This window comes from Schistocerca americana, chromosome 2 (assembly GCF_021461395.2).
Source record: "Schistocerca americana isolate TAMUIC-IGC-003095 chromosome 2, iqSchAmer2.1, whole genome shotgun sequence".
Lineage (NCBI taxonomy): Eukaryota > Metazoa > Arthropoda > Insecta > Orthoptera > Acrididae > Schistocerca > Schistocerca americana.
The window spans coordinates 495,309,888-495,381,976 of record NC_060120.1 but is presented as its reverse complement, the minus strand read 5'-3'; positions in this window follow the sequence as shown (position 1 = coordinate 495,381,976).

Here is a 72,089-nt window from a genome sequence, read left to right as displayed (position 1 = left end):
ATCTGGAACAGCGCGACCGCTACGGTCGCAGGTTCGAATCCTGTCTCGGGCATGGATGTGTGTTATGTCCTTAGTTAGTAAGGTATAAGTAGTTCTAAGTACTAGGGGACTGATGACCTTAGAAGTTAGGTCCCGAAGTGCTGAGAGCCATTTGAACCATTTCATAAATATTTCGGACAAATTGCCTGAATTGTGATGAATTAAAGTTGAATTGTGAATACAAAGACCTAGAGAGCAGTAATACCTCGCGAACGCGGCAAGTGGGAGCTAGTTAACATACAGGTAGGTGATCTAGTGGCAGAGTGTGTGGCAGAAAGTCGAAAAGGTATGAACTCTTCACTGCAGTGATCGCCATCTTCTTGGCTCCTGCCGCTTTTATTTAAGCTGAAGGCATGTCTGTTTTTGCATCAATGGCAGTTTGTTTTGCTTCTGGGCACGATTTTCTTAATTTCAAAATATTTTCCCTGAGTACAAAAATTCTAATGGAAATACGGTTCTTTAGTTCTTCGGCCTTCTCTTCTCTCTTTCTTTCTGATTCGTCCTTTCGTTTATATGTTTCCTCTCTATTTCTTTCCAACTCTCTGAGAGGAACTAAAATAACATCATTAGGTAGTTCATATGCCATACCGTTAACAGGGGACGTAACTCTGTATTTTCATGTACAATTATGCTGGCACCCATAGACGTACCTGTTGTCTGTTTGCAAAAGCTTCTGGACTGTTACAGTGGCTTCAACAGGTTCCCTGCGGTGTGGCTCAATGGAAACCGCCTCATCCTGAATGGAGTGTGTTCCCCTTTCATGATCAATCTCAGATCGATGAAAAACAATGGCATCTAGACCCATCTGCTCCGTGTTCTCGTACGCCATCTCGTCCCCAAAAAGGAACTTGCACTGAAATTACTGCATCACGCAATTTGAATTTGTATGAGTCGCATCCCCTAACAGCCTCGTCTTACTCCTTGTCTGAACGCAGTACTGAATGACATCGCGAGACCACAATAATAGATCTAATATCTACCATTCTTTTCTAGAAACAATAATCGAGGAAGCTTTTCCCCTCCAAGAACAAGAATAACACATATCCAAAGATAAATCTTATACAACTTAACGACGCTGTTCACATGTTTGATTTACGACAATCACTGTCAATTTGGTGCAAAAACTATAAAACCTAGAATCACGATGGAAGGTAACTCGTTAAATAAAGTGTAAGGAAAACATAAGGATCAGCACATATGCGTCGCCAACTTAACCTATCGTGCATTGAAAAAGTATTTCAGGTAACTGACGAGGGATAGAAAAAGAAGTTAACAATTATTGTGGTAAGACCTTATGGCACCAAACTGCTGGGGTCATCGGTCCCTAAGCTAACACACTACTTAATGTAACTTAAACTAACTTACGCTAAGGACATTACACACACCCATGCCCGAGGGAGGACTCGAACCTCCGACCGGAGGAGCCGCGCAAACCGTGACAGGACGCCTTAGACCGCGAGGCTACACCGTGCGGCAAGAAGAAGTTATTGAGTGACAGGAAAAGTAGCTAAGTTGGATCAGCGTGATTCGCAGGGTACAAATGCTAAGGCAGGGGTCGCCAATAAGCAAACTAGCTTCATGTTTGCTCTCGTAGGACCCTTGACTGATGGGCAACTTAGGTGGCAAAATCACGATGTTATGAAAATTATATCCAAGTGAGTTTGTACTGAATCAGCACAAGGTGTATAATGCAATCTTATAATGGCCCAAATATAACTCCTGCATGGTATGGTTACCCTCTCATATTATTTCTTTATTATATTAACTGATCAAAGCCGCCTCCAAAAATGACGATAAGAAGGGATTGCGGTAAATGAGACTGTTAAACACATAAAAGCCACCCCAAAAATTAAAAACTCCATTTACAATTGTGTATACTAATGTAAGCCAAACATGTTAATAGTCCTCACTTGATAGATGTGTTTGCAGGAACCTAGTACAAACGACACTGCATGTAATCTAGTGTGCTTGTCTACTGTGAGAAGGGAAGCAGAGAGAACAGGTGATATGCATAACATCGATTAAAAAAATGATTAATCATATGCAGTACTATGATAGCACCTAAGGAGGCGAAGTAGTTCTACGAATACCACTGCTGAGAACGTTCAATTCGAATTTTGGATAGCTGAAAAATCAACTCAAGCACTACAGGCCGGAACTGCGTATATTAGCGAAAGTACGGCGCAAGGTGTCATGATGATGACAGATGCTAATCGTAGTTGGCCGCTGCCTTTGGAGATGGGCTCCGGCTCGGAGACCTACTGAAGCCCGAAAAAAAAAAATAATAATAATTTTTGTCCCGGTGGCTGTGGAAGTGAAACTGTGAATAAAATCAGTCTACGGCAAGATTGCCAAAGTACATGACCGACTCCTTCGGCGGCCAGGGCTCAATAGTCCTACTATCTTCAGCCCCGCATCCTGAGAGCGATCGCTCCGTTGTGCCAGAACTCGGGAAATTCGGCTGATAAACAAAGCTTTTGCCTTACAACAAATTGGTCTAGGCTCCCACAGCCATACTCCATCAACATAGGCAGCAGTATCATTCATTTCCAGCAACCTCGACGGTGAGTACAAATGTGTGCCCACGTGACAGTGTAACAGCCCATCACAGCCTCCGTCAGGACTTCATGTGGGCAGTTTACAGGCCCGGGAGCCCAATTGGGGTGTTTGTGATGCAATTCTGTCAGCTATCCCGTGGCACCTGGCGACCATTCCTAGGTAAAGTCCCAGACGGTAAACAGCCGTGGAGCTGAGTTGGCGCATTCCTGACAAAAATATAAGACTTTCGAGAGAAAACTGCCCTCAGCCATTGTAAAAACTGCTTCCTCCTCCCTCGCTCTCGCCCATTAGTTCCGAAATGAAAAGAGAAAGCCGTCAACCAGTTACTGGATGCAGCCACCTCCAGCCACCCCCACACAAACCTCTTGCCAGTGGGAGCGGCTGGCCGCCTCGCAGCCCAAAAACTTCCGCTCGTATTCTAGAGGAAACGAACAGAATTACAATATGCATGTATCCTACTCCCGATCATGTACATGCTGACACGTAAGATAATATTACCACCTTTGCATGATTAATATACTAGCGAAATGATATTAATTTGCGGGTAAACAAATTTAGATTTAGGAAGTGCAAGATAGACTAGTTTGCTGGAACTGAATAAGTTTGTGAAGACGCCAGACGGCGTGCCACCTTGCAGTACACCAACATTCTTTCAGGAAAAATATCATCCAGATAGCTCCGAAGATGGAAGGATAGAGAAGTTCTCAAAGATTTTCACAGCTTAGGAGTTCATTCATCGCCATTGCTGACAATAATAACATATAAGAATATAGAAACGAAAATTTGCAATTTGTTACAGGACGATCACTTTGGCTTTACGAAATGTAAAGGCACTAGAGGGCATTTCTGATGCTGCGATTAATAACAGAAGAAAAACTTAAGAAGAACAAGACACGTATATAGAAAAAGCGTTTGACAATAGAAAATGCATTCGAGATTCTAACAATAATGGGTGTAAGCTGGGTGCAAAAATACGTAGCGTTTCATTTTGCGTATTGGTATTCCGATTACTGAGGCTTTTTTTAACGATTGCCATTTTTATTTGTAGTTAATTGTTACTGTTTCAGTTTATATATTGGCATTTTGTCACCTGGAGATAGCGAATCGAGGCGTGTACGCTAGAAAAGGGGTATCAAGTGGAGAATTCGGAACCTTTCCGACATACTCTTCTGTTTGAGTTCAATAAAGGAGTGACAGCAACGGAGGCAGGCAGAAACATTTGCACCATGAGTTAGGATACTGCCATTGGAGACTATGGCAAGAAAATGGGTTTCTCGTGTTAAGGAGGGTGGTTTTGACTTTAGTGACTCACCGCGTTAAGGAAGACCTCCGGAGTTTGATGAAGATCGTTTAAACGCATTAATCCACAACGATACACGTTAGAACTGGCAGATGTGATGAAATGTGATCATTACACCTTCTTGCGATATTGCTATGCAGTGAGTAAGGTTCAAAACTCGGGTGTATGTGTACCGCATGCACTAAACCATAATTAGCATTTGGCCATCTCTACTTGCTCGTCATCAACTGGATCGTGAACAACACTGACCAGTCCTGTCCTGCACTGCTGACGAGAAATGGTGTCTTTATGCTAAAATAAGGAAAATAAAGGTTCAAAATGGCTTTGAGCACTATGGGACTTAACATCTGAGGTCATCAGTCCCCTAAAACTTAAAACAACTTAAACCTAACTAACCTAAGGACATCACACACATCCATGCCCGAGGCAGGATACGAACCTGCGACCGTAGCGGTCGCGTGGTTCAATACTGAAGCGCCTAGAACCGCTCGGCCACACCGGCCGGCGAAAAGAAAGGAAGCAAAGCAGCAACTCTCTGTACAAAGACCTGAACTCACTCAAAAATAACAATATGAAGTATGTGGTGGAACAGCGACAATGTAGAGTAGAAAGAATTGCTTGCCCCAGGCGTAACCATCGCTGCTGACATTAATTTACTGTCAACAACTGAAACGTGTTGCAGACGCAGTCCAAGAACAATAACCAGGAAGACCGCGTGAAGTGATGCGACTCCATGATAACGCCCTCCCACATTCTACTAGATTGACAGAAAACACTATAGTGACTTGGGTAGGGAAGTAACACCGTACCCACCTTATTTACATTTTGCGCGCTCAGATTTTCACCTTTTCCGCTGTCTATCGAACAACCTTCATGGAATTTGAATGAAAATGCCCTCCGAACATGGCTCCGTCATTTCTTCGCCTCAACACCACGAGCTTTCTACAGTCGCTGAATCGAAAAGTTTCTCCAGCGTTGGCAGACTGTTGTATGTAATAAAGGAGAATATATTATTGAGGACTGAAGACACTGTTGTGTACGTCGGTTGTTTTCAGTAAACGTATGGAAAAACGCTACCAACTTATGCAACAACCAATACAAAAACCAAGATCGAACGTTAAGAAGAATAAGGATCAAAAATTAAACTCTCTGATTAAAAATGGTGTAAGACATGAATGCAGGTCTTCGGAAGTACTGTTCTATCTATACACCAAAGACGCAATGATGAAAATAAAAGAAACTTTCCGAGGTGGACTTAAAATTCACAGTGAAAGGTTACGTATGACATAATTCGCTGAAGTTATTGCTATCCTTGGTGAAAGTGAAGAAGAATTACAGCATGTACTGAATGGAAATTACAGTCTAGTGAGCTCAGAATGTGGATTAAGTGTAAACGAGGAAAGGCAAAAGTAGAGAGCAATAGTAGAAGTGTGATTATCGAACAATTTAAAATCAAATTTGCTAAAAAACGGATAGATGATTCGAAGCAGTTCTGCTACCTTGAAAGCAAAATCTACATGATAGTCGAAGCAAGGAAAAATAAAAAAGGCACACTAGCACAGTTGAAGAAGAATTTTAAGGTCAAACTAAGTCTACTCATATCAGATCTCAGCTTAATTTGAGAAAGAAGTTTCCGAGAAGGTGCTTTTGGAGCACAGCATCGTATGGAACTCCACCATGGACATGCGAAAACTGGAAAGGGGGATAATCGAGGGGTTTGCGTTGTGGTGCTATAGGATGATATTGAAAGCTAGATGGACTAAAAAGGTATGATATGAAGAAGCCCTCCACAAAATTGGGGAGGGAAAAAACATTGAGAACTCTCACAAGAAAAATGGACAGCATGACACTACAAGTGTAATACAGCATGGAATAACTGTCCATAGTTGTAGAGCAAGTTGTCGTGGGTAAAACTTGTAGAGGAATGTGCTATTCTGAGTAGATAAGCTTGGCACGGAAGCCACAATCATGTTCGGGCGCATCAAACTCGTCAGAACACTGAAGACTGAAAAAAAAATGAAAAAGAGCTATGCAGTGTACTGCATTAGCATAGTTCTTTGCTCCAACGCTAATCTAGGAGCGTCTCAAAATAGACATTTGTCTTATAGCTTACCAGCTGTGACTTAGTGGTGAGTTAAAAGAGTAACCGAATACGAGCCTCTCCAACCGCGGGTGTTAATCGAGCACGCCACCGCATAAATCAGAGCTCGTAATTTTAATTCACCACTAAAGGTCAGCACAGCGTAGTCTTAATTAAAGAGTAACAATATGTATCAGCAACATCTCTTAAGTTTAATTGAATGTTATCTTTTTACTGCCAAAATAACAAATTGTTTTTGAACTTAATCAGACTTTTAATTTTTGAGAAAGAAGTTCATTGACACTAAAAGGTTTTTAGTTCGAATTAAATATAAACAAGTTACTTGGAAATAGTTCTGATGCTGAGTCCTGTCTTATGTCACTTACACAACAAAGAAACCAAAATAATCCTCCATATATTGTACGTCTGCTTTCACTAAAGGCATGAAAATGAAAGGCAAAGAAAATTTGTCATTGCAAATGAATTTCCCGGGAGTGATGACGGTACGGCGTACACGATTGTTGGTTGGTTGGTTGTTTTTGGGGGAGGAGACCAGACAGCGAGGTCATCGGTCTCATCGGATCAGGGAAGGACGTGGAAGGAAGTCTGTCTCGCCCTTTCAAAGGAATCATCCTGGCATTTGCCTGGCGTGATTTAGGGAAATCACGGAAAACCTAAATCAGGATGACCTGGACGCGGGATTGAACCGTTGTCCCGAATGAGAGTCGAGTGTGGGCGAACAAGACCTTTCTCCATAAAATAAAATACTTTTCTACTTTACGATTGACTTTTTACACGTATGGGGATGATATTCGTCCTAAAAACAGCGGAAGCAGTAATTTTTCTCAACGTATTGTACACATTATAAATAACGCATGTGTACAATTACATTATTTTTTGTTTAAACTTGCGGTATAAAAATTTTATTATACACAATGAAATGTATTTCGATGCAGTCTCCTCGGGATGTAATTTTCGCTTGTCTCTGTATGAGATGGGAACAGTTTTTAAATTTCTCGATCAAGTTCTTCAGTAGACGAAACGTTTGGATTTCGTTGGGATGGACTAGCGGAGTGTAGCACGATGGAATTCTTATTCATCTTGAAAAATTCTCGTCTAATAACTGTGGATTTATTTGTTTTCGGCACTACTCACTTAACAGGACACATTACTTCTCCTGAGCATAGGACCTTATGAGACCTGTAAAAAACATTCGTAAAGGGATGTTGATGAACTAATATTGACATTTCTACATTTTGACATGTTCTCATGCACCGTAACTCAATCCTAACTCAATCCTCGGTCCAAAGTTTTCCTTTGCCATTCCTGTTCATGCGTTTTACCGAAATATTGATACATGCAATACATTGAGCACTTCGGTTTATTTGCAATGTGAGTAACTTAAAAATAGGAAATAAAATAACACATACCTCCACGCAAGGACTCGATCCCACGCCCCTCAGATTACCGTTCTGTGCCCTTTCCCTTGCGCCTATTGTTGCTGGAATATACGCTGACAAAAATGTCTCATGGCTCACCCGACTCGCTGCAAACAAGCTCTTTATCTGACCGCTTGGCAGTCGGGAGCTGCACGTCTGTCATTACGCTGCGTATTCCATAAATCTACACAAAATCGGTCATGAGGACTAGGCGCGAGCAGCTAGTGAGTGCATAAAAAAATCGATTTAAAAACAGTAACAACCTCGTACATGCAAGCCCATATCTTTCCAAGGTTGTTCAACCACACTGCGGACGTTCGGCTGCGAGGCCTTTACATATCCTCCATGTAGTCCCGATCTATATCCGTGCGATTTAAGCACCTTAGTGCGCTGCAGGAAAACATTAGAGGCCGCTGACTTCCTTCGGAGGAAGAGGTGCACGCCTGGGTACAATCATCCGCAAAGATGTTCCCGTTAAGGCATTCAGCGATTTGTCACATAGTGCGCTAAATGCATTAAGAGTTATGACTACTATTTTTGAAATAATAAAGAGTTTATTACTTTTTTGATTATCTCGTTTCTATTTTGCTTCCTCTTATACACGAAGACAGGCCACCAAGAAATTATCAGAATGGGACGGAGATCGGTAGATATGATGTATACTGTCGGACTGGCGCGTTAGAGCGTCAAATTCGTGAGATGGTTGGAGGGTCCTGGCCCTTATGCTCCAAACGTCGTCAATTGGGGAGTGATCTGGCGTCCTTGCTGGTCTCGTTAGTGTTTCGCAAGCTCGAAGGTAAGCAATATATACCGTCGCCGTGTGCGGACAGGCACTATCTTGCTGAAATATAAGCCCAAGATGTCTTGCCAAGAAGGACAACAAAACAAGGCGTAGAATATCGTTGGCGTACCGCTGTGCTATAAGGCTACCACAGATGTCAAATAAAGGAGTCCTGTTAGGAAAAGAAATGGCAGCCCAGATCACTACTCCTAGCTGTCAGACCATATGGCGAGCGACAGTCACATTGGTATCTCACCGCCATCCAGGGCGTCTCCAGAAATCTCTTCGCTCGTCTTCAGGGCTCAGTTCGAAGTGAGACTCATCTTTGAAGACAATTCTGCTCCTGTCAATGACAGTACACACATATGACGTGTTTGTCTGTACATATACATCACATCTTCCGATATTCGCCCGCTGCGTCGCCGTTTTTGTTTTGTTATCTTTGTATTTCAATGTCTTTAGGCGGTTTAGCACTGCTTATTCAGTAAACTGCACAAACCAGTTACAGCGTTACTTATTTCAAATCCAATCATTCTCCACCAGTTGCGACACTGAAGTGTGAAATTTGGATCAAACATGCCTACAATCTTCCTCTGTAATGGTACGAAAGTGTGGCGTCATGCAAAGTCATCTCCGTTGTCGGCGAGGAATCAGACAGCAAACTGTTAACACACATGCAAAAAAGGCCAGAGATCAGAGGTCCAAGTGAGTTGTAAGGTGGGTTAATGACGTCACACTAGCACTAAATTTCACCACATATCTGCCCAACCCTACCGTGGACGTGCCACAAGATGGGAGAGTCGTCACATGTCCGTTATCCACATCTCACCCTTTCTCTTGACGCCTCTATGTTCGAATACCGAACAGCGACTTTCTGAATTTCATTTGAGTGGCCAAGGGAAATATTTCAGGCAAGAAGAGACCTAAGGAGGTGATATTATTGGCGTCAGTGAAATTATCCCTTCCTTCTGGTGTCCATTTACACACGTTTCGCAACCAAAAAGGAGATTTTGCAGTGCAGTGTGCAGCAGACCGACCGTGATTCATGCTCTACTGGAGGGAGGGGATGTGAAATTGACAAGTGCATATAGAAAACTGCAAAGCGTCGCTCTAAGAGCTCCTACCTAACCCCCCCCCCCCCCTCACTTCCCCAGTTAAGCAACATCCTCGGATGCACCCATACCTTCGTGAGAACTAAAAAAATGTACCTGTACAGAGAGAACCCTTGACGGAGTCTTGTACGCCTGCAGGTAGGCAACCACATGTCACCCTACAGCTTAGCAGTGCTACACTGTTGCTCTAGCATGCGGAATATACAGGTTGCATCTACGATTCAATCAAGGGTTTCAGAGATTATAATAATATCGCAAATGAATATAACTGACTGGAAGTCAATTATGTCTACATTTATAAGGAAACACTGTAGCATGAATAGCCGAGTTCTGACAAGTTCAAAATATTTATTGAATTCAAATAATGTTGAGACATACAAAAGAGACTGTTGTGAGAGATCAGGGCGTATGTTTCTTCACAGCTAACTCAGGGCCACTATGGGTTTAATCGGTTTTCATATTATGCAAAGCGTAGAGTATGCAAATTTTCTTGAAATGCTCTACTATTTATCTTTTACTTGACGAAGTGACAGGATTCTTCACAGTTGAGGAACGAAAGTGTGTATTATTTTAGCATCCTTTAAACCGACATTCGCTGATGAATTTCGTTACAGCAGATCATTACTCCCTGCAATACAGTTTCAGATTGAGACAATGTGGCAAAAACAGAGCGAGGTGGCGCAGTGGTTAGCACACTGGACTGGCATTCGGGAGGACGACGGTTCAATCCCGTCTCCGACCATCCTGATTTAGGTTTTCCGTGATTTCCCTAAATCGTTTCAGGCAAATGCCGGAATGGTTCCTTTGAAAGGGCACGGCCGATTTCCTTCCCAATCCTTCCCTAACCCGAGCTTGCGCTCCGTCTCTAATGATCTCGTTGTCGACGGGACGTTAAACACTAACCACCACCACCAATGTGGTAAAAATTTTCAGTCTCGGGTATTTTGAAAGTCCATTTTACTACAACTCGTTCCCAGATTTAGAGATAGATGCACTGTTGAGCACATCTCTTCAGCAAGATCTCACAAAAGGAGGAAACACAATTGTTCACGGAAGATGTAAACAGTTGGTGTGATAGTTGTACCGAAGTAAGTTTCTCGCGTCCATAAAAAATATACTTGCAGACTATCTACCTACAGAAAAATTAAACAGAATTTCTTAACGTTATTTAAGTGATTAAATCTGTTATGAGAAATTGGCTGTAGTACAAAAAATTGTCTACAATAATTAGTCTCATTCGAGTTACATTTTTTCACAAATGATCTTCGAAAATATTTCTCACAACGTTGCAAAAATGTGGTAATGTAATGACTGATCGCTATACATCACGTTAAGAGGCATACTTCTGAGTCAAGAAGCTGGCACATTTTTGCTACATCGTGAGAATTAGTTACTAAAACTGTTGATGAATTTTCCGTCTAATGAAAATGTTGATTTAAAGTGAAACCAGTTGTGGCGTAATAAACATACATGAAACGTAGCTGTGGTCGTCCTTTTTAATATATATGTCATAAAAATGTTCAAGTGAATTCTCTGTAATTTATAATTTTAAACTGCTGAATGCCTTTTAGTACCAGTACTAAAAGAGGCCATCGGTATCATGAGCACAAGTTATTTCTGTTGAAAGATATATTTGTCTCAGTCTGAAGAAGTGTGATTAAAATTCACTGACAAAAACAATACTGCTGGTAAAGTAAGGTATCGCCGCTCTCTACAAAGCGCCTCAACCGTTCCCTTCACAGGGCTTTTAACGTTCCGGGGAGACCAATGGCTCTGCGTGACGTGCACGGAGGACCTGCCTGCGTCGCTCCGCTTGTACACTGGGTCACGGATTGAGGGAAACGGCCCGGAAGCATCGGTGACAGATCGCAGCGGGCGGCTGCCGTACGGCCCAGCCAGTGACTTATTGCTAGCAGATTTATCGCTCGTTGCACTTGGCAGACGTAGCTCTTCCCTGATTCTTTTCTGGAGCTGCAGTGAAGAAAATGGGTATCCAGTTGAGCATCTTTCGCTCCAGGCAACAAGTAGCATGAATGTTTAAACCTGTATGTGAAGCACTGACTTGTGTGCACATTTCGAGCATTCGGTCACTTTCCGGTATTAAGGATCAAATAAAATTAAGACAATATACCTTACAGTCAAATACATTTTGTTCTGCCTAATGTGTATGACACATTTTGAATCGAAACATCTTAGGAACCGCAAAATATCTGTTGTAAGAGAATATTCTGCCCCAAAAACGAGCTCTTCTTTATATTACACTCCTGGAAATGGAAAAAAGAACACATTGACACCGGTGTGTCAGACCCACCATACTTGCTCCGGACACTGCGAGAGGGCTGTACAAGCAATGATCACACGCACGGCACAGCGGACACACCAGGAACCGCGGTGTTGGCCGTCGAATGGCGCTAGCTGCGCAGCATTTGTGCACCGCCGCCGTCAGTGTCAGCCGGTTTGCCGTGGCATACGGAGCTCCATCGCAGTCTTTAACACTGGTAGCATGCCGCGACAGCGTGGACGTGAACCGTATGTGCAGTTGACGGACTTTGAGCGAGGGCGTATAGTGGGCATGCGGGAGGCCGGGTGGACGTACCGCCGAATTGCTCAACACGTGGGGCGTGAGGTCTCCACAGCACATCGATGTTGTCGCCAGTGGTCGGCGGAAGGTGCACGTGCCCGTCGACCTGGGACCGGACCGCAGCGACGCACGGATGCACGCCAAGACCGTAGGATCCTACGCAGTGCCGTAGGGGACCGCACCGCCACTTCCCAGCAAATTAGGGACACTGTTGCTCCTGGGGTATCGGCGAGGACCATTCGCAACCGTCTCCATGAAGCTGGGCTACGGTCCCGCACACCGCTAGGCCGTCTTCCGCTCACGCCCCAACATCGTGCAGCCCGCCTCCAGTGGTGTCGCGACAGGCGTGAATGGAGGGACGAATGGAGACGTGTCGTCTTCAGCGATGAGAGTCGCTTCTGCCTTGGTGCCAATGATGGTCGTATGCGTGTTTGGCGCCGTGCAGGTGAGCGCCACAATCAGGACTGCATACGACCGAGGCACACAGGGCCAACACCCGGCATCATGGTGTGGGGAGCGATCTCCTACACTGGCCGTACACCACTGGTGATCGTCGAGGGGACACTGAATAGTGCACGGTACATCCAAACCGTCATCGAACCCATCGTTCTACCATTCCTAGACCGGCAAGGGAACTTGCTGTTCCAACAGGACAATGCACGTCCGCATGTATCCCGTGCCACCCAACGTGCTCTAGAAGGTGTAAGTCAACTACCCTGGCCAGCAAGATCTCCGGATCTGTCCCCCATTGAGCATGTTTGGGACTGGATGAAGCGTCGTCTCACGCGGTCTGCACGTCCAGCACGAACGCTGGTCCAACTGAGGCGCCAGGTGGAAATGGCATGGCAAGCCGTTCCACAGGACTACATCCAGCATCTCTACGATCGTCTCCGTGGGAGAATAGCAGCCTGTATTGCTGCGAAAGGTGGATATACACTGTACTAGTGCCGAGATTGTGCATGCTCTGTTGCCTGTGTCTATGTGCCTGTGGTTCTGTCAGTGTGGTCATGTGATGTATCTGACCCCAGGAATGTGTCAATAAAGTTTCCTCTTCCTGGGACAATGAATTCACGGTGTACTTATTTCCATTTCCAGGAGTGTATTATTAGATTTACTTTGTTCTGGTATATCCACTACAGCTTCATACATACGTGCATAGTTTTTCAGTTTAAGTGCAAGCAGTGGTGGTCTTCTTTTCAGTTCACACAATTTTAATAATCATTTCCAATACGTATGCATAAACGATGAACACTTTTCTTGAAAATATTATTACGTGCCTCTACAATGATCTTTCTTAAATTGTGAAAACAGAACATTCGTTCAGTATCTCGTATGAACGTGTACTCCACTAAAGAGAAATATAAGTGTAGTTAAGATTTAAAATGTCTTATTTTGTGTATTTACCTGCAAGTACAAACGAAAATTTGAAGAGAAACATTTCTGTACTTTGCGGAAAGCAAAGGCATAGTAACAGTTACACTCCATGTTTTCATGCATTTTTTACGCAAAGAAACCAAATAAATTATTTCTTTTAACTTTGTCTCCCATTCGTGTAGTGGTAGGGAGTGTATAAATAAAATTTTAATTTTACTTAACTGCAATCTATACTAACGGTTTAGTAGGACATAGTATCCGAGTCTGGTAAGTCAATTATTATCCGCAAAGTAGTTATAAAACTTTTTCTAATCAAATAGGAAACTTGCAACAACATCATTATTCGACATAGTCTCCTTGCGTTTCTACGCACTTGGTTCATCGGTGTACAAACTTCCTGATGCCCACATAAAAGAAGGTTCTCGGCTGAGCTGTGAGCCAGGAATGCGCCGCTCCTTTCACTGCTTCGTCCGAGGCAAATCGACGGTCTTTAATGCCTGTTTGAGTGGACCAAACAAGTGATAGTCAGAAGGGGTCAGATCGGGACTACATGGAGGACGATCCAGTACTTCAAATTCGAGTTTCTGGAGCGTGTGGGCAGCAGTATGCGGACGGGCATTGTCGTGCACCAGCACACCTTTTGACAGCAATCCTCGGCGTTTGCTTCGAATTGCAGGCTTTAGCCTGGCAGTTAGCATCTCACTGTAACGTACACTGTTTATTGTTGTGCTCCTTTCCGCATAATGTTCCAGTACTGGACCTTGTGCGTCCCAAGATACCGTAAGCGTCAGTTTTCCTGCGCATGGTTGGGCTTTGAAATTTTTCTTGCACGGCGAAATTGCATGTTTCCATTCCATACTCTGCCGTTCACTTTCCGGCTCGTAATGATGGATCCATGTTTCGTCACCAGTAATGATAGTGTCTAAGAAGTTGACCCCTTCATTACCATAGCGATTCAAGTTTGTTTTGCAGATGTCCAACAGCGTTTGTTTATGCAACTGTCTGAGTTGTTTTGGGAACCATCTTGCACAAACATTATGAGACCCTCGTCTGTTGTAGAAGATTTCGTTGGCAGAACCGTGACTAATTTGCAGACGATGTGCTACTTCGTCAATAGTTAATCGGCTGTCTAAGAAAACCATTTCACGTAAACGCTCAATGGTTTCTTCATTTGTGACGGTAAACGGTCGTCCGAGTCTTTGACCGTGCGTAACACTTGTGCAACCATTTCGAAATTTTTCAATACATTCCTAGACACTCTGTTGTGTCAAAACACTATTCCCGTACTGTACCTATAGTCTTCGATGAATTTCGGCCCCTGATACGCCTTCCCGACCACAAAAAACGGATCACTGAACGTTGCTCTTCTTTGGTGCAAATAGACAGCAGAGCAGCCACGATTAACGAAAATTACCTAGCTGCTAGAAAACTGCATAGACATAACAACAAATAGACAAAACTTGCGTCATCAACGTAAAATAACAGTACTACCAAAATAAACTAAAATAAAACTAAATTGCGTATAATAATTGACTTACCCTCGTATTAAGCAACCTAACTAAAACTTCACAGATCATATACTTCAGTAACATTATTTGTAAATAGTCCATCATAATTAAAAAACTTTAGTAATGCATCTACAAAACAGGAGTTCATTACTATTTGAGGGTTGATTTCAGCATAAAATGATTGAATTATTCTGTCACAGCATTTCGAGTATCAGGTCAAAGATACGTCCTGTGATATTCCGCACTTCCACAGATGAATGTTAAATGAAAATCGTTATTCCACTACCTTCCATCCTTAAGTGCAGGGTGTATCAAAAAAGAATGAGCCGATTCTTAAAAAAATCATAACTGTTACATTATTTGAGATATGTGTGTGAACAACGTAATGTTAGAAAGAGCACATACTCTCGAGTTTTACATGGTTCCCGCTATGTAAGAGCAGCGTACACCCACTTCAGTTCTCGTATAAATGGTGTCGCTATAACATAAAGCGTTTTGTGTTCTACATTTTCCGCGGTGCGGGTCAGTAATAACTGTTAAGCGTGACTTTCTTACAAGGTATGTTGTGGATCCTCCTACAGCACACACCGGGCAGTAGGCAGCAGCACAATACACATAATACGAAAAACGTATGGTTTTGGGGATGTCCAGATACTTTAGATCATATAGTGTATCTCGATTTGCTTGAGAACATTCTTTTCCCACAGTCGAAGACTGATTCTAACGACTTCATTTACCTACAGGGTGGGACACAACCACATTGATATTAGAAAGTGTGCGAATTTTTAAATTGAACGATTGCTGAACGATGGATCGGTCATACTGGACCAAATTATTCAGCCTTATATTACTGGTCTCCAAGGTCACCGGACCTGACTGTATGTGATTACTTCGTGTGGGGCTTTGTAAAAGACTCTGTTTATGTGCCCCAATTAACATCAACAAAGAATGATCTGAGATGTTGCATAACAGTTGCTGTGGAAGCTGTAACTCAATAATTTGGAAATTTGTGGTAACTTCTATGGGACCAAACTGCTGAGGTCATCGGTCCCTATCCTTACACACTACTTACTCTAACATACACCAACTTACGCTAAGGACAATACACACACCTACGCCCGAGGGAGGCCTGGAACCTTCAACGAAGGGAGCCACATAAACCGTGGCAAGACGCCCTCGACCGCGCTGCTACCCCACCGCGGCTGTAACTCAAGTCACACTCGTTGCAGTGTGGAGGCAATTCGAATACTGCACTGATATATGCCATGCATCTCCAGGGGAACACATTGAACACCTATGAAAATATATGAAAAATTTTTTTTGAATTTCCCGTTCATTTAAAAACAAAATTCATTGTATATGTTTACTGGTTTCGGAAATATAGACGTGCCAGGTCGGATGATTTTTTTTATTTGTACTGACTCCGCTGCTGAAGGACCTCTCGCTACAGTGCACTGACCTCTAATGACGAAACTCACGCAGTTACACTACACTGAAAACGGGGGATAGTGGAGCCTGCCATTTCAAGAAATCCCATTGGCCTAGGGAGAATATAGGGGGAGGGATGTCCCGCTATCTTTGCCTAGGTCAGTGCAGGGTATGTGACCTTAAATACAACTAACCCAGCTGCCCAAGATGCATGGGCAGTGGGCAGGGAGGGAGGGGGGGGGGGGAATTCCCCAGAGATGTGCATGTGACTTTGAGCCAGAATGCCCACTGCTGTCCTACTGCCTGCAGTACAAGTATAGTTCAGTTTAGTGTAAAGGTAACAAATGACTTATTTTTAACTTCTTTATGTACATTGGGATGTAAAATGCACAAACTTCGTCACAAGTGTTAGCAACAAATTCAAAAATATTTACGGAACTGCAAGCTGTAATATTACATAGCTGCATACAGTGGAATAACTGTACAACTCATCGTGAGGCCAACTTTCTCGCAAGGTACAACCTTGTGTTACACTATAAATAGGTGAAACAAAAATTCCAGTTACGTTTAGTGTATTATGCTTGTACAACCATGCTGTTTGTGCAATTTTAAACAGTTACGAGTGAACCGTTGTTAAATAAACACGAAATTCATTTAGAGACTGTGGTTTCATCTATCAGCTTAACAACATGTCAATAAAAAGAATAGTTAAAAGAGTACAAGAAGGGGACATAGTGTGGTTAGTTTACTGTCGTCGGATGAATTTTTGAGATACAACGCACCTGTAGCAAGTCATCATTTTATTACAATAAAAGTAATCTCCGGCTGCATAAAAAATAAATAACAACGAACTGACAACGACAAAATATTCTTCCATATATTTTAAGGAAGAACAGCCAATTGAAAATAATTCAGTGTAAACAGTGGGAAAGCGGAGAAGATAAACAGGTTGCTTGTTATCACCGTTTTCGTCAGTATGCGGTTCGGTTTCTGATCTAGAGTCTGTCCTCTGCATTTTTCAGCAAGATTCAGCACAACACACCTTTCCAACGAGACAGCAGCATTGCTAACGAGATGGTACCGCTACAAACAGATCCAACTAATCGATTTATCACTCAGCACGAAATTAACGTATCCACAACAGAGATACTAACGAGCTTGTTACGTTCAAATGGAATTAATGGGTATAAATTTGAAAGCGTTTATTGAAAGCTAGCTAGTCATCTCCGTTGCAAACTGAATGCGAATTACAATTACTCGACATTTCCTACACCGTTTGATGCGTTTCGTACCATCTGTAATACTTGGTTACAAGTGAAAATCAAGCTTTTACGTCGAAAATTAAAGCATATTTCCGCTATTCAAAGGTCTTCATTATTCATTTGGTCTTCATTAAGCACACATAATGCAAGGACAGAAAGCGACGGTAGAACTGATCATTTAGAGAAATATGAACAAAATTGTCCATAGGTGCTTCATAGAAAATGGAAGACACGATAAAAATGATTACACTTTCCCTATGTCTGGTGTTACCACTTAAAGATTAATATTAAGAATAGTTTCTTTTACTGTAGGAGCGAATATGAAGAAAGCGGACGAAAGAAATGGAAAAAAGTGATATTGTTTTATTAATTACTGCTTTTGAGGGAGATCTATTCAAAAACGATTATGTTGTAATATTAACAATACTCTGTCTACATGACACGCTGATTGAAGCAGACCTCCCAGAGGTATGCCATTTCAACCCTTGCCAGTTGTCGTGCAGCTAACAGTGAAGATTCTTCATTTGTGTGGCCCTATTGGCCGTAATTGCCTTATAATCTCTGGGGCTGTTTTCGTTCCGACGTTACAACTAAAAGAAAATGCGCGTTTCCGTTAATTTCTTTTTGCACTAGACGCGTTTCGCATTATTGGGCTAATGCATCATCAGTAATGAAAGATACAATTTGATTTGCTTTTATGATCGAAAGACGGTAATAATTTGTTGTATTTTACTTATGGCGGTTCCTGCTTGGTTTCTCGCTTACATCAGGAAATGCCTTCTGCTGGCACGTCTTTGGTGTCTTTCTCTATTCGACACTTACACTTGTAGTATAATTTTCCGTTGCTCTACAGGAGTATGCATTTCTTACGTTGTACACAACACACTTTTCCGAACACAACTGTTTACTGTTTACTGTTATGCTTTAAAGTGTGCACTGTCTTTTGCAATACTGCCAATGTAGCATTTCCACTACTTTCTCTTTGACCCCAAACTTTTTTTAGTTGATTGTATGTGTGGTATTATAATTAATTATGTTGCTTTGTATTTACATACTATGTAAGAAAGATAAATGGAGGAAGAGTGCACTGGAGGAAAACTGAGGACAAGGAACGGAAATGAAGTTGGCGAGGGGAGGGGGGGGGGGGGAGGAGAGGCGGGGGGTCAAGGATGGAAAACGCTGCTTTCTTCTTCATGCGAATTGTTCTATTATTTCATACAGTGTCTAGTTTCCAATATTTATTTGGTAATGTCTTTTACCGTCAGGCAATGAACACTACTTCTTTACTCCAGCCTATGAATTCTCACTACTTACCCAAGCGTGATTCAGCCACTTGGGCTTTACGACGGTCTTTCCAGCTACACGTCTAGTTGGATTAATAAGCAGATGAAAATGGAAAGTGTTAGATTTTGCACACCTCAATCGAACACCTCCAATCGAATACTCAGTACTTCTATGAGTGCAGGATGCTCTGACTAAATGTCTTTCTCATGTGAAGAACGGTGTTGGTGCGAAGGGTATTGAAATGAAAACACATCCCTTTTTTTTCTCAGGGCCGAAAACAGATAGCAGCATGTGATTGATCTTAGAATACGTGTGAACTCACCCTGAATGCCTGACAGAATTTTCAGCACAAAGAACTCTAGCGGGAGAAGTGAGACTGATGACTGTTTTTGATACTTAGAATGGTGACGCCTCCACTAGGAGGACAGCGTTTTATCGTTCGTTTTCTCCTCTAGTGAGGTGTGAGATTGAATGAAATTCGTTACCATTTTAGTGTGGCATGTAGCGATGGTGTCATGGATGTGTCCAACGAGCTTTCGTGGGTGTGCCAGTTCAAAGAAGGCAGAACGTTGTGTGACAACAAAACGAGACCGTATCGGCGTCGCACCAACAGGTCTGTCGACATGCTCGAGCAAGTGAGTAAAGTTGTTTCAGAGGAGCGCCAAATGAGTGTGGAACACATCACCTGCAAAGCTGGCATTTCGTTGCGTTCTGCGCAGACATTGCTGCATGAAGATCTGAAAATGTGAAATTGGTCATTTAGATGGGTGACACGAACGCTGACGGACAGCCACATTGGCTGCGAGCGTAGCATGTTGTAAAGCAATGTATACACGTGATGATGGCATTCATCTACTGTGACAATGAATGCCGTTTGTCATTCATGAAACGAAGTGCCAGTCAGCTCAGTTCTCCTGCCTCCTAAATAAGCTTTCGCAGCAGATATGGAATGACTGCGTCGATGTTATGAAAAACGTGTTCCGCTGCAGGCAGATTACATCGAGAAGTGACACAAGTTTCACAGGTTTCGTATAAGTTGTTTGTGAGGGAAAAATCCGACATGCTAGACCTTAAATACATCTCCTGCATGATGGCTATTGGATGTGTCTAACGTTACTGGAACTGCTGAGATGAAGAACCGCAACGTAGCATGCCAGGACGCAGCGCAAGCGCAATTTATCATCACCTATCGGGTATTGAGAATGATCGAATTATTGGAATGAGGGACGTGGGAACATCATACCTAAAGATTACGCAGGCATTTCGCTGCAGTACAGTGATTACAGAATGGTGAAGAGGTGGTGACAGTAGGTGTGGCGAGAAAAGGACATTTTACCACCAGGAAGAAATCTAGGATCATTCGACAGACGCTGACGAACAAACGGATGACGGCAGCAGACATCTGTGCACAGTTATGGGCAAAGTGACATCATTAACCGTTCGGAACAAATTAATGGAAGTTGGTTTATTTCTCGACTTTCCATGCGTGTGCACCGCTGACACCGTAGCACAGACAATCGAGACCAACATAGTATATAAAGCTGGAGACAACTAGAACAATATGTGATATTTCTGGTGTTCAGCGATGAGTCTTGCTACTGTTTGTATTGGTCAGGCCGACGCCAATGTGTCCATAGGCGATCCGGTGACACAGAGAGCACCGATTCTCGAAACCCATACCTGTTGAGTTCTGGGAAGCTTGGCGTGAAGAACTATTCGATTTGAGAACAAGGCTCATTTTGTATTTGATGGAGGGAGGCTAAATTCTCCTTAGGTGCGTGGCAAGAGCATTCAACCCTGTTGTCATAGCCTCCACGATCAGGGTATGACCGCTATTAGTACCAGAATTTATGGATCATTGACTAGCCGGCCCATGTCATCCAAAGAACATGCCAGTTTCCTTGACTAGACGTGCACTTTCATGGCTGCCTCCAGCCAAGAAACGTAATAAACTGAGGGGGAACATTTGTTTCAGGGGCGGCCAGAAAGTAATAAAGGTGACACTAGGATCCAGTACGCTTCCACGCTCTACCTAAAAGTAATGAAATATATAACGAAATAATAAGTAACCAGTTGCATATGAGATATCTAATTTTTGACGTGCTTCGGACACTTGGTGCCCTTCTTCAGAAGGCTGTACAGGACAATACACCACAAATAAGTATAAGTTACATAAGAACATTAAAATTACGGGCAAAAGTTTAAAATACTTAAAAAAATTAACGATATGAAATGGTGAAAGCGTAAATATCCGTCATTTTTTATCTTTAATTTTTTAAAATATTTTTAAACTTTTGCCCCTAGTTTTACTATTCTTACCTGACTCATACTTATTTGTGGTGTATTTTCCTGTACAGCCTTCTGAACAAGGGCACCAAGTGTCCAAAACCGGCCTAGAAATTAAATTTCTCATATGCAACTCGTTGATTATTATTTCATTATAGACCTCTACAGTTGCTTAAGATGGGCAAAATACTGAATTGAGCTTCGATGTCACCTACCAAATCATTTAAATATGGGCACCGCCTTAAAAGTAAATGTTGCTTTTTTTAATAATACTTGAACTGTATTCTGAGTAAATAATGGGAGCCAATGACATTCGTTTACAAGGCTTCAGGACTGATAAACAAAAAGGATATCATTCTAATGGGGGAAAAGGTTTTGAGATGTGATAAGCGGCAGTCAAATGAAAACTTAACACCCACCACATGGCGAATATGGAATGGTCCCAATCAGAAGTAAACATCACACGGGTTAACACATTTTTCCTACTGAGAGACGAGAGCTGGCTGGTGTGGCCGAGCGGTTCTAGGCGCTGCAGTCTGGAACCGCGTTACCGCTACGGTCGCAGGTTCGAATCCTGCCTCGGGCATGGATGTATGTGATGTCCTTAGGTTAGTTAGGTTTACGTAGTTCCAAGTTCTAGGGGACTGATGATCTCAGCAGTTAAGTCCCGTAGTGCTCAGAGCCATTTGAACCATTTTTTTGAGAGACGAAACGGTCAATTTGTGTTTCATAAAGCGCAGTTGGCCGCTGACGGATCCACAACCGCACCCAGTATAGCACTTCTTCCTTCGACTGAAACCGACGGCCTCGCATGCTTTCTCCAGGTCAACAAACGTGTGAAAATCACATGGTGAATGATACGAGATGTGCCGATCATGCTGCAGTATTTCGCAACCCAAAGCTCTAAAACTTAACCGGCCGCTGTGGACGAGCGGTTATAGGCGCTTCAGTCTGGAACCGCGTTACCGCTACGGTCGCAGGTTCGAATCCGGCCTCGGGCATGGATGTATGTGATGTCCTTAAGTTAGTTACGTTTAAGCAGTTCTAAGTTCTAGGGGACGGATGACCTCAGATGTTAAGTCCCATAGTGCTCAAAGCCATTTGAACCATTTCAACTAAAGCTTAACCGTCATCTGATTTGCAGTGCAGGAGCGAGCATTACCGATCAGTAGGATGATTCAGTCCGAAAGCATTACGAAATCGAGAGGGCAATCAGCAAAACCAACAAAAGAACCATTCCACATCTCCACGGCCAAAGAAATCCAAAACAAATCCCAAGCTACTTGCACAATTTCCGAAAATGTCATGACGGTCTTCTTCTCCAAATGCAGTGGTTCACTGCATGTCGACTTTCTCAAGTGTGGAACTACGATCAGTGAGCAGCATTATGAAGAGACTCTGCAGAAACTGCAAAGCGTCATAAAGTCAGAACGTCTGGGAATGCTGTCGGTGGGAATCATCCTGCTGCATGATAACGCCTGCTCCCTCACTGCCAATAGGACGAAGGTTATGCTCGAGCGATTGTCTTGGGAAACAGTCCAATAACCTCTCTACTGTCCATTTCATTCACCGTTTAATTTTCACAGCTTTGGCCACCTGAAGAACGACTTGCATGGACCGTTTGTTTCAGTCGTACAAGGAAGTGCAAGAGTGAGCGCGCTTTTGGATCTGTCAGCAGTCAACCGCGCTCTACGAAATAAAAATTGACCGTCTCGTCTCCCAGTGCGGTAAATGTGTTAATACCTGTGATGGTTACTTTCGAATGGAACCATTCCATGGTTACGATGTGGTGGGTGTTCGGCTATCATTTGACTGTCTCTTATAGTTCCGGGTTACAATTCCTTATAAGGCGTGGCACTAAGTAGGCTAGCACATAATTCCCTACTATGATTAAATCGCGGTTTGATATTACAGCACGTTAACAATTAAAATCAGATGTCTATATAAGCTGCTTATATCAAATGACTTTAGAGGTTACGGAGTCCGTAAGTTTCCTGACAGTTTTGAGAAAATGAAATGCTCATAAATACGCCGCTTTCAAACTGTAACGTTATCATGAAGAACAGCTTCGGCTTTATTTCCAAATACGAATGAGGTATATTATAAGACCATTTGAAAATCATATCAAAATGTAAGTTACCAATCCACAGCACTGATATAACGTGTATGTATTATATTTGTCTGATACGCAAGCATGTTTTTCCCAGTCTATCAAATTAAAAAAGTCTAAAGGAATAGAGTCTGCAGAGGTGATTTCCAGAAAGACAGTGTCCTCATACTGCCGAAGAAGGCGTGACATGTCACTCATTTAAAATGACGACTAGACTCGTACAGAAAAGAACAGTTAGATAAACTGAAAATTTTCTGGATGGAACTGAGTTTATCTCCAAGAAAAATAAAGCTGACAGAGAAAGAATTTGGGCTTTTTACTGACGAAAGAAAAGTCAGTAATGAAATCAGGATACTTTCACATTATTGTGGAGACAGAAAAAGCATTCGAAAACGTAGAATGTACTAAATCTTGGAATGGCTGGCTGATAAGACAGACAGACAATTAATCTTTAAAAATCGAGTCAGATACATAGAGGGAGAAATAGTAAGACTGTCGTACTGGTGTTGTAATGAAGGTCTGTGTAGCCATTGTTATGTAACTTGGCAAAAAAGTCAATGAAAACAGCTAAAGCCATTTTCAGAAAATTAATAGAAGTCCAAGCAGGAAAGTTGTAGCCTATTCTGTGTGACAGCAAGGTTGGCTAGCTGGACTATTAAAGTAAACGAACGCTGGTGTCTATGAAGTATCACATCTTCCCTTTCCCAACAATACATTTCCATATAACATTTTATTGAGAGCTTATGGTCAATCCATTAAAGATAACAACATTACAATGTCATAAACTTCACTGCCATTCATTATCATATCAAAAGCATTTTTTTAAATAGAGGAATTGGCACGTTTTTATTCTGTAGATTTTTTTTTACTTTCACTGTTATTGTGTATCAAAAAACATTCAGAAATAATAAATATATAAAATCATAAATAAATTTAAAAAGTAACTTCAGGTTATGTTTGGAAGAATATCGATTGCTGTTGCTGGACGCCCTCGCAGCAGTGACATGAACCTCACTAACACTTTATGGTTGACGTAGTGTGGTTGTGGCGTACTATGCCATTAGGCAGCCATCAAGCTTCAGGAAGATTGCACACAAATTTCGAAGTCAATGACAGACAACACAAAGTCATCTCCAAAATTACCATGGTGGTAGCAAACGTAAGCCCTAAGCGATGTGAGATACTCATATGGAGACTTAGAAGTGAACTGCAATGGATGTCTTGTTATGTTTCATGTCGTACGATATTTGATTACGTTTCTGTTATACGAACAAGAATCCTAAGTTAATGTATAAATTTATTTCCTATTACCAATTGAAGCGAGTAACTACCTACGAATATGAACTTTGACAATGCTTATGACTTCAATGAATGCGGCGAAACTTCTAGAAACGTAATTTCAAATAGGACAGTTATATTTTGAAAAAAAATAATACTATACTTCCATTTAAACAGCTGGCTTAAGGAAATATATCTGTTCCCAGCCCCTTTGAGGTACTGTACCCGGAGAAGCACATTCCAACTGTTCTTAAATCATCACCATTGCTTGTATTAATATGGAATCCTGATGTCATTAAGATAAGCACTTTGTACGCGTAAAGTTTTCTGTTGTTACTTCGGTGTAAATTCAAACCTTTGGAATTTACATTGACAGGGTAGGCGAAGAACAGTAAAGTGAGCAAAAACGCGACTCTTCGGCTTATGATAAAATGTCCGAAACAAACGTGGTGAATACGCTATACAAATTCACATAGAATATGTTCACAGAGACTCTGCTGTTAACATAAAAGTTACTATCTCTAACGCAGAGAACCATGACGCGATGAAACTTGTGATCCATCTTCATTAACTAGCGGCTTCAATGTTTTAGCGTGAAATGATGTAAGATAACGTGACTGATGTAGACGCATAAATTTAGAAAATGTTTTCTGACAATTTGACGTCAGTTGGTGATACGTTATCCGCCATGGCATTGATAAATGGTACGCTTCTTTGGAAGCGTCTGTAACACATAAACTGTAATGTGCGGCCTGCATTAACCAAAGTACGCAGAAGTAACATGTTAGTGCAACAGCCATACCAGTATAACTGACATGCTAGCTCTTAATACTGGAATAACTGCAAAAATAACTATGAACTGAATGGTCGTAGTTGTGTGAAAGGCAGAAATTGCTATTCTACATTTCACAGTAGAAAGCCACCACTGTCAAATGAGGTTTTACAGCAGTAAGACGGAGTGAAAAAGCTATAATGATGTCAATGTTGAAAGCATCGGTACTCACTATTAAGTCATGACGTTCTCTGTGGATAATGTCGACGGCCATCCTTCAGGATCAGTATCATCCATTTCTCTGCAGCCTTGGTCAAAGTTATCACTACTGCTAGAGACATGTGTTTGGCAAAAAAAACGGGACTAGTGCAGCAGGGGATACAACCCGTCGGCTTTGAACAATGACTTCACAAGTCGCCAGAGAGCATGTATTACAGAGATGAAAGAGCTGAGGAGAATGTTGAGAAACAAAGGAATGCGAGAGAGATAAATATTGATATTGTGAAAAGCATAAGTGTTTTTTGACTTTAAAAAAAAAATCTCACGAGATAGAATAAACTGATCCTACTTTATTATGCAGCTCCCTTCAGTACCTAATAAGTGTTTTTTGGCTTTTTAAAAAAAAATCTCACGAGATAGAATAAACTGATCCTACTTTATTAAGCAATATCTTGTCAAAAGCCGAGAAGCGATTCTTCTTAGTGTTGTAGCTCCCTTCAGTAGCTGATAAGTGTTTTTAGGCTTTTTTTAAAAAAAATCTCACGAGATAGAATAAACTGATCCTACTTTATTAAGTGATCAATAAAAAAACTAAACCAAAACATAACAGCTGTTATGTTTTAGTTTAGTTTTTTTATTGGTCGCTTAATAAAGTAGGATCAGTTTATTCTTTCTCGTGAGATTTTTTTTTTTTAAAAAGCCAAAAAACACTTATCAGCTACTGAAGTATCTGTATCTTAGGATCAGTTTATTCTATCTCGTGAGATTTTTTTTTTTTTAGCCGAAAACGAAAATAAGACGCTACAAATTGTTCTATAATAAAAAATTAATAATCCACATTACCTCAATATCATTACGAAAAATATTAAGTACCGGCCGAATAAAAAACAAACAATTAAGTTAATTAAATCTCACTTTTAATGATGTACCGAATATCAAGCGATCGCTTTTAGATTAACATTCAATTATTTTAATGGGGTCTAGTGTAGCAGGGGATACAACACGTCGGCTTTGGACAATGACGTCACAAGTCGCCAGATAGCAGTTTACCATTTTCGCTTTTGCTGTTATGTTTCAGTTTCGTTTTTTTACTGATTGCTTAATAAAGTGGATCTGTTTATTCTATCTCGAGAGATTTTTTTTAAAAAAGCCAAAAAACACTTATCAGCCACTGAAGGGAGCTACAACACTAAGAAGAATCGCGTCTCGATTGGCGACTTGTGACGTCAATGTCCAAAGCCGACGGGTTGTATCCCCTGCTACACTAGTCCCTTTTAATGATAGTGCTTATTAGAACACAGAACTGCTTTATTATCTATGCCTCGATGTGAAGACATTATGATCTGTGACTAAGGAATGACGTCATTGTTCAAAGCTGATGAGTTGTATCCGCTGCTGCACTAGTCCCAAAAAAACTCCACCAGAATATCACGTTGAGTCTGTGTACAGTTAGGACGTCGTACAAACAAGAATCTTAACGTGCTGCGTATTTCAGCTTAGGAACACGTTTACAGCTCCCACACTGTGATGCATTAGTAATCCGTACCGCAGATCTGGGGTCTAGTTTAGCAGGGGATACAAACCGTCGGCTTTGACCAATGATGTCAGAGTTGGCCAGAGAGCATGTATTACAAAGATGAAAGAGCCGAGAAGAATGTTCAGAAACAAAGGAATGCAAGAGAGAAAAACTGTCCTTCACATATTTAAGGGCCATAGTATTTTCACGCCAACGATATCGCGTGTTTGTATCTTAGTATTTCTTCGCAAAATACAATGGAAAGAAATTAATGAAATATATTTCTAGCAAAGAATACATCACGTTACGTGTATGTCAGTGGTACCTCTAAACTCTTTCGAACTGTATTGCTTAAGTGCGGTATGGGATACAAGTTTAGCGTACTTCGAGTTCTTCGCTTTCACTAGCATTACTGCCTGTTCTTCACTTGTACGTTGTATCCTCCGCTTCAGTAAACCCTAAATGAAACACGGGATACAGAATGTAGATGTGTTGTTTATTTCGTCTCCGCTATTACTAAGAGTTTTTTCTTACGTACATATCAGTACTACTGATGACAGAAGGACCTAGGTATGTAATATATGTATACCAAACTTCCGTTGACCTCTATATATGTACACTGGTAACTAAAAGGTGGAAATAGACGTACGTTACATTTGCAACCTGTACCTCAATTGAACTACACGGAGACAAGAAGACGACACATGTACAATTTGTATCCCGTACTTCACTATGGGACGCTAATAGTATCCCATTCGTTACTTGAGCTATATGGCTATACGCAACATTTGTATCTTGATCGCCAATTGACATATACAGCGTCAGTGTAAAGGCGAAGTGAAGGACGGTATACAAATTGTAGTTATGTCGGGGGGTTCGCCTTTAATATAGCAAGTACACATTCGAAAATGTCGTAGTGATACTAGAGCGGGAAACGAAAGAAGATCGACATCTGAGAAATTTCTATTACGTACTCACAACACGAAAATACACGTATTGGTGGAATAAAACAGTGAAATGTGTCAACAGTGAAAGAAGCAAATGGAAAAGTGAACTTACCACACGGAAACATCGAAGAATAACCGAAGCTCGCCTAGACCGACAGTATAATCACATACCCACACTCACAACAAACACAACATTACGAAACCTCTCTCTCTCTCCCTCTCCGACACACACACACACACACACACACACACACACACATTCACCAACTCCACTCCCCCCGCCCCCCCCCCCAACTGTGAAATTAGCTGAGATGTTTGGGACAGTATATTTCGCCATCATGTTTAATAAAACATTTAAACGGGCAATATTTCCGCGAAATACATTGTCTCCACGAATACTCATCTTGGTGGCTTTGAAGTGTCAAAATCTGACGTTTCCCTTTCCCTATAAGAGATATCACCGCTGACCAGTACCCCTCGATAGCGTTAGAGCAGGCACCTGTGGATAATGATCTAAATTCAATGTTGTGGTTTACGCAAGATGTTGATAACCCCTATCCCCTAAATCCCTATATGAAGAAAACTGATATAACAATAGAACCCTCTGGAACCTGATCTTCAATTAACCTAACCAAAACTTCCTTACTTCTATTTGGTACTGCTCTGAACACTACATGGTTACAATACTGACCTGAAACTACTGCCCCCCACACCCATAATCCCACCGGTGGTTCCCCCCTGTTGTACTTCCTTTTCCCAAAATGCGACTAGTCGATTTCGACCATAACACCCGCCCCCCCCCCCCACCCCCACCTATAATGGTCCCCTATATTTCATATATTTCCCACAAACTTCGCTACAAAACGAGTATCAGTCCACTACCGTACGCTTACTCACACGACATTCATGCGCACAGAGCAACACAGGATATCTTAAACACCAACAGTAAGTGATATTTTCATTACGTCTCTCAGGGCCAGCTTAGATTTCTCGAACGACGTTCCCCACCTAATAGATCGCCACAACCGGTCTCTGATGCACCTCCATACAAATAAGTCGTGAGTACGGCGACTTGATACACTAGTGAGGCGCATATGTTCGCCGCACTCACGACATCGGACGTATTCAGCAATAAGACTACACATTTGCAAGGAACAAATTGTGGTCAACATGTCTTCGCCCATAGCTTCTCTTAAATGGTCAAGATTCATTGCAACAGACAAATCCATTCCTATAAACGAAAATAACAAACTAAAAATTGCTCTACAATATCAAACAAATACTCCGAATTACCTCAGTATCATTGTGAATAAAATAAGTACCGTTTGAATAAGAAACAACCAATTAATGTAATTAAATCACACGATGAATAATTTAAGGAATACCAAGCGATCGCTTTTAGATTCACATTCAATTATTTTAATGTACAATGATAGCGCTTATCCGGAACACAGACCTGTTTTACTATCTATGCCTCGAAGTCAAGACATTACTATCTATGACTAATGTATGACGTCATTGGTCAAAGCCGAGGGTTGTATCCCCTGCTTCACTAGACCCCAGATCTGTGCGTACACGAAACATCGATCATTTATTCTCTTCTTGCATTGTGCTACTCTTACTGCAAAACAGCACTAGCGATGGAGGACATGTGTTATTTTCTGAAGTCCCAATGCAGAAGTTCAGTGTCGCACATTGACACACAACGCTGGAGAAACACTTATATTTTATTACGTTTACTGACTATTCGGTCAATTCTTGGTAGAATATTTTATACATCGTGAATGAAAACACACTCAACACTGGTGTAATATTCTACAACATCTACTATTTATTTCACAAAACCATTTCTGGGTGTAACTTTATCATCAGCTACAAAGATAAATATTTGATACAGCGAAATTTTGTTGTATCAAAAATTTTAAAATACTGCATCTAGAGAGTATCACTGTTTCCAGAGATGAAAAATGTTTAGCTTCGATTCAGAAATAAAACAAGAGGTAGTATTTCAGCATAAATGCCAAGTAAAATTTTTTTACTAATATAAAATATGTCACAAACGTTAACTAATGAACCATGTACAAATTACAATAGTTGTTCGTAAAAGGAAATAAATTGAACAATAAACTTTGGTGACATGTTTCAAAGATGTAACTAAACAAAACAATTTTACGTTTTATAGTTCCTAATTTATAAACAGAAAAGTGGTACTTGTGATGTTAAGCAGGTATGGGGAGCAACTGTCATCATACAAAATAAATTTTTTAACATAATCAGAGAAATTGTAATAACTGAAACAAACGAAAATTTGTCATGTGAGTAAAAGGGGTAGTTTACAACATAGCCTGAATTGAATTATGAGTACTATCTGCTGCTAAAAGTGGCGAGTAACTGTGTCTTATTATGCAGTACTAAGCTTGGGCTGATGGACATACGTTTATGTCAAGGTAGTTTATCTTCCTTCCTTTACGGATGTGATGTAATACTTCATTTTTACCCTTGTAACTATGACCTTCTTTATGCACGTGGTCGAAAAAAGTAGAGTCTCCTTTTCTAAGTTTTCAGCTTCTTTGGTGTTCTTTCAAGTGGATAACATTACCCTGTCAGACTGGCCTTTATAGAATTTGCCACAATTACGAGTAATTTTATACACTCCAACCTTTTCAAAAGCTGGAGTGTTGTCTTTACCATTGACGCAAAAGTACCCAACAGTGCTGTGCACTTAGAATGATGTTTTTATGTTCCTGGATTTAAGCTTTCTGGCTGTATCCAGTGAGACTTCTCCCGAATATCGAATTGTGCGCCATTTATTGTGGTATCGAGGTGACGGGTCAAGAACAAGAGAGTACGCCCCTCGTTTCTCGTTTTGTGCAGGGAATTAAAAGCAGTCAAACAATGGGTCCCCTTCTATCTTGATGGACTCCACAGTGCACAAAAAGCAGAAACAACAGTTCCCTTACTCGCCACTTCTAACTGCAGACAGTACTCATAATCCCATCCAGGCCGTGTTGTACATTACCTCTCTTACTCACAACCCCTATGTTCCTATATTTCAGTTACTAGAATTTCTCTTTTTGTGCTAAAAAACTTTACTTTGTATAATCACAGGTGCCTACTTAATGTCATCAGTATATCTTATCTGTTTGTAATTTGGGACCTATTAAAGACAAGATTACTTCGTCCACTCATATATTTGTAACACTTCACCATAGTTTGTTCAATTTATTTCCTTCTATGAGCAACTGTTGCAATTTGCGTAAATTTCACTAGTTAATGTTTGTCACATATTTTATCTTAGTTAAATAGCCTTACTTCGCACTTACACTCAAATAATACTTCTTGTTTTATTCTGAAATGGAAAGTTAATATTTCTCATCTCAAGAAATGGAGATACTCAGATGCATTAGTTTCAAATCTTTGATCGAACAAACTTTCAATGTATCAGTTACTTATCTTAGTACCAGATGATGACCTAACAGCCGACAAAAGCTAAATAAGTAATATATATTGTAGAATAGTACGGCAGTTTTATATATGTTTCCATTCATAATTACCTAGCTAGGTGGCACAGTGGTTAGACACTGGACTCGCATTCGGAAGGACGACGGTTCAATCCCGCGTCCGGCCATCCTGATTTAGGTTCTCCGTGATTTCCCTAAATCGCTCCAGGCAAATGCCAGGATGGTTCCTTTCAAAGGGCACGGCCGACTTCCTTCCCCATCCTTCCCTATTCCGATGAGACCGATGACCACGCTGTCTGGTCTCCTTCTCCAAAACAGCCAACCAACCATCCATAATTATATTTTATTTCTATCTTCTTCTCGAATTTTGTAATTTTATTACGACGAAAACATATAAGGAATTTTTTTATCGCATACGGCTCACGGTTGTGCGACAAAAAAGTTCTGAATATCGCAGTACGTGGAGTAAACTTGATCCTATACCCAGTGCAGGCGTGAAATTGTTTACTACGAGAAGAGGTTGTAGTCTTTTCGTTATTTGTCCTCACGGCAGTAGCTACAGAAGGAAGTGTGAATGATACTGCTGTTCTTAACTCAGTGGCAAAAATCATTCACTTTTGATACAGAAGGTTTTGTGTTAGCAGAAGAGCCAACACCGTGTTACGAGTGGAGACCGAAATGCACGCGTTTTAGCTCACGCAGGCTGGCGTGAGGAGGGAATAACTATACTGACATGAGGTCTGGAACATGACAAGGAATGAGAATTGAGAAAACGGTCGTAATTAGTTTGATACTTAACTTTAATCCATTAATGATGAACATCGCTCTTGACGGTACATGATTCACAATATTATCTGTTGTGAATACATTGTAGAAGATAGTAATTATAGTAACTGAATATGGCGCCTTGCTAGGTCGTAGCAAATGATGTAGCTGAAGGCTATGCTAAGCTGTCGTCTCTGCAAATGAGAGCGTATGTAGACAGTGAACCATCGCTAGCAAAGTCGGCTGTTCAACTGGGACGATTGCTAGGGAGTCTCTCTAGGCTAGACCTGCCGTGTGGCGGCGCTCGGTCTGCAATCACTGATAGTGGCGACACGCGGGTCCGACGTATACTAACGGACCGCGGCCGATTTAAAGGCTATCACCTAGCAAGGGTGGTGTCTGGCGGTGACACCACAGAAGGCTACTAAATTTTCTTAAGATACTCAATTTTTGTGTGAAATGGCTGCAAGCAGACAGCATGGTTGCAAAGAGCACTTACAGCTTGCGAGTAGTACGTTACGCCGCCGTTGTTGAACTTACACTTGGTGTATTCTCGTGATTTCGAAGTCTGGCCTCCAGACTGCGTTTTAACAATGAATGTGAGATACGTTAAGTTTTGACTGACCCAGATAGGGACTACAGAGTTAAATCTACATAATAGTTACCCATATATAAAAGGACCTTTCAATGCAGCTAACGACACCTAGTGCGGCCAGTTATTGTGATTTAGAAGATTTTGGTTGATTGTGAACCCCCTGGAAGTAAAATGTTACATCAGAGCGGGTAGCTGAAAGTAAAGTTCTCGTTTCAGGCTGAGGAAATTAACAATTGGTCAATGATTTATAACACGAGGAATATAGAAGAGTAACGGGCATACGATTTTTTTTTGTTAATTTGATAGGTAGCTGTATCTGTTTTGCAGGGATTAAATTAAAAGAGTTATTATGGATGTCCGCGTAAGAGCAAGTATTCTTCTCTCACACATATTGCCTGTGAGACGAAAATTTTATCTTTGGAGGAAAAACAGAATAAAATGTGACTAAACAGGGGTCAGTCTAAACGATTGTTTCTATGCGGTTAAGTTACTGTCATGCCGAGACAATAGCCATGTCTGGTTGGTCCTGCAACAACGCGGTGTTTGTGAAAACAAGTCTTAAGGACATTATTGAAGACATAGATGCATAAAAAGGATTCAGAACCCGAATATATCAGTGTTCATTACCAGTAAAGAGTAGAGCAGAGAAATTGCAGCACAAACTGAAATCAGTACTCAGAGAAAGCCCTGGTTAATTTACTTTCCTTTCTTACGGTACGGACAAATATTTGCGATGCTTCACACTACGTCAGTTATATTAGATGTACTGACTATAATCTTGTAATAACTGACCAATTAAAATGTGTGAAGACAGATGGAGCTATAAACGCTCTGTCAATCTAAACCATACGGACTTAAGAAAAGATAGATGCTGCAGGTATGTTATGTAAGATGCCTTGTCTAGGGTGCAACGCACAGAACATTCATACAATCGTCTGAAACTGACAGAAAATTCTTTCTTTGGGTTGTTATTCAACTTGGACGTTACTTTGATTCGAATGTTGGTTATGGCATCAATTCACGTGAAATTCTGCGCTATGTCGATCGTAGGCGGAAATTGATAACACCAAGTTTATTGGCCCGATTCTTTTTAGAGAAATGTTGCCTGCGATTTTGATTTGTCAGCTGGCGCAGACCTCGTTGACTTTTTGGGAGTCAAAGGCGTGTAGAACAAACCTTGAGCACACTTTCTCTTCGGCGGAACACACTAGAGAATGTCATGAGCACTTGATTTTGAGGTGCTCCTCCATTGCGGATTGTGACAAACAGTGTTAACGCACGTCCACTACTTAACACTGCCTGTTCACTGCTGACTTGTCCAATGCCCATCTGCTTTTTACAGTTGCTAGTTCCGTAGTTACCACGCTAACATCGCTCATACAAACTAGAAGCAAACACCATCCAAACACGCCTTGGAAGCCCAATGATACAGACCAACGACCGTGTCATCCTCTGCCCTTAGACATCACCAGATGCGGATACGGAAGGTTACGTCTTCGGCACACCGCTCTCTAGGCCATTATCAGTTTTCGTGACCAGGGCAGCTACTTCTCAATCAAGTAGCTCTTCAGTTGCGCTCTCAATGTTGATAGCACTCGGCGGCCCCGAACTGTGACACATCCAAGTGCTAGCCACGACCGACAACGCTTAACTAAGGTGATGTGACGGGAACCCGTGTTGCCACTGCGGCAGGGGCGTTCGCCTGGAATAAAATCAGTCTCGCAACATTGAGGACAGACGCTGTAGGCAGGAAGCAAAGAAGGAGTGGTTCTTATCGGAAAACAAACTGTCAAGTGTTTCTGGTTTGATTTCATAGTTTCATATCCGTTAAAATTTAAAACTGCACTAATTCACGGAATAATGTAGGTGGTCAGGTAAAACTTGACACACATGCCTTAAACCAAAATCGAGTGAAAAAACCGGCCAATAGATGGCTCTGGACAGCTACACATCAGAGATGCCGCGTAAGAATCGTATGTAAAACGAGCTGTTGTGAAAGAGGGAGGCAGATGTGTAAGCAATCGTGGCGGTGTCTGTTAACGAAGCTTTACTATCAGAATGGAGAATACCCTACAACAGCTATACGATCCTATCGCCATATGAAGGGTATCCCAACGGGTAAGGCTCGTATGACATGTGTCGCTGTGAAGAAAACGATGACGACGATCGATGGCACGCGTTTGTTTAGACTATCGGACCCATAGTGGACGACCTGACAGAAGTGTTGTTGTTGCTGCTGGGACAGTTCAAGGAGGAATGGAGACTTTAACAGGTTCATCTCAGCTTGGTGAAGTCGGCGCTACTGAAGTCGCACGTCCCACTGGCATTCCATACACTATTGTTTGGAGAGCACTAGGCGCATACTCCACTGCTACCCATAAAGTTATCACAAACAGTTGGCCACCGATTTTGTAACACGGAGACCATTTGTTGGGGGGGGGGGGGGGGCACTTCCAAAAACTGGGGAATGCCGATTGGCTGTCTAACACGTTGTGGACTGACGAAGCCCACTTCACACTCCGAGGAACACCCAAAACTGCAGAATTGGGACTAACGAAAATCCTGGAACTGTCGTGGAAACGCCATTGCATGACGAGAAGGTCATGATGTGTGAGTTTACATCAATCATGGTAAGACACTTTCTCTTAGAGGAAATACGGGATTATGCTTTTGAAACTCTCGGAGTGACAGGTGCGAGGTACGTCGATATCTTACAGAATCACAGCATCCCTAGCCTGACTGATCAACACCTGATGGAAGGTAAGGCTTTTAAGTAGGATGGCGCTCCACCCCTTACTGCTACACGTGTGAAAGATCTCCTGCGTACGTCGTTTGGTGAGGATAGCGTGCTGAGGCGCCACTTTCGTAATTCTTGGCCTCTCAGATCCCCAGACCTCAACCTGTGTGATTTTTGGTTGGGAGGTTACCTGAAGCCGCAGATCTACCGCGATCGTGCGACCTCTTTGGGTATGCTAAAAGGCAAGATTCGACAACATTTTCTCACCATAGCTGCTGATATCCTGTACAATGTTATTCACAGCAATCTTTCTGGACTACAATTATTGTTGACGAATGAAGGCCAACACGTTCAGCATTTGTAATATGGAACATCCTCTTTGCTAAAAAACAATTGTTATGCTAATAATTGCTTTTGAATCATATGAAGAGCCGTATGTTGGTCATTTTGAGCTCACCTTCGGTGTGAATAAAACCCCTTGTCATTTTAAACGTGTGTGTCATTTTCTGCCTTTCTACCTACATCATTCTGTGAAAAATTGACTTTACAAATGTTAACGGAGTTTTGGGTCATCTTTTAACTAACAGTCACTTTCTAGCAGAACATTTAAAGTGAAATCATATGATGAATTTCGTTCTATAGGCTAACAACTTTGTAACGTGTCACAGACATAATTACTGACCGTTTCGAAAATTTTCTGACTAAACAACATAATGAACGTATGGACATAAGTATTCATTTTAACATCAGCTAGCTCAGAAACAGAAGGTAGTGGAGAGATTTTTGAACTTACCTTCGAAGATAAATCCCTTTATATCGAAAAAACATAAATTTTAGAAAAACTTTCATTTTTAGTACATTTCCTCCGAGCAACATAAATGTAAGAGTGCAGTGGGACGGAGAAGTTATGATTGATGTTAACCGAGGTCAAAAAATCATTTGAAAGCTTTTCTTTATGGAAGAGCTTTAAAATAGTAAGCTGTAATGGTAAGCTGGACCACAAACAAGATATTGAGATTTTGACAACGCTGCCGAATGGTAACAAAACGTTCCTGACTCTTGGCCCTGCTTACTGCTGTAATTGTTGTCAGCTAGTTGCAACCTTAAAAGTACTTCTCTGTTATAATATCGCAACAATAAAGATGTTATACACTCAGATATTGTAAGAGCCATCGATGAACTGATAGAGACTCAGAAAATAATTTAGTAACGACGAAGTGTTGGCTAAACATAAGTGAATCGTGAGAAGAAGTATCGTAGATTGAAGCTGGAGATAGAAGTCTTCAGAATTAATTATGTCAGTTCAGTACTTTTTGTGGCTACAGACAGAGCGATGGTGAATAACTTAGTAACTCAAGAAGAGAGGGAAATAAATCTCTGAAAAGAATTTTCATAGAACCTGGACAGGCGAACAAAACATAAGAAAATCTACTACGAAGAAAAGTGGACAAGGGAAGAACTGCCACAACTTACTGGCAACAAAAAAAAGTATATATATAAAAAAGTTGAGGAATTTCAGTGAAAAGCCATGTGAGCGGGGCGTTCGTTACATCCTACATAATATTGCCTCCACTCAGATTGAAATCGCGTCTGCTGTGAAGTTATCTGCACACGAGGAATTAGCCTACGTGAATTCCATTTAATCAAACGATATTTTTACTGGCCACCCGATTTCGTGGTAACAGTTGTAGAATCGTTCAGAGAAAGTGATCATGACCATGATGTCGTTATAGCGACGATGGTTACTAAAGTTAACAAATCCATCATGAGGTGAATTTATTGCTGTAGAGAACAAATAAACAGTTGCTAGCATCCCAGTTAGAAAATGAATGTACATCATTTAGTTCCATTATAACGGACGTAGAGCGATTCTGGGCTAAGATTAAACGGATTGCGAATAGAGCTCTGGGGAAGTACTTGCCGGGTACGTAAATTAATGACGGAAATGACCTATTGTGGTCTAATAACAAAATTGAGAAAATGCTAAGGAAATAGGGATCGTTAAAAAGAAAAAAGTGGTAATGTCGGCAGGCAGAAATCAGTAGAAACTCGTGCTCCTGCAAAAACATAGGTGCGTGTAGCGTAACACCTCGTCGAAAATTCGAGAAAATTCTGCTTCTAAGCCGGCCGCGGTGGCCGTGCGGTTCTAGGCGCTCCAGTCCGGAGCCGCGCTGCTGCTACAGTCGCAGGTTCGAATCCTGCCTCGGGCATGGGTGTGTGTGATGTCCTTAGGTTAGTTAGGTTTAAGTAGTTCTAAGTTCTAGGGGACTGATGACCACAGCAGTTGAGTCCCATAGTGCTCAGAGCCATTTGAACCATTCTGCTTCTACGTTAAAACATTAAGCGCTGTGAGGGTTTCTACACAGTCATTCGACGACCAGTGTGGTGTGGCAACAGAAGACAACAGAAGGGAAGCTCAGGTTTTAAATTTCGCTTTAAAAAAATTATAGACATGAGAGGTTTATATAGACATGCCACCGTTTGATCATCGTCCAGATTCCAGTATGTAGGACATAAAAATAGAATTCCTGGCGTTGAGAATGAATTGAAAGAGTTGAAAAGTAAGTCGCGATGCTCGACGGATACCCATCAGATCTTACAGAGATTACTCGGTGGCAGTGACCCCTGCGGTTGCTTGCATTTTTTACGAAGCTCTCGCTCAGCGTTAAGTCCCAGGCGACTGGAAAAAACACAGGTGACTCTTGTCTAAAGTAGGGTAAAAGAACGGAACCGCAAAATTTCAGAGCGAAAACGTTAACATCTCTATCCTTCAGAACACTTTAATATATACTAGCCCAGAATGTAATAAATTTCCTTAAGACAGAAAAGCTTCCCTAGAAAAATGAGAAAACTATCACTCGTACAAAACTCAACTTGCCCTTTTAAAGAACTATATCCTGCCTGTCATGGATAAAGGGCAAAAAGCAGTTTTCTAGATATCCGGAAAGCTTATAGAATGATGCCCCACTCCAGACAATTAACGAACATCCGAGTATACGGTTTAGGTTCCCACATATGTAAGTGACTCTAAGACTTCTTAAGTGATAGAACATTTTACGATTTCGCTGCTAGTGAGTTTCACCAGAGATAAGGGTGTAGTCAGGAGGGTCGCAGAGAGTTTTACAGGACCGCACAGAAATGATATGACAAATAGGTTGCGCAGGAATATGAGAGTATTTGCTGATGATGCTGTAGTCTACGGGAAGGTTTCGTCCTTATATGACTGTGGGAAGAACTACACAAAATTTCTAGATGATGTGATGAATAGCAGCTGTCTATAAATATAAAAAAATTTAAAAAAATGTAAGTTAATGCAGATGAATAGTAAAAACGATCCTGTAACTTTCTAAAACTGTATTAGTGTTGTGATTCTTGCCACAGTAACGTCTATTCAATATCTAGGCGTGACTTTTCAAAGCGATATGAAATGGTACGAGCTCGTAAGCAGAGTAGTAGCTAAGGGGAATGGTCGACTTTGGCCTGCTCATCTACGTCTACATCTACATGGATAATCTGCGAATCACATTTAAGTGCCTGGCAACTTCACAATAATTCTCTATTCCAGTCTCTAACAGAGCGCGGAGACAAACAAACACCCATATTTCCGGGCGAGCTCTGCCGCTTTACAGCATGCAAGAAGACTTGCTGCATCTACCATATACAAATCTGTAGATAACATTAAGATTAACGCCAAGCCATATGGTTCACTAAATGTTCTATCTGGTTCATCTGTGTTTTTTGGTGCTGTTTTAAATTTTAGTACAGCAAATACTGATACCAGAACTCAGGTCAATGGTTGGCTTTCTGTTACGTTAATTGGTGCCGTAGACATTAAGTTAATTGCGGGTCTGTCGGGAGAGATTTAGGAAAATGTAGCTCATCTACGAAGGAGGCCTCGTATAGTACTCTAGTGCGACCCAACGTGCTCGAGTGTTTAGGATCCCTATCATGTCAGATTAAAGGAGGACATCGAAGGAACTCAGAAGCGTGCTTGTATATTTGTTACGGGTTGGATCGATAAACGCAATAGTGTTACGGAGATGCTTCTTGAACTGAAATAGGAATCTCTGGAGGGAAAATCACGTTGTTTTCGGGAAACTATATTGAAAAAGTTTACAAAACAGGCATTCGCAGCTGACTGCAGAACAATTCTACGTACTTTTTGCAAAATAAGGCGAAGAAAAGGGAAGAGAAATTACGGCTTGTATGGAGCCACATAGACAGTCGTTTTCCTCTCGCTTTACTTCCGAGTGGAATAGGAAAGTAGACGCAGAGTCAAGTGCTACTGTGAGCCGAAGAGAAAAAATTGGGACGGGGCACAAAACCAGTCAACGTGCGATGGAGTACAAAATTTTTTCAAGCTATTGTAACATCCACGAGATAAATGTTAGCTACAGTGTGTCGAAAGGAAATTATGCCTCTAACAGCTATAAACATTATCTATCTGACATATGAAAAAACATTGATATAAAACGATGATAAATATTAATTATTATACAGCATTTTATGATGCAATTGGACTTATCGATGTGTCATTCAAAGAAAATGATAATTGTAAATTCCTTTTATGATCTGCGTTTGTCTTCCTTTGTTTTTACCTTTTGTTGGTTGGCTTTTGTAGGTTACGGACGCAAGACGCATATCAGACTGATGTCTGTTAAGAAATTGTGGTCATTTGTTAATTATTACTTGAGAAAAGAGTTCATTATTATTATACATATGAGTGAATAATTATTTGTAACTTTAATGCCTCTCTCAATAAGCATTATCTGTGTTCATTATTTCTTTCCGCTGCAAGGAGTGCAGCCATCGATGATGGCGATTTGTATCGCGTTTTTATCTGTGTTTCTTACGAAAGTATCAAAGGTTTGCTTAATGAAAATTAGTGTAAATAGTGCACAATATGAAAGTAAAGTTTAATAAGCATTTCAAATACTTATCCTGCTAAAAGGAAAATTGCTCTAACAATAGAAAATCTCTATCAATTGTCTGCCACCATCTTAACATTTATCTCAGCGGCAAATTCAAATTACGCAACTCTGCAGACATAAATGCCGAAGGTAATAAAAATGTGTAAAAATAAATGTGCACCTGCGGTCCCGAACTCATTTTAATGAATATAATTCGAGTCATATTGTTTCTTTAAAAACAGTGCTCATAGCAAACTTTTCTTGCTGGTGTATGGAGCCGAAATTAATGACGCACGAGTTGCGAAGAATATTGCTTCAGGTAACATACGTCAGTGTTGTGCGCGGCTGATATTCGGTGGTTTTAATGATCATTTTGCTGAAGATAACTGTTTCCATCATAATCAATAGTTGTATAGAATCTGATGTATGAACTGTGATTTAGTGACACTTACGCAACTTACAGACAACACTTTAACACAACGTTAACTTGGAGTTCTTTAGCAACTCTCTGTAATAAAATAACATTACCATTTTCATTTACAAATTAGTTACATACCAAACCACTGAATAACACAGCGAACGCCACACTATTCACATCTTAGATTAGTAGTTTTGCCTCTTTTCTCACTGGGTTTCATGATGACATAAAAACTTACAAACAAAGACGTACGTGTAGTCGCTGGGTTTCTCCTTCGTCTCCTGCACTCTGTCGCCTCACCGATATCAACCCCCCCCCCTCCCTGGCCCCCCTCCCCCCGTCTCCAATAAACAGAAACATATATCGTAGATGATACTCTGGTTCTTGAGCAAAGAAATAAAATAATTAATGAAAGCTAAAATACAGCCAATTTTTTAAAGTATTTATTGAAGTGAAACACAATCTTAACATTCATTTTATTTGCCAATAAAACGAATAGCTATTCATCACTGCATGATTTTCAGATGCGAAATAGAGTGCATTAGCTAATGATCGCTTAATTAAATGAAAAACCGAACTGTTTCGCAGAATAGTCCATATTTCAATAGTTATCACCTTACATTCGGCATAAAATCATTACAAATAAATGAAATACGTAAAAAAATTATAATACAGTACTGTAAGACTAAACCGGAAAGAAAAGGTATGCCTTTTACGAAACCATACACTGAAGTCTGTCGCTGTTACATGCGCAGATGAAGCGTGACGGGAATGACTAACTGGACGTTTCTGTGCGAGAAGTTGTTTCCCTGACATCATGGGCGCGATCACTCTGGGATGGATAAGCAAGTGGCTAAGAATATTTGCAGTTCCTGCTCTGAAAGACGGTGCTTGGAATTTTCCGAGCGCGTTTTTGCTGGATGTAGATTCTGCCATTTACTGATTTTCAAAAGTTTTCGTACACTCTCGCCAGTCAAACTATACAAACATACTTTCTCCTGTTCACAGTACTTCCAAATCAGATAACCGTTCCTGATTCAGCGTATAATGTACATACACATTAAAAACAGGCTATTCAGAAAAAAAGTGTCGAGTACTTTATGAGTAGGTAGTACTCATCGAAACAAGAAAAATAAGTCCAGTAAACGTGGTCTCGGAAATGCATACCTCCTCCGATAAACACACGTTTACAGGAGGTGTTCAATGTGGCGTCCATTCAGGACAATGCACCTCTCTAGCCTCCGGCGTAAGGAATGACGAACCCTTTGAAGTATACGCTGTTGTTGTTGAACCCGCTGGCAAACTTTGAAGAGGCAACCCTGTAGTGTCTGCACATAGTTGATTTACGTGACGTAGACCAATTCCTTCAAGTAACCAAAAGTCTAGTGAATTGATGTGTCATACGTTGATTGAGAATCTGTGTCGATGTCCACTTTCCTGATTTCCTTGTGGATTTACATCTACCCATGCACGCTGGTTATGGAAATTCACAATATCTCTTTTGAACCCTGCCTTATCGGTAAATAAAATCTTGGATGTAAACACTGGATCTGCGGCATACTTCTGCAACAGCCATTGATAGAACCGCCGTCTGCCTTGACAAGGCTGTGGCTTTAGGGACTGAACGTGCAGTAGATGATACAAGTAATGATACGAGTAAAGCAGTTGCTCATGAATTACCCCCCACCACCATATAAGAGAGTGAGACATACCTTCTGCTGTTGTTAATCGTCACACACTAGTCCCAGGGTTTCTCCCAACGACGGAAGCACACGCTCTTCCATGTCAGATGTGCGGCCTATGCGCGGACTTCCACTGTCAGTCTTCCGAAGTGCAAGGGCAACTGTGTCCCTCAGACGCTGTAAAAGTCTACCGAACGGCTTATGAGAGGGCACTTTGCGCTTCAGATAGAAGGCATGGGCTTGCAGACTATGTTCATTTGCTAAACCACACACAATATCACACCGTCCATTTCACTTGTCGAGTAGTAGGCTTCCATTGCTAATAAGTGGTGAAAGAGAGAAAATGTAAATGTACTACACCATTTGTCCGTACAAAAATCGCCATAACAGTAAGCACATAAGTACATCTGCGTTTGGGAGAAGGTAAAATACCATGGTACGTAGCCACAACTGACAGTGATGTACAATGAGACACACGACGAAAACTAACGTCGCCAGCAACACGACTCGAACTACAATAACGACTGCAACCTGCCTAATGGCGGGCAGAGTACTGTCATTAAGACACCATAATACTCTGCCCTCACATTTGACGTAGCGCCAGTGCACGACTGTGCTAATATCCGCAACCAAGCGTAGCCCAGCCCTTCCTATAGACATGTTTTTTATTTCGGAAAGTATTCGTTTCCGGACCCATGTTTACTGGATTTAATTTTCATTTTTCCATCAGTACTACCACCTCTCAAAGTATTCGACACTTTTTTCTAACACCCTGTATTTTTAGCGTAAGAACAGATTGCTCGGCGTTTGCAACAGCCACAATTTCTACAAGATACATAAGCAACGTTGTGCATATTACGGGGAAACACGTTATTTGCTCTGATAAGACTTGTACAGCAACAGTTTCGATGATGTTGTTACCAACACTACCTCACCATACACGGCTTTAAATTATTTTCTTACTTAATACGAAGTAATAAGTTGCATGTGAGTGTTGTCCGTGTTTGGATAGATCAAGTGCAGTTCAATATTTTGTTATGGGCTATGTCAGCCTAATGTATTGTTAATATTCGTTTGTGAGAAAATTTAATCTTATGGCTTCGTCTTTCACAGATGTTAAAAGTGTGATCTAACAGTTTATTGACTCTTGCTGACAGCGCTGTTCCTAAAAGGTAAAATGCACGTTTAATGTTCATACAATTGTCAAGGCCTCAGGTACTATGTTAATTTTTTCCAGTTCTTTGCAATAAATAACATATTTGGGATTCAGTTGTGTTTCTAAGACCTACTGCTACACGTTGTATGAACAAATGGTTCAAATGGCTGTGAGCACTATGGGACTTAACTTCTGAGGTCATCAGTCCCTTAGAACGTAGAACTACTTAAACCTAACTAACCTAAGGACATGACACACGTCCATGCCCAAGGCACGATTCGAACTTGCGAACGTAACGGTCGCGCGGTTCCAGACTGTAGCGCCTAGAATCGCTCGGCCACCCCGGCCGGCACACGTTGTAAGAATTAAATCAATCAGAATCACGTAATTGTTACATGAGGTCACGTAAGAAGAATAAAACCATACTGTAAATCAAAGTGAGAGCTACAAAACTACCGAACTGGTCGCCAAATGAAATGCCACTAATTGAAACCAATGACTGTATTTGACGTGATTCCGGAGATACCCCCCATCAGATAGTCTGGAAACCAAAATACAAATGACAGAAAATATACAAACATATACATGGAAGCGCCGAAAAAACTGGTATACGCATGCGTATTCAAACCCAGGGACATGTTCTAACATGAGTGAGACTGTCTTCCTTCCATAATTTCGCAAGGACGCTATGTGAGTGTATCAGGAATTTGGTGTTGAACCTACTGCCTGCAGGGTAAGAAGATACCATCTCACGCATGCAAAGTTCAGAAGAGTGCAGACTGGGGCAATTTTTGGTCATGTTATTAATGTTAAGCAGTTATCCAGCTTGAAGCACATATGCCTTCTGGTAATCAAAAATGGGAAGGCGCAGCCCCAATCTTCAATAGTGATCAGGATCTGATTATTATTGAGGGAATAAATTCTCAGACAATGATGTAGTCAGACAATGATCTCAGTGTCCGTACCACTACACTCCCTGTAAAGGAAACGTTATTGCTAACAGAAATTAGTGTACGGATTCGTGCGTAACAATATGTTACCGAAATTATAAAGCTTAGATTGTCATTATTAAGATTTTATTTTTATTCTAAGTATGACTTCATGACATAGCAATGTTACCAAAGTTACGTACAGGATGGTGAAACACTGATATTGGGTGTTCACAACAGTGAAGAGTAAGTCCTGACTATCGCAAAGTTCTTTAGCGGTAAGTTGGTTGATGACCATGTCTGCGGGTCGATACAAATACGAACAAATTAAATATGGTTTGGGCTAGAGACACAAATTACGCTAAAATTCACAATGAAAATGCCCAAAATTGAATGGGGGTTCGTAAAGAGCAACCAAAAGAAGTACACCGTTAAAACAATTTAATAACTTCAGGGTGTAAATCACTCTATAGGGCCTGATGAATCCTTTTCATTAGTTGGACATCTCGTCTTTCTTCTTCAGCTAAGACCGACAGTTGTGAATATTTTTAACTATATGTCATGGTTGAATATACAAAAAGATAGCAGAGACGGAGACGACCGCAGTTCTGAGTGACAATTGAATATCATTTGCTGGTATAGCGTGATCTCGTTTGTTTACCTTATACCAGCGGCGGCAGTGTCTGCTGTCCTACGTCTTCGACGATGCTGAGACTCCTTGTTATTCCCTAGCTAGGTTAATTGGGTAGTACACTCTATTTGGCTGGAATAGTGAGCACGTCTTTGCCCTCAAATACCTGGCAAGCGTTGACTGTCGGTTCTCGCTGCGATTCGCTGTACTAGCAGACTTTGCAGTTTAACACCTTAAGAGTTAAGACAAGCCTGTGGACAAGTGTTTATATATTGCCTCTTACAATCGTTTTATTGAGGCACCAGTCGCCTTGCTCAAACACTCTACGACATTTTTTCAACAGAAGTAGCGTATTACTCTGCCTGCAATTTGCCTTTATCAAAGCTGGTGGCCACACATTTTCTCTCTGGGCAACCAGAGCAATCATACTTGGTATAACTCCACCCATTTCAGTTTTTATATCGTATCACAGGCACCGTTTAATTTGTAGGGCAGAGTTTAACGTCTGCTACATGATTCTGAGATAAACAGCCTTTTCTTTCATGTGAGTTTTAACTCAGGTGGCTACAGCGAGACCAATTTTTTGAGTTGGGTTTCTCCAGACGTTTATCTTCCATCTCCGGCCACGTTCCTGTAGAAAGGTTTCCTGAAGGGTCATCGTTAAAAGCAGTGGCATGTGATGCTTTTTCCGGTGGCCTGCGCAAAGGCTCCAGCGACTCATTTTGTCCACTAGGTATCCCGCTGTGTGGTTTCAGCAACACGGAACGGGCCTAGCGCCATAAAATTCTCCTTCCCTCAGAACTGCGTCTCGTAGCTGGGGTCGGGAAAGTACTTGCGTGCCATTACTAGTATGAGTGTTTGTGGTTTATATCCATAAAATGCTGGCTTATATAAGAGATATGCATATCAATAAAATCTGTGCAATTTCACGTGAATATGTCGTGTGACGTATTTAACCGAAATTGTTCCAGGAATTCAACCTGTGGTTTGTTGTGGTCTTCAGTCCTGAGACTGGTTTGATGCAGCTCTCCATGCTACTCTATCCTGTGCAAGCTTCTTCATCTCCCAGTACCTACTGGAACCTACATCCTTCTGAATCTGCTTGGTGTATTCATCTTTTGGTCTCCCTCTACGAATTTGACCCTCCACGCTGCCCTCCAATACTAAATTGGTGATCCCTTGATGTCTCAGAGCATGTCCTACCAACCGATCCCTTCTTCTAGGCAAGTTGAGCCACAAACTCCTCTTCTCTCCAATTCTATGCAATACCTCCTCATTAGTTATGTCATCTACCCATCTAATCTTCAGCAGCCTTCTGTAGCACTGCATTTCGAAAGCTTCTTTTCTCTTCTTGTCCAAACTATTTATCGTCCATGTTTCACTTCCATGCATGGCTACACTCCATACAAATACTTTCAGAAACGACTTTCTGACACTTAAATCTATACTCGATGTTAACAAATCTCTCTTATTCATAAACGTTTACCTTGCCATTGCCAGTCTACATTTTATATCCTCTCTACTTCGACCATCATCAGTTATTTTGCTCCATAATAACAAAACTCCTTTACTACTTTAAGTGTCTCATTTCCTAATCTCATTCCCTCATCATCACTCGACTTAATTCGACTACATTCAATTATCCGAGTTTCTCTTTTGTTGATGTTCATCTTATATCCTCATTTCAAGACATTGTGCATTCCGTTCAACTGCTCTTCCAAATCCTTTGCTGTATCTGACATAATTACAATGTCATTGGCGAACCTCAAAGTTTTTATTTCTTCTCCATGGATTTTAATTCCTACTCCGAATTTTTCTTTTGTTTCCTTTACTGACTGCTCAATATACAGATTGAATAACATCGGAGAGGGGCTAAAACAGTGTCTCACTCCCTTCAAACCACCGCTTACCTCTCATGTCCCTCGACTCTTATAACTGCCATCTGGTTTCTGTACAAATTGTAAATAGCCTTTCGTTCCCTTTATTTTACCCCTGCCACCTTCAGAATTTGAAAGAGGGGATTCCAGTCAACATTGTCAAAAGCTTCCTCTAATTCTACAAATGCTAGAAACGTAGGTTTGCCTTTCCTTAATCTATCTTCTAAGGTAAGTCGTAGGGTCAGTATTGCCTCACGTGTTCCAGTATTTCTACGGAATCCTAACTGATCTTCCCCGAGGTCGGCTTCTACCAGTTTTTCCGTTCGTCTGTAAAGAATTTGTGTTAGTATTTTGCATCCGTGGCTTATTAAACTGATAGTTCGGTAATTTTCACATCTGTCAACAACTGCTTTCTTTGGGATTGGAATTATTGCTCAAATGGCTCAAATGGCTCTGAGCACTATGCGACTCAACTGCTGAGGTCATCAGTCGCCTAGAACTTAGAACTAATTAAACCTAACTAACCTAAGGACAGCACACAACACCCAGCCATCACGAGGCAGAGAAAATCCCTGACCCCGCCGGGAATCGAACCCGGGAACCCGGGCGTGGGAAGCGAGAACGCTACCGCACGACCACGAGATGCGGGCTATTGGAATTATTATAGTTCTTCTTGAAGCGTGAGGTTATTTCGCCTGTCTCATACATCCTGCTCACCAGATGGTAGAGTTTTGCTAGGACTGGCTCTCCCGAGGCCGTCAGTAGTTTCAATGGATTGTTGTCAACTCCTGGGGCCTTGTTTCGACTCAGGACATTCAATGTTATGTCAAACTCTTTACGCAGTATCATATATCCCATTTCATCTTCATCTACATCCTCTCCCATTTCCATATTATTGTCCTCAAGTACATCGCCCTTATATAGATCCTCTATATACTCCTTCCACCTTTCTGCTTCCCCTTCTTTGCTTAGAACTTGGTTTCCATCTGAGTTTTTCTTATTCATACAAGTGATTCTCTTTCATCCAAAGGTCTCTTTAATTTTCCTATAGGCAGTATCTACCTTACCCCTAGTTAGATAAGCCTCTACATCCTTACATTTGTCCTCCAGCCATCCCTGCTTAGCCATTTGGCACTTCCTGTCGATCTCATTTTTGAGGCGTTTGTATTCCTTTTTGCCTGCTTCATTTAGTGCATATATATATATATATATATATATATATATATATATATTCTCCTTTCATAAATTAAATTCAGTATCTCTTCTGTTACCCAAGGATCTCTACTAGACCTCGTATTCCATATAAGGTGTGTTATTTGTGTGACAGCTTACAATGTAAACAGGCAGAGTATGCCGCTGCAGACGGCAACACCTATATAAGACAAAAAGTGTTGGCGCAGTTGTCACATTGGTTACTGCTGCTACACTGGCAGGCTATCAAGATTTAAGTGAGTTTGAACGTGGTGTTATAGCTTGTGTACGAGCGACGGGACACAGCATCTCCGAGGTAGCGATGAAGTGCGGATTTTCCTGTACGACCATTTCACGAGTGTACCATGAATATCAGGAATCTGGCAAAACATCAAATCTCCAACATCATTGCGGCAGGGGAGAAAGATGCTGCAAGAATGCGACCAACGACAACTGAAGAAATCGCTCAACGTGACAGAAGTGCAACCCTTCCGCAAATTGCTGCTGATTTCAGTGCTGGGCCATCAACAAGTGCAAGCGTGCGAAACATTCAACGGAACATCATCGATGTGGTCTTTCGGAGTCGAAGCCCCACTCGTGTACCCTTGATGACTACAAGACACAAAAATTTATTCCATGCCTGAGCTCGTCAAAACCGACTTTGGACTGTTGATAACTGGAAACATGTTGCCTGGTCAGATGAGTCTTGTTTCAAATTGTATCGGGCAGATGGACGTGTACGGGCATGGAAACAACCTTGCGAATCCATGGACCCTGCATGTCAGTAGGGGACTGTTCAAGCTGGTGGAGGCTCTGTAATGGTGTGGAGTGTGTGCAGTTGGAGTGGTATTGGGCCCCTGATAAGTCTAGATATGCCTCTGAATGATGATACGTATGTAAACATCTTATGTGATCACCTGCTTCCATTCATGTCCATTGTGCATTCCGACGGACTTGGGAAATTTCAGCAGGACAGTGAGACACACCACATTTCCAGAATCGCTACGGAGTGTCTCCTGGAACTCTCTTCTGAGATTAAACACTTCCGTTGGCCACCAAACTCCCTAGACATAAATATGCAATTTGCTGTTCAGAGAGATCTCTACCCCTACGTACTCTTACGGAATTCATGGTGTCAGTTCGATCCAGCATTACTTCAGACGTTAGTTGAGTCCAATCCACGTCGTGTTGCGGCACTTCTGCTTGCTGGCGGCGGCCCTACACGATATTAACCAGGTGTACCAGTTTCTTTGGCTTTACATTGTGTATCATCAAAGTGATCAGCTAGCGATGGGATGCAGCTTACCAGGTATTCTGGCTGAAATCTTTATTAATGTCTTGGAGAACACCTTCTTCAAAAATAATTCCTCAATTAAAGATAAAATTGTGATTTATTATAGATACTTGGATGATATTGTGATTCTGTACCGTGATAACAAGCAAGATGTGTTGAACTTCCTACAGACTTTGAAGCACTTACATATGAAAATCTGCTCCCCTGTTGAATTAGAGAATAATAACCATCTCAGCTTTCTTGGTCTTATGTTGGCAAGGGAGCGAACATATGTCACCTTAGGTATTCATCGTAAGACAACAGCCATTGCCATTATTATCAGTTGTGATTCTGCCCATCCACTTGCACATAAACGTGCATTCTTTCGATAAATGTACACGAGATTATTCAAGTTTGAGCTCCTCACTGAATGTTTGAATAAAGAGATGGATATTCATATGCAAGTAGGTCGTGAAAGTTGACACTCGGATTCACTCATGTATACTATCGAGAAAAAAGTATTTCATAAAAGTCATCTCATTTGTGATGCAGCCTCTGAAAAACTTTATGTGTGTATATTTCACACAGGGCCACATTGTGAGACTATTGCGCGTGGAAAGCGAAAGTGCTGATCAGCTTTCGCACGCGGAAAAAATTAGGTTTGTTGTTGAAGAATTCTGTTGACGATAAATCTGATAAATCCAACTGCTCAGCCGACTACTAAACTAAACGTGATCCCTATGAATCAATCTACATAGGTCAAACTAGAAGAAGTTTGCTACTAGATTTCGTGAACGTATTTATGAAAATAATTCCGCACTTGGGTGCAATTTAGCACATGAGGAACACCTTATGCTTCCCATAGAGGACTTAACATGCTCCATGTTGCGCCAAAACGGCGTGAGTTAGATGTTTTGGAAGAGTTTCATATTCTTGTGCACTAATCGCATAACCCATCTTCATTGTTGAATGAATAGCTGTCTTGAAGACGCGAGTGCTTCATGAAAATATTTGAGGAAACACTACACCTGTAATTGATGTATTTCCCACCTGCTCTACCCTATTCCACAAATGTACTCGTGTAAGCCGTTGATTGTTACAACTTTTACTTTGATCGTATTTTATTAATTAAAATAAGTACAGAAATAATTTTTCTTGTGTTTGCACCACTTTCCCCCATTCTGCCCAAGTTCTGTACTATTCTTTTCGCTCTATGTTATTTTAGACAGATGTATTGTTCCAGTGCACAGTTTTCGATAAATAAAGAAATATTTTTGTGTCTGCTTGCTCCACTTTCCTCCATTCTGCCTAGGTTCTGTACTAATCGTTTTGCTCTATGTTATTTTGCTTCAGTGCTCAATTTTCGATATGCATTTTTCTTCAGGGTTTGTTGTCTCTTACAGCTTCGACATTCAAAGGTATTTTGTATTTCATTTGCTAATTAATGAGTTGTTATTTCACTTATCACTTACTTTAACCTTCTTACGTGCACGATCTCTCTCGTCCTGTCCCGTGAGAGCGGGAGTTACTGCTCGAAGTGTATGCGTGTCACTGTTTATGTTTCGTCATGCGGAAGTAGGCTTTCCGTACATATTCGACGGTTTTCCGGAGGATTTGAGACACAATCTTCCGTTAAACGTAAAACTGTTTTGCTTATTTATTACAATACATTTTTCTGTTAATTATGAAGCTTTTCCAAAGCATTATTGCGCACTCCATACTGCTTTGCATTCCTGGGGTTTTGTTACTTTATTTTATGTATTTCACCTTCCTCTTGGTTTATTTTAGTACCTTTCAGTGGTACTAGTTCCATTACCTGATCCTGTGAGTGCCTGTATTCGTTTTGTGTGCCAAGACATTTTTATTTGTTTACATTGGAATTTCATGCATTTATTTGTATATCACTTTTTGTCAATGTGTCATTTGAGTGTAACTTGTATATAATTCCATAATTTTGATTTCATAGAATAGGTTTGTAAACCCTGTGTCCACTCTATTGATGGCATCTATACCACGATAAAATTTGTTTGCAGTTGGTTGATTAACTTTCTTGTTTTGTATTCCTTTCTGTAAGTTATGTTTTATATTAAACAATTTTAAGTAAATAAATTAAAATGTATCATTCTGTGTTCACCGTTATGCGGAACCACCTACACTATGTGATCAAAAGTATCTGGACACCTGGCTGAAAATGACTTCGTTCGTGGCGCCCTCCACTGGTAATGCTGGAATTCAGTATGGTGTTGGCACACCATTAGCCTTGATGACAGCTTCCACCCTGGCGGGCATACGTTCAGTCAGGTGCTGGAAGGTTTCTTGGGGGATGGAAGCCCATTCTTCACGGGGTGCTGCACTGAGGAGCGGTATCGGTGTCGGTCGGTGAGGCCCGGCACGAAGTCGGCGTTCCAAAACATCCAAAAAGTGTTCTATAGGATTCAAGTCAAGACTCTGAGCAAGCCATTCCCTGACAGAGATGTATTTGTCGTGTAACCACTCCGCCACAGACCGTACATTATGAACAGGTGCTCGATCGGTCTGAAAAATGCAATCGCCATCCCCGAATTGTTCTACAACAGTGGAAAGCAAGAAGGTGCTTAAAACATCAGTGTAGGCCCGTGCTCTGATAGTGCCACACAAAACAACAAGGGGTGCAAGCTCACTCCATGAAAAACACGCTCACACTGTAACACCACCGCCTCCGAATTTTACTGTTGGCACTACACACGCTGGCAGATGACGTTCATCGGGCATTCGCCATACCCATACTCTGCCATCGGATCACCACGTTGTGTCCCATGACTAGTCACTCCATACAACGTTTTCCACTATGCAATCTGCCAATGTTTACGCTCCTTACACCAAGCGAGGCGTGATGTGTGCCTTATGAGCAGCCGCTCGACCATGAAATGCAAGTTTTCTCACCTCCCTCCCAACTGTCGTAGCACTTGCAGCAGTGGAACCTGATGCAGTTTGGACATCCTGTGTGATGGTCTGGATAGATATCTGCCTATTACACATTAGGACCCTCTTTAACTGTCAGCGGTCTCGGTCAGTCAGCCGACCAGTGTGGCCGAGCGGTTCTATGTGCTTCAGTCTGCAACCACGCGACCGCTACGGTTGCAGGTTCGAATCCTGCCTCGGGCATGGATGTGTGTGATGTCCTTAGGCTAGTTAGGTTTAAGTAGTTCTAAGTTCTAGGGGACTGATGACCTCACAGTTGAGTTCCATAGTGCTCAGAGCCATTTGAACTATTTTTCTGTCAGTCAACAGGCGAGGTCGGACTGTATACTTTTGTACCGAACATGTCCCTTCACGTTTCCACTTCAATATCACATTGGGAACAGTGGACCTAGGGTTGTTTAGCAGTGGGAAAATCTCCCGTGCAGACATATGGCACAAGTGGCACCCAATCGCCTGACCACGTTCAAAGTCCGTGAGGTCTGGAGGGCGCCCCATTCTGCTCTCTCATGGTGTCTAATGACTACTGAGGTCGCTGATATGGAGTACCTGGCAGTGGATGGTAGCACAATGCACCTAATATGAAAAAAGTATGTTTTTTTGGGGGGGGGAGGGGGTGTCGGGATACTTTTGTATGTATGCTTCTTCCCACTGATGCGGAAATTGTCTACCTGGAAGGCATGATGCAATTTTGAAATTAGTCTGCCTTGACAGTTGTAACTGTTACAATGTGCCTTTACACATCTGAATATCTCGACAATCATGGTGTTATGTCAGCTCTCATAACAGCGGATATTTGTAATGGTGGTACTCTTGTCGTGTTGCTGTCTATACCTTTGTGTATTTTCTGTGATTTATATTTTGATTTCTAGACTGTCTGATGAGGGGTATTCTCGAAACGTGTCAAGTAATGTTATTGGTTTTTTTAACTAGAAACATTTCATTTAGCGATTAATTGAGCAATTTTGCAGCACTCACATGAGTCAATATCTCTTTCAGTGCATAGACGGCAACGTACAGGGTGAAAAGTATTTAAACCGACAACTCTGGAAGGTTGTAGGGGACATCAAAACAAATGTTTTTCCCTAACGTCATTTTTTCATATGAGGATTATTTTAACTGGCGGAGGCTGTATTACGCTCTTCAGTTTTTAGAGGCCGTATTACGATCTTCAGTTGTTATAGGGCATATTACGCACTTCAGTTGCAGGCAATGTAGTAGTGCATTGTCTCTGTTTACTAATGGAGCGATACACCTGGAGAGAGTACACTGATGTGGTTGGTGTGTACTACGTAGCGCACCACAACGGACGAGCTGCAGAGCAGGTTTATCAACAACAATATCCTAATCACCGTATCCCACATCATACGTCCTTTGCTTCTGTGTACCAACGTCTGCGTGAGACTGGGTCTTTTAGAAGATTATCTGAACAGGGACGCCGTCGCACGGTAAGTACGCTGCAATTTGAGGAAGCTGTCTTGTAGCATGTGGAGCAGGATCCTTCAATCAACTGCAATTGCACGTAACATGGGGACTAATCAGACGAATGGAAGACCAGTCCTTCGAAAGCAACTATTACGTCCATTTAACTTACAGCGTGTCCTCAACCTGGAAGCAGTTGTTTATCCACCCAGAGCACAGTTTTCGCAGTGGTACCTGGAACAGTGTGAACTTCATCCTACATTTCCATCCTCTGTGATGTTTGCCGATGAAGCAACGTTCAGGCGTGATGGAGTCTTCAACATGCACAATTCGCCTGTTTGGAGTGAGGATAACTCATATTCCACAGTTAGTAGCGCTCATCAAATGTGGATCTTCGTTAATGTGTGGGTCGGTGTTGTTGGGGAGTGTTTAATTGGGCCGTATCTGCTACCTAGGCCATTGAATGGCAGGCACTCTTACAATTTTCTCGCCAGAGCATTGCCAGAATTTCTGGAAAACGTCCCGCTCCCTACAATACAACGCATGTGGTTCCAACATGACGGGGCGCCGGCACATTTCAGTCGTCGTGTGCGTAGATTCCTGGACCGACGGTTCCCAGATACGTGGATTGGCAGAGGTGGTCCTGTGACCATGGCCTGCTCGATCCCCAGATATGTCCCCTCTGGACTTTTTCGTTGGTTTAATTAATTTGCCGCCAGAGAAAGCTTCCTCTACCCGTTTAAATACTCCTCATAGGAAAAAATGACGTTAGGGAAAAATATTTGTTTAGATGTCCCCTACAACCTACCAGAGTTAGTCTGTTTAAATACTTTTCACCCTGTATATGTCAGCCCAACACTTTGAGTTTTGTGTCTAGCGTTATCTTCGAACTAATCGCGGAAAAAGTTTTAAATCTACCACCGCGGCATTGTGAGATCAAAACATTTGTTAAATTCACCTATTCCGATATAGAGGGCTGTCTCATGAGTAGCCTCTTCAGCACATTTAATTGAGCCGTGGTCGGCCCGCGCTAATGCTGTTTTTCCTTTTGGGCTTTTTGTCACCATCCGGTGGCGTCTTATTCCTTCCTCAGTTACTACCTGAACGAGTTGCTCACTTGCCTCCGTCAGCGGCACCAGCAGCGTTTATCAATAGTAGTACTGCCGTAACTTCTCTGGTGTGGCAGTTATACTTCCGTGTCATGGTGTGGGTGTGGCAGTCGGTCGGTTGCGGCGGAGCTGCAAGGAAGACTCTGCGGTGTGTGACGAGACCGGCGCCTCTGGCGGCGTGCACGTGCGGTCGGAGTTGTGTGGCACCAGCTGCGAGAAGTGCAAAGTTCGTCGCCCACCGCACCTGCATACTAGAGTCGAGTAATCAGTGAAACTATCATGAAAGCACAACCGTCGTGACATCTCCTCGTTTATTGCTGGTTGTTGCATCCTGGGCTGTCCCCGCAAGCAGCTACGTGATGGTGTGTTGGAGGCAACAAAAGTTTGCAGCCGTCTCCCTGTGTGGTGTTTAACCTTTGAAATGATCATAATTTATTCATGTACATCAACATGGATACTCTGCAAATCACTTTTAAGTGCCTGGCAGAGGGTTCATTGAACCACCTTCAGAATTCTCCATTATTCCAATCTCGAATAGCAAGCAGAAAGAACGAACACCTATATCTTTCCGTACGAGCTCTTATTTTCCTTATTTTATCATGGTTATAATTTCCCCCTATGTAGGTCGGTGTCAACAAAACATTTCCGCATTCGGAGAAGTTGGTGATTGGTACATCGTGAGAAGATTCTGTCACAACGAAAAACGCCTTTCATTTAATGATGTCCAGCCCAAATTCTGTATCATTTCTGAGACACTCTCTCCCATATTTCCAGATAATAAAAAAAGTGCTGCCCTTCTTTGAACTTTTTCGATGTACTCCGTCAGTCCTATCTGGCAAGGATCCCACACCGCGCCACAGTATTCCAAAAACGGATGGACAAGCGTAGTATAGGCAGTCCCCTTAGTAGATCTGTTACGTTTTCTAAGAGTCCTGCCAATAAAACGCAGTCTTTGGTTAGCCTTCCCCACAACGTTTTCTATGTCTTCCTTCCAATTTAAGTTGTTCGTAATTGTAATATCTAGGTATTTAGTAGAATTTACGGCTTTTAGATTAGACTAATTTATCGTGTGACTGAAGCTTAACGAATTCCTTTTAGCACTCATGGGGGTGTCAAACTTTTCATTATTTAGGGTCAACTGCCAATTTTCGCACCATTTAGACATCTTTTCTAATTAGTTTTGCAATTTGTTATGATCTTATGATGACTTTATTAGTCGATAAACGACAGCGTCATCTGCTAAAAATCTAAGACGGGTGCTCCGATTGACTCCCAAATCGTTCATATACATAAGGAACAACAAAGGACCTATAACACTACCTCGGGGAATACCAGAAATCACTTCTGTTTTACTCGAAGACTTTCCGTGAATTACTACGAACTCTGAGCTCTCTGACAGGAAATCACAAATCCAGTCACGTAACAGAGACGATATCACATAAGCACGCAATTTCACGACGAGTTGCTTGTGTGATACAGTGTCAAAAGCATTCTGGAAATCCAAAAATACGGAATCGATCTGAGATACCTTGTCAATAGCACTCAACACTTCATGTGAATAAAGAGGTAGTTGTGTTTCACAGGAACGATGTTTTCTAAACCCATGTTGACTGTGTGTCAATAGACAGTTTTCTTCGAGGTAATTCATAATGTTTGAACACAATATATGTTCCAAAATCTTGCTGCATATCGACATTAATGATATGGGCTTGTAATTTAGTGGATTACTCCTACTACCTTCCTTGAATATTGGTGTGACCTGTGCAACTTTTCAGTCTTTGGGTACAGTTCTTTCGTCGAGCGAGCGGTTGTATATGATTGTTAAGTATGGAGCTAACGCGTCAGCGTACTCCGAAACGAACCTAACTGGTATACAGTCTGGACTAGAAGACTTTTATTAAGCGATTTAAGTTGCTTCACTACTCTGAGGATATTTACTTCTACATTACTCATGTTGGTAGCTGTTCTCGATTCGAATTCTGGAATATTTACTTCGTCTTCTTTTGTGAAGGCATTTCTGAATACTGAGTTTAGTAACTCTGCTTTTGCAGTGCCGTCTTAGATAGTGTCTCTATAGCTATGTCCGCCATGATAGCTGAGTGGTCAGCGTGACGGATTGTCGTCCTATGGGCCCGGTTTCGACTCCAAGTTGGGTCGGGCATTTTCTCCGCTCACGGACTGGGTGATGTGCCGTCTTCATAATCATTTCTTCCCCATCCGACGCTCATGTCGCCCAGTGTGACGTCGAATGTAATAAGACCTGTACGAAGGCGACCAGACCTGCCCTGCAGCCGGAGGCGGTGGCCGTGCGGTTCTAGGCGCTTCAGTCCGGAACCGCGTGACTGCTACGGTCGCAGGTTCGAATCCTGCCTCGGGCATGAATGTGTGTGGTGTCCCCAGGTAGTTAGGTTTAAGTAGTTCTACGTTCTAGGGGACTGATGACCTCAGATGCTGAGTCCCATAGTGCTCAGAGCCATTTGAACCATTTTGAACCTGCCCTGCAAGGGGCCTCCCAGCCAATGACGCCAAACGTTCATTTTCATTTCCATTGCTATCGCGCAGAGAAGGCCTTGATTGTACCTTGCCGCTAAAATACATCGCATACAACGAGAATCTATTAGGATTTTCTGCCAGGTATCGAGAGAAAGTTTCGTTGTGGAAAGTGTTGTATGCATCTGGAATTGAAGTCTGCGCTAAATTTCGAGCTTCTGTAAATTATCGCTAATCTGGGGAATTTTGCGTCTGTTTAAATTTGGCATGTTTGTTTCGTTGTTTCTGCGACAATGTTCTAATCGTTTTGTGTACCAAGGAGGATCAGCTCAGTCGTTTGTTAATTTATTTGCTATAAATCTCTCAATTGGTGCCGATACTATTTCTTTTAATTCAAGCCACATCTGGTCAACACTTACTATTTTGGAATGAGTGAACACTGTCGCCGCGCAGGATTAACCGAGCGGTCTAAGGCGCTGCAGTCATGGACTGTGCGGCTGGTCCCGGCGGAGGTTCGAGTCCTAACTCGGGCATGGGTGTGTGTGTTTGTCCTTAGGATAATTTAGGTTAAGTAGTGTGTAAGCTTAGGGACTGATGACCTTAGCAGTTAAGTTCCGTAAGATTTCACACACGTTTGAACATTTTATTTGAACATTGTCTCTCAGGAAGGCACCAGCGGTGTCTTCTACCTTGAGGCCGTTAACGTTCCGGTTACAGGCCCTTGTCGTTAGCTTAGTTTTGCGGCAGTGTGTTTTCCTCACCGTGTTGATACTGTCCGGCACGGTGTGTAGTTCGACAGCTTGATGTTGTTCTCTTTCTCTCTTTGAGTGTTTATTGTGCCTTGACTGTGTTTATACGCCAGTTATTAAGACATAATCCTGCTGCGATCCTCGTCTTCGCTGATACTTTCTTTGTCGTGCTGTTGGTCGGGTAGGAGGGAATTGATTAGGCGGTTGGTTGCTTCGTCAGCCTTCCGTAGATCTGGCTGCAACCCTTTGTTTAGTGTTACGCTTGGCTGTCTGTCTCACTTAAACTGTGGTTAGAGTTTCCTACCCAGGACGAACCTTGGAACACATCTGAGCAGCACTGATTGTTGTCTGTGATTGTCATTTTATTTGGTCGCAGATACTGTGCCAGGCCTTCAGACGTGTATTTATATTGTGTGCCTTCAGCCGAACTTCGTAGCAACCTTAAGATTAGGCCTTCAGCCGAGTTTCATTTAAAATTCTTGTTACTCTGTTTTTAGGCCTTCAGCCGCGTTTGTTTCTGAATCTGTGGCTTTAATATGTAAATCCTTGTCTGTTGGGTTTCTCTTTAACTATCTTTAATTCTTGAAACGGCCTTCAGCCGTGTTCAGTCTGCCGCTGTGGCTGAGCGGTTTTGGCGCTTCAGTCCGGAACTGCGCTGCTGCTACGGTCGCAGGTTAGAATCCTCCATCAGGGATGTATGTATGAGATGTCCTTAGGTTAGTTAGGTTTAAGTAGTTCTATGTCTAGGGTACTGATGACCTCAGATGTTAAGTCCCATAGTGCTTAGAGCCATTTGAACCATTCATCTGTGTTCTGTAAATGTTTACCTTAAGGTTGTCAATAATTATTCTTGAGTGATTGTTTGGGGCTTCAGCCGACAAACACTGTTTTCTGAGCATGTTTTTGTGTTGTACTGTGTAAAGGCTTATCTTTAAATCCCTTCTTTTATAATGTAAAAAACAACTATTTTTACTGGGCCTTCAGCCGAAGAATTAACTTGTATTTTCCTTAATATGGGCTTTAGCCGGAATTCGTAAATTCTCGGCTTTTAATGAATTTCCTTAGCTGATCAGAAATATTATTTCGGCCTTTAGCCGAGAAGATATTGTAATTTTGCTTAAATAAGGCCTTCATCCGTTACTTTAAAGCCTGGGGTTTTAGAAGCAATCATTTAAACTTATTCGGGAGACGTAATTTGGGCCCTCTGCCGTGAACTGATCTTTGTTGTTTTAAAGAGAAAACTGTGCATTTGTCTGACGAATAAAGTTGTGAATGTTCTTGTATAACTAACAGAAATTGACCTTTGTCGCTTTCCACAACCTGATCCGCTCTGTTCTGCGAAACCAGATTTCAGATAATTACATTTAAATTGTCAGCCTCACTCTTTTTTGCACATAACTGTGTACGCCACTGAAGATTTATCCACCCCCCTTCCCCCACAGCTTTGGCTGCAACATTTGACCACATCTTGACCCTTTCGCGTTGTAGGTTCAGTTAACTGACATAAGAGTTCTACTGCAGATTTATCTTTGATCTGGACGACGATAGAAACCTATGCGCGTATCTTCACCTCTGAGGAAAATCCTGAAAAAGCTTTGATTACGTTAACGTGGTGAAATTGTTGACCGGACTGATTGATTTTGCTGTTTTCCTCTTTTCCTCTCCGTTTTAATGTTTCCTTTCTTCTCGTTGTTCTCTTTGTCCTCGGGATCCCGGGGCTTTGCCTAAGCTTCTCGAGCCGGGTTATACTTCGCTATTATTGCCGCAAATAAAGGGAAACTTCCTGACAAACTAATAATGATTTGGAGAGAATGTTAATCTAAAACTGTAGGCGTCATTTAAGAAGATATCTTTGGAAATTCCACTCCTAATGGGATAAAATATGGAATGAAAAGTTTTTTGAGAGTATGTCGCTTTTAAGGAAATTTATGACCTAGAAATATGTAAACTGGTATTTGCCTTCGTGGTCAGAATGAAATAAATACGAGTTTCAGCATTTTTGGGAGTTCCATTCCGATGGGTGTGGATAGTGGGTGAAAGTCTATTTGTTTTGAAAATGTGTTACTATTAAAGAAATATTGAAGTATTTTTTAAAGCTCCATGTGTGAGAATAGGTATTTAACTTCTCGGTTAGAAACAAAAAGATGCGCGTTCCATTGTTTTTTGCAGCTCATTCCCTAAGGGAATGAAATGAGGGAGGAAAAGTCTTATGACAATATTTTATAATGGAAGCATTTTTAAAGCTAGCTCTACAAAAATTTGAATTTGGCTTCACAGTTAGAAATAAAAAAAAAAAAAAAAAAACAGATATTTAATAATTTTCGGATATTCTAACCTGACAGAGTGAAATATAGGATGAAAATTTTAGTGGAAATATTTCATAATCAAAGCATTTTTGAAAATAAACACTGAAAATTTATGTATTGCTTGTCGTTTCGAAATAAAAAAAATCTGGTGTTTCAGTGTTTTATGGAAGTTCAATCCATAAGGCGATTAAATAGGGGATGAAAAATTTTCTGAAAATGTATTGGAAAACGTATTTAAAGTTAAATCTATGAAAATTGTGCTTGGCTTTTAAAAAAATATGTGTTAGAGGTTGAAAGGTTTTGTGGGACTTTCAACAGAAGGACTCAAAAGGCAGAATTAAAATACTTTCGACTCCAGCTACAAGAATCGCTTTGTGGTCAGAGGTATACTCGCAGGAGACCAGGACTCAAAGACGCTACTTAGCGTGAAAACTTTGGGAGATGTTGCAATTTGTGAACAACATAAAAAAATTCGGTTAAATGAAAAGAAAAAAAATTTGTGCAGCCCATACAGTCTACGCGTGTGAAGCAGCGGGTGCTAAGCAGGCCGTTGTGTACTTGTCCTAACTGTGATTACCTTCCGTACGTCCTCTAGCAGTAAATAACGAAACGCGACGTCCTCAGTTCCCAACAATACAGGGAACCCTGCAGAGGCGTAAACGTGAATAAAACTATGTCAATATAAAGTAATGCGGCTGAGCTGATCTATGAGAAATTTATTAAATCTCGGAGATTGTAACATGTGAGTGAAATACTTCAGTACCTTCTCAGGACTGATAAGTGAAAAGACAGGGAAGTCTGCCGAGGTGGCCACATGTGTGTTCATGTGTGTGTGTGTGGGGGGGGGGGGGGGAGAGGGCAGGGGGGGGGGGGCGCTTTCGCTTGCCTGCGCGCATGAGTTGGACGTATTTAAAATATGTATTCAGTAAACGGAAAAGACTGCGTTAGCTTCAGGTCATTCTGTGTTATTTCTGTGCAGCATCACGATCGACTGGACCAGAGCTTACCTCGTACATATAACAGGGAACACGAGTACCAGTGCATGTGCTTCCGGTATTTGTGCGGTATTAGTGTCACAAATATGACGGTAGCACAATGGTGACGATGACTAGGTAGAAGGTACACATCACCTGCTGATGTGTCCAACGCCGCATATTCTGACACAACTGTTTGTTCACACGTCCACGCACAGCGCCGTGTAGGGCAGTAGATAGAGAGACTACATCCCAGTTGAACTACGGGCACCGCACCAGCCATCTAACGGCACTGGGTGGTCAGTGCTGCAGTGAATGCCGATGGCGCTTTTGGGAAAATCAACACATGGATCTGGACATACACCTACAGCGAACTAACGAGGCTGTTATTACTACGACCTTGGTGGAACACTGTGTTACGTCGTCGAATATTCGTTTACTCGTGTAAATACTCAACTCATTTAGCTAAAGTAAAAATGTTAAACAATAACCCGAATTCCGGTACATTACGGGAAAGAAAGCGGGTAACGCCCTTAACAAGCAACCATAACTCGACAAGTGAAATCACCGCAATTTCCCGGGTGCCAATGAGACGATAGATCTCTGTGTATGGCAATTTAAACACTCCACGGACAGGGCTGAACTGATCAGGTGGCAAAGGAATTGTATGTCGAAAGACAACACACACGATGAAGGATGAACAACGTCAGTCGTTTTTGCTGGTGAGATATTTGTGAACAAGGGGAGGGCTAAGGAGAGAATATTGTTACAAACACGGTTTGAACACAATCCTGCATTTTTATGTATAAACTCACTCCCTAGTTGCTCAACACTATCCTCTACAACATGCTGCCGGTAAATGGCCGGGCACGCCAGAATATTTGTTTTGTTATATTTCGTCGTATGATCGTTACCTTGAGGACACAGGCGTTTTTCAGAGAACATTGGCGGTTTTCGAGGAGGCTGTCTGACTATATTCCCGTAAGCTCTGTTACGATCCACCGGGAAAACTCATGTTCCACGAGAACAAGGCAATAGCGTTTTATATCAGCGCGTCGAAAGCAGTGCTCCAATGTCTTGTGCTAAACTATGTTTTGTCTGTCAGCAAATTTTTATACGAAAGTATTTTGTTTCTGCAACCTCTGTTCATTAATATAATGCAAGTTTTTACTTCAAATATGATATCATAAAATGTTGACTGTGTTACGCCTGTATTTAAAATGTTGTATTACACAGTGTTCACCACGAGAACAAGGCAATAGCGTTTTATATCAGCGCGTCGAAAGCAGTGCTCCAATGTCTTGTGCTAAACTATGTTTTGTCTGTCAGCAAATTTTTATACGAAAGTATTTTGTTTCTGCAACCTCTGTTCATTAATATAATGCAAGTTTTTACTTCAAATATGATATCATAAAATGTTGACTGTGTTACGCCTGTATTTAAAATGTTGTATTACACAGTGTTCGTACGTTATACGTTGTATCTTCAAGAGATTCTATATTACTTCTTGTTTTATTATCTTAGCATATAAATTTGTCTTTCTGCTAACACAAGCTGAAAAGTTGATACTAGTGAGAGAAAAGTGACAATTAGTTATGCTTGTTATTCAAACATTAGATTCCAAATATAAGGAAACTGTATAGATGAAGTTAGTATTTACCAATCAATAGTGAGGGTTCTCATGTTGTCAGCCATTACGTAAACATTTTTCAAACTGTTACCGTATTTTCTCACATACTTCTCTGATGAAGTGGATCAAGATCTATACTTTGCAACTTACAAATTTTCCAATGAAAATGTATTTTTAATAATTCTGCCCCAGTTGCCTCGCTATTTACACCTCAGCTCTCTAAAGAAAACCAGGAATCGATTTAAAACGCCCTAACAGAAAGAACACTGAACAATGATTAAACGTTACTACGCCAAATGAGATCAAGGATGGTACGGTAACCTTGGAAGAGTTGTAAAATTTACAGCAACACAACGTTTCAAATCCTTCGATTGTCTTCTTCTCCGGTTTTCCCACGGTTCAGGACGCACTTCCACAGGATGTCGTGTTCCAGACGAACATTCTCAGAAACTTCTTCCCAACGTTAAGGCATAATTTTGCTACTAGTGAACGAGGGACACCCTCTATACCGGTGACAGTCTTCTTATGTCACCCTTGTTTCGACCGTCATGTGTTTTATGGGTTCAAGGCAGCACAATATCTTCAGTTCGTCTACTACGTGGTGCCAAAATCGTCATGTTTCTTAACTCATTTCGCTGCTCCTCTCTAATCTGATTTCCTACGTGGTTAATCCTAATCAGTAAGCAACACTTATTACGCTATCCATCCAATTGAACAGGTCCTCTAGTTCTGCCTCACTTTCGAACAGAGCAGTGATTTAATCAACTAATCCTTTCACCATAAAATTTGACCCAGCAATTAAACCTGTCTTTTTTCCGCAATTGCTTCTTAGATGCACAGACTGAAGAGTAAGACTGCACGCCTGCCATATTCCCTTTTTACCATTTCTCATGGATCACTATTCCTGTTGTTCACCCACGTGTTTTGTGAATATGTATTACCAATTTCTCACTATAGGCAACACCTTTTTCTGATTGATGATAACTTTTTCCAAGCTGGCGAATCCTATGAAAGTACCGTTATTCTTCTTAAGTCGAGGATCTTAGCTTACGCAACGTAATAACTTCATCACTTGGTTTGCATTAGCGGTAAAACAGATTGTGCGATACTTCTCTGTCTCCGCTACGTTAGAGTTTTCTGAAGGTATCTCCAGATTGCAGACCTGGACCATACACTGGAGACAGCGCAGTTATGCAGGGCGTCGCCGTAACGATCACGTCGCATTAGCCATTGTTCCGGTTGGCAAGAAGCCAAGATGGTTAAGATCCTAGCTCAGTTCATTGCGTAAATCCGTCCGGGAGGAGTTAGTTAACGTTGACTTGGCGCTCTACGACCTTACATCCCGTTATTCCTAGTTGAGGAGCCATTCCTCACAAGAAAAACAAAATAAGCTCTGCGAAAATTCGAGAACATGTTGCGAAAGAATACCCAACAGAAAAGAAGAACGCACCCGACATCACAAGCACAAAGCAAGACTCCATACTCATATTCGGTAGCTATGTTATACATTATAGCCAACGAAGATATGCTGTTTTGAACTAACATCTTGTTGGATGTCTCGAGAACGAATCGTAATTGATACGATTGGTTGTAATAAAGTAACTGGAAACGCCAAATTGGTGGTTAAATATTTTTCATATTTAGTTATCTTCGTGTTATAACTCACGAGTTGTAAGAGTAAGCAGTTTTAAGTGAAGAACTCATTGAAGAATCACATTAACGTGTCATTATTGTCAAGATGTATTACACTTAAATGTCGATGTCATTTCGGAGAGGCTGTAACACAAAACACGAAGTCGCTAAAATCAGAGTAAGAGCGTAATGTAGCTGGGTGAGGCCCCACATTATGTAGCAGCAGGTCGATCGGTAGAGGATTCGATCGTGATATACTGACTATTGCCAACTGGAATAACTCCGAAAGTATGACAGTAGCTGAGAAGCTTGTACGACGGTCAGAGATATGAGGCAACTTTTTTTTAAAAATGGGATGATATAGCTCGCTTCTTAATTTCTTATAGCGGCTATCGAGACGAATCCAATGATGTGTAACAGTACGATCTTTGAAGGTCAACGAAGGTCGTAAAAGTGGCACGAACGTCCATTTACAGAAGGATGACCATGGTATAAATGCAGTGCTGCAATCTTCTTATCATGGTTTGAATGGTGTTCCTTATCACTTCGCCAATTATCGAAGCACATGCTCTGACAATTCTCTCTCGTATATCGTGCAAATATAAATATTCGCAGAATACGGCGTATCCATATAACGTGTCATTGACATGTAAACACCATATGACGGTTCCGCAATACAATGCTGATAGGAACGGTAAGACTAGTATCGTCGAATCAAGCGAATGTGAACGATGTATTCCTTCGAAGAACAAGTCGATACGCTACTCATTTACGGAGAATGCCTACGAAATTCAGTGAGAGCTAGAGACTTATACACTGAAAGATATCCTGTTTGTGCTCACCCTACACGTGGAACACTTAAATATGTGTGTGATAAATTGAGAACAAGTGGATTTTTAACGCATCGGAAACATATCCGGCAAAGGCAAGTTACTGACGAGGAAGCGGAAATTGGTACACTTGCCACTGTGGTTCGAGATCCTTGTTTCAATTGGCGTCAAATCACAAAGGAATCTGGTATGAGCCAGAATAGTGTTGTTCGTGTTCTGCATCGCCATAATTATCATCCTTACCATATCAGTCTCTATCAAGAATTAACTGGTACGGATTGTATGCGTCGCACTGAATTCTGCCGATGGGCTCAACTTCAGATTCAGAGGAATGACACATTTATTAATTAGATTTTATTTACTGACGAGGTTATATTCACGAAACATGGAGACGTTAATTTGCATAACATGCATTATTGGGCAACTGAAAATCCGTGTTGGCTGCATCAAGTTGCACACTAAAAACAGTTAACGTTGTACGGACATAAATTACGTGGCGTGAGGTGTCTTTGTTAGTGTGCGCACTTGTTTTTGTTGGTTTTTGGTTAGTTCTACTCCTGACATGCTCTATAATTTTACGCTGGCGCTGCCTCTATATCTCCACCAATCGCGCAGACATCTCCCAATACTAAATACCAACTTCCTGTACTACTCTATGCCTTTGCTACTACCGAAGACAATTTTCATGCATTTTATTTCTTGTATACGCCTCTTTTATTTTTCTATGTCTACAGTGTTGTCTGCTGATGCTGAAGTGGTCAGAAAGTGCGTCGACCCACTCAGGTGCAGATGATTTACCTGAAATCTTTGTAATGGCATTTTTGATTATGTACACGACATTTTACATAGCACAAGGATGACTCCAGTCTCCCCTGCCAGGAATGCAGCTTCTGAAATGGAACACGAGCGTTATGCTTTATCATTTCGCTGGCAAAATTCTACCGCAAGACAGGTTACATCGCACGACAGGCGATAACACAACGAGTCTTAGTGTCTACATGCGCCCAAAGCGTGAACCGCTAACACCATACGAAACGCATCCGAAAATCGAGACGCACATGTTCTATGGCACGATTTACCGTCTTGACACCACGAACAAACAAAAAGTGACGTACATCCGTCTCTTGTGCAGTGTACAAGAAACAACAGAAAGTAAACAGAGACAACTTCATTCACGAAGGAGATAATTGTGAAGGCTCTTTACGAGAATGCTATGACCGAGTACGATGCTTAATTCCGAAAATCGGACAACAATTGTGAGGTCCAAAAACATAACAGCAGTACTCATTTCTTTGGAGTACTGAGTATTGCAACGTGCCTGGTTTGGTGTGCCACAAAAAGTGCATATTGGTGGTGGAATATAACTGCCAGTGAACGTTGCCGTGAAGATGTCACAAATACGAAACTCATTTCACCACGTTCAACAAGGACTCATACTGAAGACTAATGAAAATGACAAAAATATTACAATAAAATATAAAAAATGGAAAATTATGCTAAGCAAAAGAACATCAACATTAAATTACGTTAAACATTTCCTCCATGGAGACTGTTTACATACTGTACCTTGTCTTCTAGTGGCAGTTCTTTTGTATCACCGTACTCTAACAGGTTTATATCGCTCGTTCCGGTAGTTTCTTCGGCATTGTTTTGAGATGAGTCCGCAGTGGCTGTGTATTAATTCCTGTATGAATTTTCTCTGCGTGACCCCTGCGATGAGTTACGTGGACTCAGTTCCCCATATTCGCTATTTTGGTAGTTCCATTGACCTTGACCGTTGAATGACCTGCTATTGCTTAGCTGTTGGTCCCGAGAATCCTGTTGATCCTGGTTCGAATTCTATTGCTCTCTTCAGTTTCTGTTTCGTCGGTAGTTGTTGTTATGATTATAATTTCCTCGTCTTCTTCTATTTTCCCATGGTGGCTGGTTATTCCCATTGAAGTTTGAATTTTGGTTTTGATTCGATCGATGTTTCCCCCAATTTCGTTCATCATCATTCCTGTCTGCCGCACCTGGCCATTTACGTTTATTATTTCTGCTACTTATCCGCGAGTTGTGAATTTCATCCACGTACTCGAGTTCACACAGTGCACTCTTGAAAGCTTCCAATGAATCGCTGCATCTACCGATGAGCAGTTGCCGGTGACGCAAAGATCATTGAATGTAGTAGTGCGTTATAATTTCCTTGGGACTGTACGGCTGATCAAAGAATCGGTTCTTTTCGACCTTTCCTAACATGATCTTCTGTTTTACCCTCTACAGTGTGTCTTGCGACCAACATGTGCTAATGAATGCGTCTTTTAATTCTTGGTAGGAGCGACAACTCTCCGCAACTCCGTGCATATGTTCTGCAATCGACCCTTCTAAGAAACCACAGATGAAGTGGAGCTTGTACTTCAGTGGCCTAGTCTCTGGTAGCATGTGATCGTTCTGTACCATCCAGGTCTTTGGATGTAATGCGTTGTTTGCCTCCTTGTACACTTGAAAATTCTGGATCGTCAAGAAAAGTTTCTGGTCCAAAGTTTCGACGTATCGGTCGTACGAATTTTCCCTAAGATCTGCAGTGCGTGATGCCATGTATCCGTGCTCAAACGATTCTCGTGCATTGTCATGGTATCCCCTCGTGCTGTCAGATTCACGTAATAATGTTTCTGACCTCAGTAGTCGTGTACAACTGTTTTCAGGCTCGGTCTCTGACATGTTGCGTGTTACCGTCGGAACATTTTCCACTAAGCGTTCCGCCGAGGCAGGAGCATATTCCTGCTGCATTCGCCCATGTGCGGGGGGGTGTGTCCTCATATAACGGTTCGGAGAGTAGGAAAAAATTTTCTTCACTTCTGTGATGCTCTCGATGGCGCTCTACCGGACGAGATTCTGTTTGCAATTGCGCGACCCGCTCATGTGCCTGCCGAACGTCATTAGCGCGGCAACTTTAACTTCAGAGATTTCGACCTGTTTGATTTATATCTGTTCAATTTGCTTCTCAACCTCACTCATTTTTATTGCATTTCTTGAACTATTTTTTGCCTCACTTTTGGAGAGTTCCAAATGCCTGTCTTGTCTTACACACCTCAGTTCTTGCCAGTTTAACTTGTTCTTTGGCCACTGATGCGTCTATGGTGCTATTTGCGCTACCAATCGCTCTGTTTTGGCATCGCCCTTCGCCTGGTCCGTAACCTCAGGAGTTTCTATTTTAATTTTCTTGACATTCCCTATCTCTTCTTGGATTCCTGCGATCTATTTCTTGGTCGGCCAGGGCGGCCGAGCGGTTCTAGGCGCTACAGTCTGGAACCTCACGACCGCTAAGGTCGCAGTTTCGAAACCTGCTTCTGGCGTGGATGTGTGTGATGTCCTTAGGTGAGTTAGGTTTCAGTAGTTCTAAGTTCTAGGGGACTGATGACCTCAGATGTTAAGTCCCATAGTGCTCAGAGCCATTTGAACCATTTGATCTCTTTCTTGACTCCATCTATACGGTCTGTGACAGTTGTTAGGAATAAGTTGTGTCTTTCCTTGTCTTCCTCCCGTCTCTTGTTTTCTGCCTCTTGCCTCTTCCCTTCTGCCTCTGGCAAGAATTGCATGAGAGCCTCAAACTGAGATCCACTGCTAACACCTTCCGGACTAGATGAACGAGATTCCAAAATTCTGTGATGCTTCGTTCGTGTTTCTCATCTGCGAATTTCACTGATGGTGCGTCTCGTACCTGCAGCGCGTACATATCGTTCTACCGCGGTCTCCCGTTCACATTAGTCACCTGACTGAGACATATCGTACTCTGGAGGTTCTACGTTCGACATTTGTGCCCAGTCTGCAACTACATTTACCTGAGAATCCCGTGTAATATGTGCCTGGTCACCGCTAATAATCTGACGTGGATCCATGGTCAACAAAACACAATAACTTCCGCTGCTCTGTAGCAAACGTACTTTACTTCTTGTAGCCATGCAATCTAATTCTAACCCAAACGAATTTAAAAATTACACATTCCTTTGACACAGAGATTCTACTCTAAATTACGCTTTCGTGAACTACTGATTTCTAATTCCTGACAACGAATTCAAATAACAGCACGCTTGTGTATGCTCAGAAACGAAAATCTCAATCCTAACAAATCAGCATAACGCCGTTCGCCATCAGAAATAAACAATCAAGTGAGACAGAAGTCACAACTGAACAACCGCAACATGAAAATACACACATACTATAATAAAATATTAGTAATATGTCTGTGCGCCAGCAACGCGAATCTACTCTACCCAATACACCGTATTAAACATGGGAAACTTGAACTTTATTAGGCAATACCATCTACTATATGAAGGTCACAGAAGGTGCCATCAATCCGACATTCTGCGCAAGGGACATCAAATTGAATGACTGCACTAATCAACTCGATCACACGATTACAGAATGTGCCATCAATCCGAGATCCTAGCAAAGGACGCCACAATGAAAGGTTACCCTGTCGGGACTCTGTAAATGATTGAGAATGAAGCAAAATTTACTAGAATTCTAACTACATTTATTTTTCAAAGGAAAAAAAAAGACATAAATTATGACAAACAAGTTATTGATTGAATACCGTAAACAACAAACAGGTGGTTTAAGACCACAAAGGACAACAATCCTGGGTGGCAGAAGTGAGTCGAATACTCTGGCCCTAAAAATGTGGATACCACAATCTGAATTGATCTGACGCTGAGCAGACTTTGATTGTCCAAATATACAGAAGTTTCTGTACATAGCTGCAGGTGAGACCAAGTGGCGATTGAGATCTGTACGCCCTGACAAGGCCGGAGTGGCAGTACTATACCCTGTTTGCTTCGTGCGGCGATGTAACATGCAACTGGCGAAATATGTGCGGCGGAGGCGAGACGTGAGGCGGAACATGTGAATCGAATTCGGCCACGAAAGGATTGCCAAAATCTCACTCTAGCGATCGGGCAGACGGATCGCAGTTCTCTCTCTACCAGAGCCCTGAAATCATGATAGACACACCCATTCGCTGATTGTACCATTGACCAATTTGAGCCACTTATACGGCAGAGTGCACAAGGATACCAAATGTCAAGACAGGTAAACCAAGAACGAGTGAGTGTGCCCTCAGCAAACGAGTAGTCTGAGACGTTTGGACTCACACTGTGAGTACACTAAGAACTTCACGACAGGCTCCCCAGTCTAAACTACTCGCAAGTAAAGTCAGTCTCAGGACATGTCCTAAGCACCAATCACACATGCCAGAGCGTCGACCAGAAGTCCCCTTACTGGACCCAAGTCGAGCACCTGAGTGCCTCTCACCTCTCCCGAGGAAAAAAATAAAAAATAAAAAAAACGTTTTCCCGAAAAGTGCTCGAGCTACATCGCCTTCATGCCGCCTTGAGCCAATCACACAAAAGCACAAACTCCAGGCGAACCAGGGAAAAATGAAACCGCCAATCAATAGCTTTTTTTTGGTTGTTGTGGAGGCGATAGATGATTTTATCCAAAGTCACATCCCTTCCCACGGCAACAAGCGAACTGATACAATCTTAAAGATATTTATCTAAATCGCCTGTCCCTTGGAGCTTGTTAGTCCTAGCCATGAGGTGTAACAAAGGTTCTATCTCCAAACGTTTCTTATACAACCTAGGTGGCCGATGAAAGTGGTTCGCTGGCCTATTTGCAGTTTAGGCGAACATGTAAACTTGTGAATTTTCATTAGACGTGGCTCTGCACACAATGCCCGGTTTACGACTCCACTGTGTAGACTCGTTCTTTCAGTCCGTCGTCCTCAGCCCAGGCTTCGACTGGCGCCAATGTATCACGGCATTGTCGTCCTGGAGACCCGTATCGACATCGGACTGCTCTGTCTGCCCTGTACTGCTGTGCACCTGTCCTGCAAGATTTACTGAGGGATGGGCTCACCGCCAATTGCTTCCAACTCCCAACATGCTGTTTCTACGAGCTAAGAACCATAAAAATTCCTCATGCTCTTAGCGCCATACCGGGCTCCATCTACATCTGCTCGGCCGTTAACTTTCTAGAGTTTCGCTCAAGGTGCGTAAGGCTGTAACAAAATCCTTAATAATTTTCCGTATACGAAAAAATAGGTGTGAGAGTAACTTGTCTTCTCTCAACCTTATCTGCTGATTTGTTGTCATGGAATGATTCTTCAGAAAAGTGTAAATGTGCATGTCCTACTTCTCGTCAACTTATGACGTCTTCATTTTCCCTAACAGCTCTTTTTGAGTCAATTGTATTGGCAGCTTGCGTACTCTGCGCTGCTCAAGATAATAAACCTATCTCCATTATGTCCTTCATATTCATTACACAGCTTTATACCGTCGTACATATTACTCATCTGTATACACCAATTATCAGTTCCATACAAACTCTCTTCCATCTCAGTTCCAGCACACTGCCTGTCCGTAGACAGATCTTGGTTATAGCAGGCGATTGCCCCGTCTACTGGCTAACTCACATCCTCAGCTGGCTGCCCTGTGACGGCACTCT